Below are 61,302 nucleotides of genomic sequence, written 5' to 3'. Positions count from 1 at the left end.
AGAGCCCCAGAATACTACCTAGAGGTTTGATGAATGAATGAATGAATGAATGAATGAAATGGAAAGGCTACTAGACTGGGAATTGAGAGCTTTGAGGTCCAGGCTTGGCCACAAATTATGTGATCTAGGCATATCCCTCAACTCTGTAGACCTCAGTTTTCTCAACTGTAATGTACACGTCGTATTCGATGATCTTGAAGGATTTTTTTCTGCACTCAAGAAATATTCACAGATAAAATTACGGATCAGACATAAAGAGATGGGCATGGCCTAGTTCCTTGTTCTGGAGGTACTCACACTTGAATGAATTTAGTAAATCTCTGAGCAGTAGGTTTTCCCCCTGGAAAATGGAGTGATATTTGCCTAGGAAGCTCAAAGAAGGGAAAACAAGCATTCTGCGTTGTATTACTCCACACCCTCTCAAACCTCAAACCCACACTTTTCTATAAACCAGTCAACACAAATACTAACATTACACCCTTATATTGGGCTCTAGGGAGCAGCTGAGCCCCAAGATTGCAATCCCACCTGGCCACTTACTGACTGTGTGTCCTTGGGCAAGATACTAGAGCTCACAGGGCCTCCATTTCCTCATCCGATGAGTGAGAATGACAATCAAGGGTTTTCCCACCTCACAGCACGGTCAGGAAAGCGACTGGAGATTGCCACTGTGGGCGCATTGAAAACTGACAAGTACCATAGTTGGAAGCCGTATGTGGACTCCTCCTGCCCCTGTGAAGTTTTAGGTTCTCCTTTCTCCCTGCGTTGCACCTGCTCTCGGAAAAAGGAACAGAAACTACGTTTTACTGACATGGGAAGTGATCCCTGCCAGGGGAAGCTTAACTTTTCATTGGCACAGAAGCCTCAAAGAAAAGCAAGTGAGGTGGAATCTCAGGTGCTGGGGAGGAGGAGGAGACTTTGGGGGTGGGAGAGCTTTTCTGAGTCATTGATAGCAGCACATCCAATAAACAATGTCGTGGATAGTGCTTCCAAAAGCTCTGGCCACTCTTCCTCGCTGGGTCATTTCTTAGAGAATCTTGGGGTAGAGCAATTCACTTCGCCTTGGGCCTCAGTTTCCTCCCGCACGAAATGAGAGTTGGTCAAGCTACCCCCCGAAGCCCCCTGCATCTTTGAGATTTGAATAGTGCTTTGGAAAGGCAAGAAGGGGAAAGACGAGTATTTCGTTCCCCTTTACCCTTCTCAGGTAACCTTTCTGCTCCCTTCCCTCACACATGAGGCCTCAGCCTTACCTGGCAGCCCAGGGTAGGGCTCTGGGCAGGCCCAGGATGGATTCAGGAGCACGTGGGTGTCCCGGCCTAAGAGACTGGCCGGTAAAGGTAAGCGCTCCGCCCCTGCCCCTCTGGGCGAAGGGGAGCCCAGCTCCTCTCAGGCGCATCATTTGCTCGCCCCACCCCCGGAGCCGCCCTGGCTGGGTGCCCATTGTGCAACTGCGGCCCCAGGAATGCAGCCTGGCCAGTTCCCATGGGGCTCCCAGCTCAGGGTGGGACCCCCTCCTTGACAGGGCGATCAGAATCACACTGCAAAATATTAATTACTGCTGCTTCCAAAGCTTCACCACTGGCGGGTGCCAGGCCCTGCCCAGGAAGTCCAAATAATCAGCATCATTGGCATTTTAGTCACCCCCGGTGGAGAGATGGGCCACATGACGCCCACCTGCTTCTTAGGTGAGAGCCACTTCCTGGAACCCAGCCTGAGACCCACAGTACAAGTGCCCTGGAAGTTGGCAGGAGGGGGGCGGTGAGTATGGGAGAGAGGGAGAATAGGAAACTCTGGAGGATGAAAGGAAGAAGAAAAACTTACTGTCCAAGCAAATTTATACATGATTCTCCTCATTTTTCAGAAGAGGTTGAGAGATGTAAGCAAATTGCCCCAAGTCCCAGGGTGGCAAGAGGCAGAGCTTGGGCACTTTCCACTACACTAATGGCAGGTAATTTCACAGGCACGATTAACTACCTGGTCTAATCAGTGGTTGAGCATATTGGGAACGTGAGAAAGCAGTGGGCAGGCCAGCAGTGTCAAGGTGACAGTGGGACTGTGGGACTCATACTCTTGGTAGCAGTGAAAATGTCTGGTCAAAACACAATGAGGTGCCATGAACCCCCTGACCTGCATCAGAATGGTGGGGATTTTGAGAGACAGACTCCTAAGTTTCTTGGAGCAAATTGCTTAATTGATGTCCGTCAAGCATCAGTTAGTATTCCAGAGAAGCATCCCAGAATCAGAAGCGGTTTTTGAAAACACACTCATAATTTATAAATGCATGCCACTCCCTTCTTCTCCCCCTTCCCCAAGCAGTGGGAGCCACATTTGGGGAATAATTCTATCCACTCCACAGGCTATTTTGCCATTCTTATGAACGATGATTACAGAAAGTCTTTAACAATATAAGGAAATACATACACTATGAGGGCGGAGGCACAACCGTGCACACGGAATGATCACAGCTGTTTGAAAGGGCAAAAGGGAAGAAAGAATGAAAGAACCCAAACCAATATATACAAAACAGATTGGGAGGAAACACCAAAATGTTGACAGCGGTTTTCTGTGGGTCGTAGGTGATTTCCTTTTCTTCCACTTTTCAGTAGTTTTCAACTTTTCTATCTACGGCCTATATTACTTTATAGTAGAAACTATCCCTACTTTAAAAGAGAGAGGGGCGCCTGGGTGGCGCAGTCGGTTAAGCGTCTGACTTCAGCCAGGTCAGGATCTCGCGGTCCGGGAGTTTGAGCCCCGCGTCAGGCTCTGGGCTGATGGCTCAGAGCCTGGAGCCTGTTTCCGATTCTGTGTCTCCCTCTCTCTCTGCCCCTTGCCTGTTCATGCTCTGTCTCTCTCTGTCCCAAAAATAAATAAACGTTGAAAAAAAAATTTTTTTTTAAATAAAAAAAAAAAAATAAAAAAAATAAAAAAAATAAAAGAGGGAAAGTGGATGCTGATGATGTTGAAGATGATAATAATTGCAACAACAGCAATAATAGTAAACCAGCATTTCCTGGGTATCAGGCAGTGTCCTAAGCACTTTACTTGCTTTTTAAAAGAAAATCCCCATAGCAGGGGTGCCTGGGTGGCTCAGTCGGTTAAGTGTCTGACTTCGGCTCAGGTCATGATCTCATGGTTCATGAGTTCGAACCCCACTCAGGGTCTCTGCTGTCAGCACAGAGCCTGCTTGGGATCCTTTAATGGCCCTCTCTCTCTGCCTCTCACCCGCTTGTGCTCTCTCTCTCTCTGTCTCTCAAAAATAAATAAATGTTAAAAAAAATCCTCATAGCAATCTTGTGAAGTGGACATTATTAATGTATCTATTTTACAAAGGCTCTGAGCTATTAGGGGGTGTCCTGGACATTGAGTTTTTGGCTGTCCTAGATCCAAAGGTCCCTGGCTAGCATACAAGACTTGCCCTTATGTGTTAGCTTGAAAGAAGGGAGCACCCCTCCACCCCCCCGCTTTTACCCCTGAGCAAATCCAGGAGCAAATCCTCCTACCTCAAGCTGGCAGTAGGTTTGGGTGCAGGACCAAGGGGGCAGCAAGTTGGATGCTCCTGCCTGAGGCCTGGGCCCTGGGCCTCTGAGTGCTGAAGGGTCAGAACTCCAATTGCTGTGATACCTGGTTGCAGTGGCCTCAACATCCTGATTAGACATTTCTTGGCCAACGGACCGTTTTGTGCTTCCTGCTCCTCTGTGCCTTGCGGGGTGGGGGGAGGGGGCTTCATTTCTTTTCCGTCTTTTCCTAAGACGAGCCCCTCTTGAACTCCAAATGCAATTCTGTTGCATTTGATTCATTTCTTTGTTTAAAATAGTCAGGGTCTGCTTCTGTGGCTTGTTACCAAGAGCACTGACTGATTTCCAGTGATTTTCCAGCAGTTCCAGAGCAAATGGTGGAAGCAGGGCTCCCATCCGCATCTGTCCACCCAGAGCCCAAGCAGCTTAACCAATCCTTTTGTGCTACCCACTCTTCCCCGGGGCATGACAAACATTTCTTGAACTTCTGGAAAACAAACCAGAAATATCGTTTTGAAAATTTTCTCAGAAATTAGGGACCCACCACCCACTTTACTGCCATGGGAGCCTGGCAGGCCATCCCTGAAGGGCCGGAAGCTCAAGGCAAAAGCCAGGTCAGGGAGGAGTCAACCCAGGGCTCCAGTGACCGCAGTGCAATGGGATCTGGGGAGGAGAGGAAGCAGAGGCGTTTCGGGCCTCACCGGCACTTCCTGACTGATGCCAGAGAACTGACTCAGCATAGGGTCTCCTCCCCCAGAAACTTTTGAACTTTGGAATCTGGGAGAAGAACCCCAGGTTTGATCCCCAGGGGACCCATGGCAGGTCATGACTGTTTACACGTCCACTGTAAATTTCTAGAGGACCAGCACTGAACCTTTTCCCCCTGAGTCCCTCAAGTCTGGCACATCAGTATTATTGGAATGAATGAGAGAACGAATGAATGAAGGACTCTTCCCATCCCCATGCCATGCAGTGGGAAACCTTAAATCCTGGAACTTTTCCAAGGCATCTTGGCAAAATAGAACCACCACAGGCTTTGGAATTGACAAATCTTGTTTCAAACCGTGGCTCTCTTACTTACGAGCAAATTCTTCCTTAACCTCTTTGAAACCTCCATTTCCTCATCTGCAGCATGGGGATAGTATCTAAACTCTCACTCCAAGTGATTGGGAAGACAGAAAAAGTGGTTGGCACACAGTAGAAACCTCAATCGATCCTAGCTTGCTTCCTCCTCCCGACACCCTATTCTGACTTACTTCCTTCTTCCTATCCCTCACCTGCATAAATATTCGACAGTAAGGGACAGGCTAAACAAACTGTGGCATCCCAATAAGAAAAAAATGTTAGGCAGTCAATAAAAATGTTGTTTAATAAATAATTTTTAATGGAACAGAAGATGCCCAGGCATGCATGTGAAGTGAAGAAAAGGCTAAATTATTTCTACAGTATGACCTCAGCCATGTGAAAATGAGCATGTCTATGCATGCTTGTACATGAAAGAGGCAATTTCTGGAAGGAAAGATACGCAAGAACTCTTGACAGTAGTTTCCTCTTGGGTGGGAATAGAAAGTTGGGTTGGACTTTCACTTTTCACTTTATAACCTTCTGTCCTATCTTATACATATAAAAAAAGAGAGAGAGAATATATAATCTTATGATATATATTAAGAATTTACCATGCGTATGTATTTGGTCTGTAAACCAAAACCCAAAACACAGAAAAAATAAAAAAGGGAATATAACAAGATTTCAACAGTGGCTATTTGGGAAGCTGTGGAATTATGGAATTAATAAGGCAGTTTTCTCCTTTATATTTTTCTGTATTTTCCAAGTGTTGTACGATGAGCTTATAGCTCTTCTATAATCAGAATTAAGGCAAATGTCACTTTGATAAGTCCTCTGGGATAGGAAGGAGGGGGAGGAGAAGCAGGTGACTGTGACCAAAGGGCCAAGGGAGCCCAACGTGGAACTGGGCAGAAGCAGTTGTATTTTTGGAGCCCTGTGGTTCCTGCTGAGTCAACTAACTAGTTGTTTGGCCCCATCCTGCCAGTGGAAGCAGGAAATGCTCCCACTCCTGCCCTCGTTCACTCTTAGTCACCCTCTGGGAAAGCAGGGTAGAGGTGGGGGCAGGAGGGTGGTTGGGAGTCTCCATCTGCCCCTCTGCAGCCTTCTAGGCAGAGAAGTCATGGGAGGGAGTCTAAGAGCTAGGCACCCTATCCACCTGGCATGGTCACCTTGGGGGTAGACAGCAGCTGGGAGTGAGCAGTAAGGGGTGGCAGAGAGGTGCTGGGAAAATGCCCCTCCGGCCCTTGGCAGACAGCCCTGCATCCCCCTGTGGAGCTGCTGTGAAAATTAATTACCATTTGTCCAGGGCTTTGAGATTGCCCAGATGAAAGACACACAGAGGAGTGTCATGATGAATACGTGTTTACAGCATGGACTTTCATCCCAAACATCCATCCTGACAGTCAAGTGTCCCACTCCTAACCTCCCCCTGCACCGACATCCTCAAAGCACCAGAAGTTGAACATCAATATCAAATGCTGCTGAAGGGGAAGAGGGAAGGGCGGGGGACTGCTGGCTCCCCATCATCCTGCTTTTTAGCCCCATCCCCGGTAGGTTAAAAGGAGGAAACTATGACAAAATTGAGGACAGTGAGGTGAGAAGACTTGGAGAGGGGTGGTGGATTACTTTATCCCAGAAACCAGGACTCTGCCGGTCTTATGGATGGAGGGATGGGAGGAATTCGAGAACTCTCTGGCTCAGGGCAGACAGTGCCAAGTAGGTTCATCCCTGGATGGCTTTCATTCCGACTTCTAATTTCTCTAGCAAACTGAATGACTCCCTGTTGATGGATTCTGAACACTTGACCACGGTGAATCCTGTCATCTCCTGGCTCTGGGAACTTGGGTGGGAAATTCTTTGGTTTTCTGGATTCTTCTTATTCTGTCTTTCCCTCTGCATGTTTATGCAAGATAATTGACCCGTAGAGCTACGTAATGTGTTTCTGGACAGGTTTACCAGAGCAAATCCAATGGAGAAAGGATCATGCAAGGGCGAGCCCCTCCCTCAGGGAGACTGCGTTCTTATTGGAGAGTTGGACCCTCGCTTACTTATGAGACATTTAAACAATGTAGAAGATGAGACAGACAGAGAAAAGGGCTGAGCTCCAAGAAGAGTAGGACCATTATAGACTAGAGAATTTAGGAGAGGAGACTTTCTTAGGACTGAAGTAGGAAGATGTAAAGGCACATAGCCTCAATGGAGACAGTGAAGAGGTCGTTGAGGCCAGAATGGAAGGTTCACATGAGGACGGGGACAAGGGAGAGACAGGCAGATGGGCTGGCTGGGTGAGATTGTGAAGGCCCTTGAATGCCTAGCTAAAGAATGGGGATTCTGTCCAGAGGGCAATGAAAACCACTGAATGTTTCTGAGCCAGAGAATGATATGATGCAGAATTTGAGAAGAGGTTAAAATATTTTCATCGAGAGGCGAATTTTAACATCTCTGAGTCAGCAATGCTACCATGAAATTCACCATTTTCCTCCTCAGTCCAGCCCCTTACTTCTATTTCAGCTAATGACACGTAAGCCCAAATGTCACCTCCCTTGGTTGCTCTCTGATACACACCCAGTGTTATTTTCTTCATAGCACTTATCACCTTTGGAAATGATCTTGTTTATGTACTTGTTTACTTCCTTTTTCTCTAGTTGTCCATAGAATGTAAGCAGAATGGGGTAGGTGGGGCACTGTCACCTATTTAGTTTGCTGCTCCATCTTCAACACCTAGGACCGTACTGGGCTGGTGGCAGATGCTCAATGTGTATTTGTGGAATAAATGAACAAGGTGTATTTGTGTATTTGTAGATTGATAAATGGACAAATGGTGCCACCATTTTCCCAGCCACCCTGGTCCCAAACCTCATGGTGATTCTTGACTCGTACTTCCTCCTCTGCAGAACCCAGCTGTTCGTTCTCATGTCTATGAATATTATCTCTGCATCTCTCCCTGTCCTCTTCTTCCCCCTTTGTATTTTAGACCTTGATCCTCTTAAACAATTTTAAGCTCCTTAAAGGCAGAGTCTCTTCATTATTATTTCCCCATGGTGCTCAGTACAGGACCGGGGCAATGACAGTTCCCACTGATCCAGACTTTGTAATTTTCCAAGGGCTTTTCCCACGATCCTAGTATACCTAGGACTTGAACCTCAGTTCTTATCTCGACACTACACACTTATTCCATTATTATACTAATTATGCATAATTGTTGATGAATGAATGAGTGAATGAATGCTGGAAGTGCCCAAGATTGATTGTGGAAGGAGAAACTGGAAGTAGGAAGGCCTTTTAGGGAAAATGTTAGTCCATATGGACATGAGAGAAAAGGAGAGTGAATGAAGGGGGTGCGGTGGGGGGGACAGCCAAAAAGCTGGGTCTAGAGAAGGCTGATTCCTTGATTACTCTGTCTGTGTATCAAGTACCTCATTCCCCTTGTCTTGTTACTTAAGACAGAAAGATATGTAATCAACACAGGAGAAGACACCAGAGGCAAAGTTAAAGGGACGAGAAGATTCTGAATCCAAAGGAGACATTATTCATTGGTTTGTGAGCTACTGTGTTTATAAGCAATAAGTATTAAAAGTATAAGCAATTCCACTGGACAGAAATTGCAAAGGACAAAAACATATAATGAAAAAAAACAATGGAAATCACTGGTTTTTCCGCCATCCAGAAGAAGTCATTCTAACCTTTTGATGTACATCCTTTTGAACTATAAAAATTTAAACCTTAATATAAACATACATACATCTCTTTCTGCCCTTCCTCCCCTCAATAAATAAATATTAAAAAAAAAAGATTTTGTCCCTCTTCCCGGCTCACTCTCTCTCTCTCTCTCTCTCTGTCTCTCTCAAATAAAATTAAGGGGTGCCTGGGTGGCTCAGTCGGTTGGGCGGCTGACTTTGGCTCAGATCATGATCTCGCAGCTCGTGGGTTTGAGCCGGGCTCTGTGCTGACAGCTCAGAGCCTGGAGCCTGCTTCGGAATCTGTGTCTCCCTTTCTCTCTGCCCCTCCTCTGTTCACGTTCTGTCTCTCTCTCAAAATAATAAATAAACATTAAAATATATATATGTGTGCATACACTTATATATATTTATTTAATATAAATCTAATGTATTATACATGTTTATGTATTTTATTGTATATATTGAATATACAGTATATGTATTCTATACATGTAAGTAGACACACACATTTGTTTTTGTGATAAAATGGGATACATACAGTTTTGTAACCTGCTTTTTGTTCACTTAATAATATGTAGTGAACACAAAGGAAATTTTATAAGCCCAAAGGGCAGTTTGAAAAGATAACCTCTGGGATAAACAGGAAGCCAGAGAAGAGATATGAGCATAAAGTGAGTGGCTAAGCTCTGTGGTTTTGATAAATATTACCAAAGCAAATAAATCTTAGATGTCTTGTCAAGTTAGGTAATTATTAGCTCTCTATCGGCAAGGTCACTAATTCAAAGACTCACAGGATGTTGGTCTTAAAGAAGCCTTTGAGATGATCTAATTCCATCCCCTTGACTTAGGTATTGAGAAACTACAAACCCAGAGACATTAACTAACATGTTATGACTGGTGAGCCATGGAGCTGGAATGAGAGCAAAGTGTGCTGGCTCCCAGTCCAGTGCTCTCTCCACTAACCCACACCGATCAACACGCTTTGTGGTCTTCAGTCTCAGGCCCTGATGTACAGAAAGGAACAGGGAGACATGGGGCCCCAAACCCAGAGGTTTTCCAAGTGTACAATATCAGTGGAACTGTGTGTGTTAAGAGGGTGGCAAAATGTCCCTGGGCAGGTCACTGGGGAAGCAGGGAACTCAGTACTTAAGAGTGGTTGGCTCTGATGTCTGACCACCAAGACACCAAACAAGTCTTGTTTCCCTTATAGATCTTGCTGTATGATTTTGGGCAATTTACTTAAACCTTCTTGCCTCCATTTTCTCATCCGTAAAAGGAGAGTCATAGGGGCGCCTGGGTGGCTCAGCTGGTTAAGCATCCAACTCTTTTCTTCGGCTCTGGTCATGATGTTACAGCTCGTGAGTTCAAGCCCTGTGCCGGGCTCTGTGCTGACAGCTCGGAGCCTGGAGCCTGCTTCAATTCTGTGTCTCCCTCTCACTCTGCCCCTCCCCTATTCATGCTCTGTCTCTCCTTCTCCTTCAAAAATAAGTAAACATTAAAAAAATTTTTTTAAGGGAATAATAGCAGTATCTACCTCATCAAATTGCAGTGAGAATGAAGAGGTAATGCACACAAAGGATTTAGCAGGGTGTTTGTCATATAGAAAAAGCTCAATAAATGTGAGCCATCATGATTATGAATGCTCTGGCATTGAAGGTCAATGCCCTTGAAAACTTTAAATTTTTTAAAAAGTTTATTTATTCATTTATTTATTTATTTAGAGAGCATGAGCAGGGGAGGGGCAGAGAGAGAGGGAGAGAGAGAATCCCAAGGAGGCTCTGTGCTGTCAGTGCAGAGCCTTAGGCGGGGCTTGATCCCAGGAACCATGGGATCACGACCTGAGCCAAAATCAACAAACACTCAAGTGACTGAGCTACCCAGGTGCCCCCCTGTAAACACAGCATATCACAGCTATCCTTGACTATTGACATCTGTAGGGAAAAGGGACTTAGAAGCTCAACTATGGAGCTATGTGAGCCCTGTCCACTATGAGGACAGTAACCAAGAGAGACCATCCTCCAAAGGAGGCCATGTGGCCTGGAGTAGAGCTGTAGGCAGCTGGGGACTCTGGGCCTTTCTGGTATTCTCACTGGAAGTCACCCTCAAGATACAGCAGTGAGGCCACCCTCACACTTCCTGGGCTACCCAAGTATACAAATCAAGGATCTAAAATTTTTTCCTCATATCCTTATTTAAAAAAGAAGCAACTGTTTAAAGCGGAAAGAATCACAAGTTATTATAAGACTTATAACTTATGTAGAACTAAAATCACTACGTGAGTAGAAAGACTAGGGAGGGGGACATGTAAATAAATTAATATAAGTTCTTTCACTACAGGCAAAGCAATAGTACCTTTTGAAGGTAATGATACATTAAAGGTGTATCTTTTAAGCCTTAGCACAACCATTAACAACAACCAAGTAAGCCTAATCCATAAGCCAACAGTAGAGAAAATGTGAAGTTATAGAAAATAGTCAATTTGTTGAAAAGAAGTCAGGAAAAGAAGAAAACAGGTACAAAGAACAGAGGGGACAAATAAAACGCTAATAGCAAAATGGTAGATTCAAGCTCAACATCTCAATAATTACCTTAAGGGTAATTTAAAAGAGATAGATTGGGTAAAGAAAGCAAGTCCCCACTCTATGCTGTGTACAAGAAAATAAATCTAAATATAAACACACAGATAGGTTAAAGGTAAAATAAAAAGATGCACCATGGTAACACTAATCAAAAGAAAGCTGGAGTAGCGATATTAATGTCAAGCAATATAGACTACAGAACAAAGAATATCACCAGCGATAAGGACACACCAGACCTGAGTGTTGCGACACCCTAACGGAGCTTCAGAAAACATTAAACAAAAACCGATGGAACCGAAAGGGGAAGCAGGTAAATTCCAACTGTAGGTGAGGACTTCACACTCTTTTTTCAGAAACTGATAAAAGAATAGATAGACTGTTAGTAAGGAGAGAGAGGACTTGAACCGCATTATTAATCAACTCGGCCTGACCTTTCATAACACCACCCCCAACCAGCAGAATACACATTTGTTTTCCAAGTGCATGTGAAACATTCACTGAGAGCGGACCATATCTGGGGCCCTAAAATCAGTCTTAATAAATTTAAAAGCTCAGGGGTGCCTGGGTGGCTCAGTTGGTAGAACACTCAACTCTTGATCTCAGGGTTGTGAGTTTAAGCCCCACATTGGGCATGGAGCCTACTTAAAAAATAAATAAATAAATAAATAAATAAGGAATCAAAATCATGCAAAGTATGTTCCATGACCACCACAGAATTGAACTAGAAATCAATAGGGGCACCTGGGTGGCCCAGTCAGTTGAGCATCCATCTCCTGATTTCAGCTCAGGTCATGATCTGGGGGTCATGGGATTGAGCCCCAAGTCGGGCTCTGAGGTGGGCATAGGGTCTGGCTGGGATTCTCTCTCTGCCCCTCTCCCCAGCTCATGCTCTCTCTCTTAAATAAAAAGTAAATAAAATAAAATAAAACTAGAAATCAACAACGGAATGATATATAGAAACTCTTCCAAATTTTGGAAATTAACTAAATAGATAAAAAAGTAATTATAAGAGAAATTAGAATATGGTTTGAACTGAATGAGAATGGAACCACAACCTATCAAAATTTGTAGGGTGTTTACAGGAAAATCCATGGATTTAAATGCTTATATTAGTAAAGAAGAAAGTTCAGGGGCACCTGAGTGGCTCAGTCAATTGAGCATCCAACTCTTTAAAAAAAATTTTTTTTAAGTTTATTTATTCCGAGAGAGAGAGAGAGAGAGAGAGAGAGAGCACTAAGCAAAGGAGGGACAGAGAAAGGGAGAGAGAGAGAGAGAGAGAGAGAGAGACTCCCAAGCAGGCTCCACAATGGCAGCACAGAGTCAATGTGAACCTCAAACTCATGAATGGTGAGATCGTGACCTGAGTCAAAATCAAGAGTTGGATGCTTAACTGCCTGAGCCATCCAGGAGCCCCTAGCATTCAACTCTTGATTTCAGCTCAGGTCATGATCCCAGAGTCATAGGATTGAGCCCCACATGGGGCTCCACCCTGGGCATGGGGCCTGCTTGGGATTCTCTCTCTCTTCCATCTGCCTGTCTCCTCTGCTAACTCTCTCTCTCTCTCTCTCTCTGTCTCTCTCTGTCTCTCTCTCTCTCAAAAAAAAAATTTTTTTTTAGAAAAGAAGAAAGCATAAAATCAATGAGAGATTATCACCTTAAGAAAGTAGAAAAGGAAGAGCAAATTGAACCCAAAGTAAATGAGAGGAGGGAAAAATAAATATAAGAGAGATAAACAATGAAATAGAAAATGGACAAATCATACATAAAAATCATTAACACCAAAAGCTAGTTATTTGGAAAATATGAATAACATTGATAAATTTCTAACCAGACTTATCTGGAAAAACAAAAACAAGGAAAGACAAAAGAAAACCTCAGTCTCCAATGACTTCACTGGTAAGTTCCACCAAATATTTAAGGAAGAAATAATGCCAATTCTATACATAAAACCTCTTACAGAAGTTGGAAGAGGAAGGAACTCTTCCTAAATCATTTTACAAGAGCAGAATTATCCTGATACAAAAACTAGACAAATATAAGACTATATACCTCCCTCATAAACATAGGTACAAAAATCTATAATGAAATAGTAGCAACTCAAACCCAGCAACATATAAGAAAGATAACATGTCATGGTAAAGTGGGGTGTATCCCAGAAATGCAAGGTTTGATCAGCGTTCAAAAATCTATCCATGTAGGGGTGCCTGGCTAGCTCAGTTGGTGGAACATGTGACTTCTGATCTTGGGGGTCTTGAGTTCAAGCCTCATGTTAGGTGTAGAGATTATTTAAATAAAAATCTTTTTTTTTAATTAAAAAAAATCTTTATTCATATTTTATAGAGAGAGAGACAGAGTGCAAGTGGGGGAGGAACAGAGAAAGAGGGAGATACAGAATCCAAAGCAGACTCCAGGCTCTGAGCTGTCAACACAGAGCCTAACACGGGGCTCAAACCCACAAACTGCGAGTTCATGATCTGAGCTGAAGTCAGACGCTTAACCAACTGAGCCACCCAGGCGCCCTGTAAATAAAATCTTAAAAAAAAAATCAATCCACGAAATGAAATTAGGCTAAGAACTCCATTTACAAAGGCATAAAAAAAACACTTATGGATACATTTAATGACAGAAGTGCAAGACTTACACTAAAAACTTACAAAACCGTTGAAATAAAAAAAAAAGATCTAAAGAAATGGGAACATGCCCGACGTTTACGGACCAGAAGACTTAACATTGTTATGATGGCAATACTCCCCAAATTGACCTACACATTCAACACACACTCTATCAAAATCCTAGCTGATTTTTTGGTGGAGACTGACAAGCTACTACTAAAATTCATGTAAAAATTCAAAAGATCCAGAGTAACTAAAACAATCTTGAAAAAGAAGAACAAAGAGTTGAAAGACTCACTCTTCTCAATTTCAAAATATACTTCAAAATGAAAGTCATCAAGAGAGTGTGGTACTGGTATAAGAATAGATATATAGGTCCGTGGAATATATAACTAATTTTTAAACCTCAATAATAAAACATATAACTCATTTAAAGAAAATTTTCAATAGATACTTTACTAAAGCAGATCTATGAATGACCAGTAAATACATGAATTCTCAACATCATTAGTAATTATAGAAATACGAACTCTTCCTGGAGACTTGGAGTTTAAGCAGTGACATTTGTGAAATGTCAGTGACATTGTCACTCAGTGACATTGATGAAAAGATAGAACAAAATGCTACAAGCATAGAACATTGCATTAAGGAAATACAATCTGAAGTTAACAAGCAGTGTCCAGAGGTGCAGCTGCAAACGACAACTGACTTGAGTGGCTAGATAACTATAATTGTAATTCATCCAAGTCACCTTCCCTTCCCCATGGAGATTTGATGAAATTCCTCAAAACACTGCAAGATTCGTTGAAGAGTGAACTGAAACAAGAAGAAGTGATCCTGGATTCACTTTGGGATCTCTCCTGCCAGAGCAGCACTTCATTCCTGGCAACTCTAAGTGGAGCATCTTTCCATTTCCTCTCTGGGACTTCTCTTCATTCTGTTGAAGATGATTCCTCCATGGATGCACAGTCCATCTGGGATAACATAAGACTGCATCTTTGACGCTTCTCAGTGAACAAATTACAAAGCCATAATGAAATCATCAATTCACAGCACAAAATTTGGTTGAAAAAGCAGTGCATACAACAACTGTTGTTTCTTTATCCAGAATCGGAAGTTATAATCAAGTACCAAAGCATACAGAATAAACTGTTGGCTGAGCTCCTGCAGAACTGTTTTCCTGCTTATAGCAGAGAATCGAATTTAGACATAATGGCTCGTGGATACCAAAGTACAATGCTTAAGTTATACTCAATGATAAAAGAGGATTTTAACACACTACATGAAGTTTTAGCTCCCACCTCAATGGTGAAATTCATTAAAGAAACTTTCCTGGATACTGTTTCAGAAGAAATGGCAAAGTTTCTTGAAAATTTTTGTGAGCTGCAGTTCAAAGAAAGTGCTGTCCGTGTGATTAAAACAAATCAAGAACTCCAGCAGGCTTAGAGGAGCAGTGCATGCTCTGGGTTAGTGAGTTTTTAAATTTGTTCAGTTTGACTTAAGCCTTTTGATACCTTTAATTTTCTAACATTTTTCTGTTTAAACTTATTGCAAACTCGAAACTAAATCAGAAAATAAATATTATGAAGTTTTACAGCGCACATTTCTCTTCTGCATTTCTTTTTCTGTAAGTACAGTTCTAGAAGTGCTTTTTTTTCCTGTTCTTTAAATTATTAAAGATATTGAAAACGTAGTCAAAAATGTTGCCAATGAGTTTTGGTTTTTTTGATTGCATAAATTACTGGGTGAAACTGTATGTATGTATATATATATATATATGTACATATACATATATATACACATATATACATGAGTCAATATTCATATGTATGTAACAAAAAAGTATAATTCTTAACCCATTGTATCTTCCAAAGCTGAAACGTTATTAGGTAAACTTTGTTGAAATTTGTTGAAATTTACATAAACTAAAATTGGACATTTAGAACTGTATTCTTTTAGTCAGTCAATTCCAATAAAGAGCTATTATGAAATGGTAACTATAAAACTCTATATTATAATTGGTCACAGAGGCATAGCATTTTAGCTATGGCTGACTTAAAAGCTCCTCTAGTATTATTTCTATAAGAATACACATAGAGAAAAGGTAATTTGAAAATTGCTAATTTTATATAAAAGATAAAGGAAAAAAGAAAGAAATTATTGTGATATAATAAACTTTCCTGTCACCATTTTAATTTCCCACTAGTGGAGAAAAATCACGATAAAAATATTATTTTTGAAAATTATTAGTCATGCTTTTATGTGAAAACTCTGAGGTATATTTCTAAATAGGTACATAAACTGTATTTTTTAAGTGTTTGAAAATTGTCATTTGGTGAATTGCTGTCTTTGAATTTATGATCACTTTATACAAATTTCCATAGCTCACTATATTTTTACATACCTTCCTTAATAAAATGCCAGAATACCAAAAAGAAAGAAAGAAAGAAAGAAAGAAAGAAAAGAAAAAGAAAGAAATATAAACTAAAAAAATCCAGTGAGGTACCACTACCTACGACATACTACCAGAATGGCTAAACTCAACAAAACTGACAATACCAACTATAAGCTAGAATATAGAGCAACTGGAACTCTCATTCATTAATGGTAGGAATGCAACTTACCACATGACCAGAAACATGTCCACAAATGTCCATAGCAGCTTTATCCATAACAGCCCAAAGCAGGAAACAACACAAATGTCCATCAGTAGGTGAATTGATAAACAAATGTTGGCATATCTATACCATATAATACCATTAAAGCATAAAAAGAAATGAATTATTTTTTGATACTTATATATCTTTTTATTTTATTTTATTTTTTTTAATTTTAAAGAGCAAGAGGGGCGCCTGGGTGGCGCAGTTGGTTAAGCGTCCGACTTCAGCCAGGTCACGATCTCGCGGTCCGTGAGTTCGAGCCCCGCGTCAGGCTCTGGGCTGATGGCTCAGAGCCTGGAGCCTGCTTCCAGTTCTGTGTCTCCCTCTCTCTCTGCCCCTCCCCCATTCATGCTCTGTCTCTCTCTGTCCCCAAAATAAATAAACGTTAAAAAAAATTTAAAAAAAAATTAAAAAAGTAAAGAACAAGAAAGTACACAAGCAGAGGCAGAAGGAGAGAGAGAGATTCCCAAGCAGGCTTCACACTCTGTGTGGAGCCCAATGTGGGGCTGGATCCCATGATCCTGGGATCATGATCTGAGCTGAAATCAAGAGTTGGACGCTAAACTGACTGAGCCACCCAGGCACCCCAGGAAATGAATTATTAGTAGTCATGATAACATAGATGAACCTTAAATGCATTATGCTAAGTAATATAATGCAGACTCAAAAACCTGCATCCTATCTGATCCCATTTATATGAAATTCTAGAAGAGGCACAGTTATAGTGAAGGAAAATATTAGTGATTGCTAGAGGCTGGGGTAGGGAAAAAGGAGTAAATACAAAGGGGCACAAGGACATTTTGGAGGTGAAGAAAATAGCCTATATCTTGATTGCAATGGTGTTAACATTGCTGTATATATACAGTTGTCAAGAGTCATTTAATTATAACATTTAAATGAGAGAATCTCATACTATGTAAATTATACCTTAATAAAGTTGATTTTTAAAAATAATGAACATCAAGGGTGCTTGGGTGGCTCAGGCGGTTAAGCATCTAACTCCTGATTTTGGCTCAGGTCATGGTTCATGGGTTCGAGTCCCACATTGGAGTCTCCTTGGGATTCTCTCTCTCCCTCTCCCTGCTCCCCCCACCCCCCACTTGCACACATGCTCTCTTTCTCTCTCAAAATAAAATAAACTTAAAAAGAATGAACATCCTTATTTAATTCCCATTGTGCTAGCACTCCGAAGGGAAGGTATAGATACCAGGGGAACATTTAATACAGAATCCTGAAATCTGGGTAGATTTCCCTGAAAAAATGAAATCATGAACTGCAGAGATTCATAAATGAGTAGGTGAAGAAGGAAAGGAAGGAAGCAGAGGAAGGAACAGGTGCAAAGGCTCTGAGCTTTGAATCCTCTCATGGCAACATTTCCAATAGAAATCCCACTTCTGCTTGCCCAGCCTTCACACCAGTGGGTAGTTCAATGGTGTAATTACTGTAATTAATAACCATGACCACTATTCATTGAAGATTTACTGTGTCTTTGACTTCATAGTAGACAATTATTCCTCATCGCATTTACTCTTTCAAACTGTACCCACAAGGTAGACTCAATTAGTCCACCCCTTTTATGGATAAGAACTTCAAGATTTAGAGCCAGGAGGTAACTTGTCCATGTCCACACATTTAGCAAATGCCAGAGCCGGAATTCACATTCAGGCTTATGACACTCCAGCCCCTGAGTTCCCAGACACCCCTCCATACAGCTTCAGTGAGACAATTCATTGGCTCCCCTCTGCAGGTCATGCATCACTACCTTTCCTTACTCTTCTTCATATAACACAGTTTCCAATCCCTTCACTGTCCGTTATCTGTAAACACACCAGTTTGTCCACGTCCTTCCTGAAATTCAACTCCCAAATCTAACAATTCAGTGATGTTGGAAGAGAGGGCTGTCAAGTGAATGAGCTCTTACAATGAGATCTCTAGAAACCCTGTGCTCAAGAACAAACGGATTTCATGACCACGTTTAAGGTACGTAGACATGGACACACAACTGAGATGCTTTTGAATTTCCTTTTCTGGAACACAGAGCACTGCAGAGGGAAGAGTATGGCTTTGGGGGCCCAATGCAGGTTGGGTATCCTGGCTCTGACATCCACGGGCTCTAGCTATGTAACCTTAGGCTGGGTTTGTGATCTCTCAGTTTTATCATCTGTACACAGGGCTAACAAAGTCTACTTTGCTGGGGTCTTGTGGCCTTTTGGAGAGAGAAAGTACCCAAAATACCCAGCATGCAGCCTGCCAATTGTAAGTGCTTTTTCAAAAATATTTTTATTTATTTGTTCTGAAAGAGAGAAAGAGTGAGCAGGGGAGGGGCAGAGAGGAGAGAGAGATCGAAAGAGAGAGAGAGAGAGAGAGAAAATCTTAAGCAGGCTCCGAACTGCCAGTGCGAGGCCTGATGAGAACTCACGAACCCTGAGATGATGATCTGAGCCCAAGTTGGGTGCTTAAGCAACCGAGGCACCCAGGTGCCCTTCAAAGATCTTTTTAAAGGTTCTGGGTAGTTAGGTTCCCTGGATCTGGCAGCTGCTTCCTGATTCTAAGTCTACTGTCCTTTTACTCATAGGCTGGAAATACATTTTTTTCATCTTCCTATCATAGAGATATATTCGAGGCTTTGCTATCTTAGAGGTTTTTCCTCTCAAGCAGTACATTTTCTTTTGGCTGCTGGAGAAGCCCAGAATGAAAACTGTACAGATGCTTCAAGGGTCTCTCTTGAACTCCCACCTAGTGGCTTCTCAGTTTCTGTAAACTTTATAAGTGAATGGTGGTAGGTATGTAGGTGGGAAGCGATTTGATTTACCACTATAAATAAATACTACCATAGTATAAAATTTAGGTATCATAATTGATCACCTTGGGGTGCTCACTGGCAGTCAGACAAGACTGGTAGGGTTGAGTTTCATTGTGCCCAAGCTATAAGGCAGTCTTCTTATCCAATACTCAGTCTACTGGCATTAATTGAGTACTTTACATGGCAAGTTAGCCAAGTGCATGGCAGGATCCCTGCCCCTTCTAGCAGAAACTGCCCTACCTACAGCCCAACTCAGGGAGTATGGTCTAGACAGGTTTCTGAACATAGAGGAAACTGATAGGTCCCAGGATGGACACCTGACCCTAGAGTAACTGAGCGGTGACCACTGGGGTGATGTGGTGACATAAACTCTGACCAATAGGGTAGCAGTCATTGAATCTAGGAAACTTGTTTCCTCTAGGTCTGGGGAGGATTTGGCAAATGGCATGGAGTCAAGGAGCTTATGTGTAGAGGATAGCACAGACTTTGAGGGAAATGGAGAGCCCAGCTTCGGGTTCTAAGGGCTTTTCCTTCCCGGTTTGCTGTTTATTCACCGCTTCATTCAACCAGTACTTACTGAATACCCACTATAAATCAGGCCCTTGCTGGGTCCCTCTTGAAATGAAAGATAATCTTTGCTCTCCCGGTGCTTCTAGTCTGGAGAAGAGAGTCATTAATAGAATAATCACAGATAAATGAATAATTTTTAAACTTTGGTGAAATATGAAGAAAAAATATAGATAGGGAGCCAGGAGACATGAACAGAGACATCTGACCTAGTCTGGGAGCCTGAGAGACCCTCCCTGGGAAGGAGAACATTGAGCTGAGACATGAAGACCAGTGGGAGTTATTTAGTTGAAGGGTGAATTTAGGGGAGAAATGTGTTCCAGGAAGGGCGAACAGCATGTGTAAAGGTCCTGAGGCAGGAGGGAATGTGGCACGTTTAGTGACTGTCAGAAAGCCAGTGTGTCAAGAGCAAGTAGATGCTATTTACCTCTATCCACAAACACTTTTCCCTAATGTGGCCTGAGGGGACCCTTCCTTGCAAACAAAAGCCCAATGGATAAAAGCATCTCCTGCATATTCCAGGTGCACAGAGGGGTACAAGAGCAGTGAAGTAACTTCATCTTCGCTCTACCATTTACTAGCTGTGTGACCTAATACCTGAGGCTCAGTTTGTGCATCTGGAAATTGAGATAACAAAAAACATTTGTCCAGAGCTGCAGTGAGGATTAAATTTGATGATGCCTGTGTGCCCTCCTCGCTTGGTTTGTGGTGCATAGTAGGGGCTTACTACATACTTCTGCTATTAGCCAAATCACTGAGAAAGGACTAGGGCTCAATAGGAACTCTATTCTTCCTCTTTTTTTTTTTTTCCAAAGTTTATTTATTTATCTTGAGACAGAGAGTGCAAGCGGGGGAGGAGCAGAGAAAGAGGGAGAATCTCAAGCAGGCTCTGTGATGTCAGTGGAGAGCCCATGCGGGGCTCAAACTCATGAAACCCTGAGATCATGACCTGAGCCATCTGAAGAGTCAGACGCTTAACCAGCTAAGCCACCCAGGCACCCCCATATTTAAATATTTAAATATCTGTTAATTTAAAAACTCCCTTCTTTTTTTTACTCCAGTGAGGGTGGAGGTGGGGCCAAGACGAATGCAGTGTTCAAAACAAGTTAAACAATACTAGAGAAACTAAGGGATCCACTGAGGCAGGGCTCCGTTATTAGCACGGGTCAACACAGCCAGGTGTACAGGATGCCATTTCCAGGGAGCTTGGGCATGGAGTATGCTGGGACCAGATGGGAGAAGATAAAGCTGGAGCCCAGAAGAGGGGAGCTGGGCAAGGGGATCGTGTGGGGCCAGAGACATTGGTCCAACTTCAGAGGCCAGCTCCAGTCTGGGACAGAAAGTCCAGTGAAAGTCGTTAGTACTCGTGAACTTCATGAGGGTGGGGCCGCTCGGCTCTCGTTCCTCCGCTGAATCCCAGGTTCTAGCAGGTGCTCAGTGTTAAGTGGATGGAGCAATGATGGTTATCTAGGCTTGGAGTCACATCCCTCACCTCCGGTGTGAGGAGGTCAGGAGGGGCTGTATTGCGGCTTTGAGCAATCCGTCCATCTGTTCCAGGGTTCTTCCCATAAGCATACAGGGCTAAAGTGGAGGGCAGTGCCAGAGAAGCAGAGACAAGGGATGAGGGGCCTAGCCATCGGGCTTGGGTTCTGGACAGGACTGATTCCAGAAAGAGTACAGAACTGGGCAGGGTTACTGAAAAGGCAAGGGATCCCAGTCCCGTGGATGAATCTTCAGAGGAGATGGTAGCAGAGCCCTGGAGATACACAGGCCTCTCTTCACACGTATAAACTGACCACCTCATTCTGTAAATGCATCGTGGGATGTTTAATCTTTCCTACCCAGCGGTTGTTTTTGTTTGCTTGTTAAGCCACTGTGGAAATGGAAGTAAAGGAAAAAGAAAGTTGGGAAATTTTTATTTCCAGGAAAGAGGGTGGAGGCAATACCCAAAAGGCACGCCATAAAGTTGTTGTAGACAATTGTATAATTGTCAAGAAGTGAGCTAAACATTTTGTCCTGAGCCGCCTAGTGGCCTAAGCAAGGAGGGAAGCGGGGCGGTGATGGGCTCATTTACGGTGTTCCGAAGATAAACCACCGCAATTCAGAGAGAGAAAGCCTTTGAGGGTATTGAAACCTGGGCAGGATGTTCCCCGGGGTCGCCACACAAAGGAGACCCGTGGGGACACGGGGCTTCTGCCAGCACACTGGTGTGCGACTGCTCACACGTTTTCTGCCCCCATCAGGCCCAGCTCAGGAGCCAGAGTGGACTCAGGAGGCTTACCCGCAGACCCAGCTGGGGAACAGAATAGGGGAGAACTAACGTCTCTATCCTCCCAGACACATCTCTACCTGGACCATTGCTAGAGACCAAGAGGGGTGTTTCTTCAAAGTGTGGGGATGAAGGAACTGGGCACCAGCAGCGTTAATTCCCCACCTAGCCCTGGAAACCAGTGTGAAGTTGGTTTTGACACAAATGGCGGTGTAATTAATGAGATTATTAAGGGAGTGAGAGTCCAAAGCCATCCCCAGCTGTGGGGCTTCACTTGGCTTACCCTCCGGTGACTCATTAGCTTAGGCGCAATCCTCATATGCCTGATTTAGAGGACTTACTCACCCTTCAGAGAAAGACTTTCGTGCAATAAAGCAAATGTCAGCAAGTTCGATGCAGCTTAGCGCACCACCCTAGCCTGCACCCAGCTTCCCGGCCCCCTGCGCTCCCTGCCTGAGGCCCCTCAGCCACTCAGCACCTTGACAGGCCCGCACAATGGGCAGGCTTCTGGGTCACGTTCCAAGGCTGAGCAGAACCTCAGGGATTTGAAGCGTGGGAAGGAACTCAGGCATCAACTAGACCAAGCCCTGGACAAGTTTAGTCCAGCGAGATTGTTGGAGATTAGCTCCACAGCGCTGGAGTTAGGGGCGGGGTGAGAGCCAGAGACCCCCCCCCTTCCATGGGGCGGGGTGAGAGCCAGAGCCCCCCCCCCCCCCTTCCCTGTCCAATGTTCTTCACTCTGCTTTCTTTGTGTGGAAGCCGTGCTTGGATTATGCAGATGAGGGGCATGGAGTGAAGGAAAGAAATGCAGTCTCACTAGTCTGGGTGGCATTCCTACCTGAGGACTTTCCAAGGAATCTGTGGAGGGGGGAGTCTGGAAAAGGAAAGGCTTGTGGAGAGCAAGGCCTCAAGCAAAGCCTTTGAATTGAGATGTTTACAAAGAGCTGGGCTACCCCGGGCTAGGCTGCCATCTCGCTGTTTGTTGACATGGTGCCTGAGGGGGGAGCTGGTGGCCTCTTTGGGCCCCTGAGGGCCCAAAGAACTCCCACTAGGTACCAGGGGAATTTCTATCTCAGGTGCTGGCTAGGAAAGAGGCCCGGAAGAGTTAGGCTGGGGCAGAAGCCTTCTCAGGCGTGGGGAGAAGTCACTATTGCTCCTTCCTTCCTCCACCGACAGAGGAAATAACTCAGCAGGCAAGGCAATCCAGACTTGGCTGTAAACCTACTCATTGAAGGAATTATCTGGAAGATTTAGTTCCAAGAGTAAAAAAGGGGAGTAGGCACTTATGGTGAACAGTCACCTAATTCACTTGGCCATTTTTTCAACCTTTTCTGAGTGTCTCCCATGTACCAGACACAAGGAGGCTGACCACAAGCTTGGCCCTCAGCTTGGCCTTGGTTTGCTGCAACCAAGGGCCCTTGAGCTTTAAGGCACCTTCAGGATCATCTAGCTCAGTTCGCTCATTTCATTGATGAAGCATCTGAGGTTCAAGGCAAAGTCTTTGCCTGGACTCACGGGAGTGAAGAGCCCTGAGTGGATGAATGCTCTGACCTCCTCTCCATGTGGCTTTCACCTAAGGACTTGCAAGTGAGCTCAGGGAAAAGCTTCTCGGTCGGAAGGCAATATTCTATATCGTTAAGATCACCAGCTCATGAGCGGACGCACAGCCTCACGCCTCCAGCAGCACATGCATCACCACTGCCCTGGTGCTCATTTGGAAATAGCATTCGTTTGGATCCAGGGAGACAGGCTGGGTCCCCACCTAAATGTATTCCTACCTTACCCCAACTCACCAACGACAAACAAGTGTTTTTTTTTTCTTTTTACTCTTTTTATTTTGCACTATAAAAAAACAACAATAACAACAACAACAACCAGTAACATACTGCTTTTCTTCACATTCACATGGATTTTAGGAAATTATTGCCTTTTCCCCTGGAGAAAGAACCTACGGACAAAAAAGAAGTACCACATTACAAAATCTGTAAACCCCAGAAGTCCACAGCTTGAAGACAACCCCCAGGGGCAGGGATGAAGACGTGTGTCACCGGAGACGAGACAAGCACACATGAAGGACGGCAAACTGGGGAAAACGACCATTTCAATGCCACTGACCCAGACAGTGGGTGCCCTATTTCCCTTGGCACCCACTGCTACCACCTCGAAGGGGTGATTTTTGGTCTAAGGTCTGAAGAAGAGTTGCTTTGAGGAGAGGTGCAATGAGAAAGGTTCAAGTATGAGTAAGAATCATGCGAAGTCCGAAGTCAGGGAAGAACCCACGGTGGAGAGGACACCCAGATAGGTCAGTGTCTCCCTACTTCAACCGCCTGTCTCTACTGGCCCCAAGAGGGAGCCTCAAAAACATCTGAGTGTTCAAAGCAGCACACAGATCGTGTCCCTCCAAACCCTGCAGGGTTACTTTCCCGACTGGGTGGTGATCAGCTTATGCCCTGAAGCAACAGAGACAGATACTGAGACTGCCAAAGTTAAAAAAGTAAGGTGGAAATTGTGCTTCCTTCAAAACGAATTGGCTTCGTAACTGCCTTTTCTCCCGGTCTAGCAACTGCTTTCTCCCATGCTGCTGCAGGGATTTATTGCCTTACGCTTGAAATGAGAAGGCAAACTTGGAGGTGCAGGGACTGGGCGGTCCTGAGAGGGCACGGGGTCTGGAAGTACAGTAGTTGGCACGCGCTGTGCTCTCATGATGGCTTGGCCTTCCTTCGGTCCCGAAAACCTATCCCCGATGTCAGTGTGAAGTTCCTTTGCAAGCCTGGTGCTCACTCTCCCAGTGGGGCAGTGGGACAGAGTGAGGTCTTCGGTATTGCACAGGTATGAAATGTCCACGAGTTTAGAAAGCAGAATCACAGTTGTTCTTGGGACTGGGCTGTTTCCCCATCCCGGTTTCAGCAGGATGTGGCCGTGGCCACGGGGCTCCTGCTGAGCTCTGAGACTGTCGAGTGGGTGGGCACTGGCACCAGCACCGAGGTAGGGAATGTGCAGTAGGAACCTTGCACGTCAGGGCTCAATGTCTGCAAATGGGCTATGAATGAAGAGCTGGCTGCCTCCCCTTGGCAGGAGGGAGCCTGTGGCGTGGAAGGCAGGATCTCAGACTCATACTGCAGGAGCTGGCCCATGAAGCCGAAGTTGGGCGAGACCACACTCCTCCGCTGCTTGATGTAATCGAAGGCATCCTTCAGGCGGAACTGCTTGGTTTTCATGAGGTAAGCCATGCAGATGGTGGGCGAACGGGAGATCCCAGCCTCACAGTGGACCAGGACCTTGCCTCCCTTTTCCCTGACACAGTCTGGAAGGAAGAAAAGACAGTGAGGATGAGCTGGGACTGGAACCCAAAAGGCAATGCCAAGATACAAGCATTAAGCACAAAAGCGACCTGGTTATCAAAACATCACATCTGTTCGAGCGCTGAGGTTCCTACACAGTCTCTGATGCCCCTTGGCGAGGACGGAGCTTTTGGGGTCCCACCAAGGTCTATCCCCACTTAGGACCTTTCTATCCTTAGAGGTGCTTCCTTGTTCGCCAGGATACTTGCATAGATTCTGCCCCTGAGCAGGCCAGACCTGGAGTCCAGCAGTCTCACATCCCTTCCTGGAGATGCTATCTTAACTCAGGTCCCGTGAATGGGTTTCAAGAGGGCATTGGGAAATCCTTGACATTGCGTGCAAATTTATTGGGTAGGCACATTTCTCTGAGAGGGTCCCAGGTACAAAGACTGACTTGGAAAAGGAATTCCTGTCTCTCAGGATCTGAGTCGTATGGTGATGACCCAGTAGTCCTCTCCTGCTAGAGGCTTGTCAGCCTCGCTGGGCACCCTCTCTGGCTGTGCCAGGGGCGGGATGCTTGGCTCAGCTCCCAGGGTTCCCACCACCAAACATACGATAAGTAGTGCACAGCCACTAATTATAGCCCTGGCTAAGTGACGCTTACTAGACCGGAGGATATAAATGGCTTTCGCAAACTCCATCTTGCACAACAATGGGAGTCACTGCCATCAAGCTACCACCATCAGTTAGCATTCTTTTAGCTCAATATGATTAGGGGGTGCCCTCCTTTCCTGTTCCACTCCTCTCCCCCAAAGAACTACAATAGTTAAAAATGAGGGGCAAAAGGTTACACACATACACACACCAATTAAAAACCACGAAAAACAGCCGTTCCAATTCCCTCTTGCTAACGAGGAAATGATTACATTACGACACAGGAAGTTCAATGATGTACCTGGCACTATGTAAGGCAAAAAACACTGAAGGTTTCGAAGGGAAAATCAAGTCAGCTCCCTTACCCGCCTCCCTCCTCAAGTTGGAGACGTTTGTAAATGAATCCGCAAGATCTAAAACATCAAGTTCCTGTGGAGGCAGGGAGGAACCCTGGAGTTTCCCCAGCAGAACGAAAATCCCAAAGGACGCGCTCAGTGTAGCTCATTGGAGGTACCCCCAATTTAGTCTGACTCAAAAGAAATAAAGCCCCTGTAAGTTAGTTCAAAGGGGACCCCAACCCCTAGGATTGCAGGGTCATGGCTCCTGATTTTCTTTTGCTCCTTATAGGCTAGCTTTTAGTTGACCAGTGCTGTATCCAAGAAAACAAAGGGCTTAGAGCATGTTGCTTCTGCTCTACCCCTGAGGGCTGGTGTTCCATGTGACCTTCCCAGGGCCTTCCCCTGGGAAGGAGGTCAACACAGGGAATGGCCTCAGTCCCTCCTTTTACCAGGAGGGCAAGAAGTCTGGGGAAAAGCATCCTGTACTTTCAAAATGCTGTCGGTTTGTGCGGTTATGTACACAACACACAGGATGGGGAGGGTTCTGAGAAATGGACGGGGGCGGGTTTCATGACCTCACCGAGGAGCTATCTAGGTAATTAAATAACTGGCAGAGAAGGGCAAGGCATTCCCAGGGTCAGGGAGACAAAGTCAAGGGTTTCCCACTCGCAACCCATCATTTGGGCTGCCTCTCAGAGAGCCAAAGGAATCATCTCAGCCCAGAGGCTCAGGGGACCAGGACATGGTCTTTTTGCCTCTGGTGAGTTTTCCAGTGGGTTTCCTGTAGAGGAGAAACCATGTGCGATGAGCACTGGGCCCACCAGGTGGCCAAAGCTAGGCGGAGTGGGGGGTGGGGGGGCTTTAATTGCACTAAGTAGTTATTGCTGTGGCCAACATCTGCCTTTCCCCCTCCAAAAGCCCTCCAAACAAGATAAGGAAAATCACATCTCAGCTTCAACAGCTATGCATATTCAAGGGAAAGAAGGACTCTGGGAAAGAAGGCAAAACCACAAGGTTGGGGAGTGGTGTTTGCAAGTCTGAGACAGCAAAAAGTCAGCCTTGCAGCCGAGGAAGAGGGATGGGGGAAAGGGAAGAAGATGTCAAATGAGAGAAAAATCAAGGTTATGCTGAAGAGGTGGGGACCCAGGGCCCAAAGCCCTCTCCGGGCAGAGGGGCCAGAGGCTTCCAGGCCTGCACAGGGGAGGAAATGATAACTGCCTAACACAACGTACAAAAGATGACAACTTTTCTGTGCGCAAAGCATGAAGCTTGATCAAATGCTATCTTTAATCCAAAATTAGCTGAAAATGCAAAACAAATTGCCCCTAAAGCAGTCTGCCAAAAACCATGAAAAGCTGCCAGGGCCCTCGGGGCTCAGCGTGTTAAGCAGTGCTCTCTCAATCCTTCTGTTTGCTTTTTAAAAATACCCCAACCTACGTAGGAGCACAGTTGGGATGGTTCTTTCCTTCCCTTGCTTCCCTGGTGTGGGGCATTACGCACGGACACACCGCATCCCACCCAGCTTGAAAAAATAACACGAGCAGCAGTGAGTACTTCCATAAAATGATATTAATTCATTTATCTTGCAAATTGAAGCTCCTATTAATAGCAACTCGAATCCTCCCCTCTGCGTCTTTGGTGGCTGCAAACCTTCCCGGCTCCAACTCCTGGTGGTTGCACAGACAAGACGCTTGTTTTTCTTCTTGGCAAAAGTAGCCTCCATCAGTACATCAGAACCAGAACAGGTGCCCTAGGCGGCTCCCCAAACAACGGAGGGCGAATGACTGAACCTACCAATGAAGTCTATTGCTTCTTGAAAGTGGGAGCTAATGTCAGCTGTGTGGCTGTCTTCCACAGGGATCCATTTGTAGTGTAGGTGGGTCGTGCAGGACTCGGAAATCCGCCGTGAGACATTCAGCAGGGCCGTGATGTGCAGGTTGGCGAGGAGCTCGCACTTGGATGCATGGTAGGCACTTCCAAGGTAGAGGAAAGGGAGGATTTCAACTGGGCCGCCCTGGAAGCAGGGGCAAAGGATAGCCAGGGAATATCGGATTAGCTTGCTCATTTAGGAGAGGAAACAAAACAAGCCTGACCTACTTGTTGGAGGGTGGGAGGTTCCCTTTCTGGTTTCCAGGTAGAGAGTTCAGAGCCAGGGTAGTTCAACCAGGAGTGTGGGTGGAGCCACCACCCTGGCCAACTCTCTACCCTACATTGCTACCTTGTGACTCAGTGACGGCAAAGCCCACACGGTGAAGATTTTCGTTTTCTTACACATATTGATTGAGGAGGCAGGAAATGCTAGCAGCTTCCCTGTGCTGATGGGGACGAGAAGCTATGTGTAATGGGAAGAATCGAGAAGCTAATGTCCCAAGTTCTAGCTGCCCTGAGAGAACCAGGGCAAGCCTTTTAACCTTGGGGCAAGCCCTGTTTTTTCTCTCAGGGAAGCAGATAAAACTCAACAAGATGAGAACCCTGCTTTGCAGTCCTGATATTTTATAGTGTATCTTATCAAACCTAGGACACTGATCCTAAGGTGCACATGGTTTTAGCAATGTTAAAATGTGCCCCCCAAAAGGATGCTTCTTAGAAGTGAAAACAACCACTGTTTACCCAGGATCCTTAAAGAAAAGCTGTTAAGCCATGGGCAGAGGGGCTTCTCCCACACCTGATCTTTGTCAGGTAGCGCTGAGGGTTCGTGAAAGATGCTTACATCAGCCTTTTGGAAGGCCACCCACACACCAGGATTCCCGTTAAGGAGGATCCCAGTTAGAACCAGAGACCATCTCCCCTGAGGCAAAGTTAAAAGGAACAGCTAGACTGTGGCAGTCTTAGCATCTCCAGGGTGGCAAGACAAGCCAGTCAAAACTGGAACGATGGGAGCCCCCCCCTCCCTGATTTAGAGGGAAACACTGTGCTTGAGGGGGGACAGTGGCTGCGTCTTTGGGAGCCTCTCCCATATCATCCATCTGCTTCCTGTGTTTCCACTTCCTGTCCTGGAATAAAGTCGAATGGAAACTCAGCCAGATCCACAGTAGGGAAAGAGGCATAGGATGAGGGACAGCAGCAGGCAATTCTCAAATTACCCATCATGCAGCGTGTGCTTTTTCTTTCCAGAGAAATCAAGTGTTTGGGCAAAGGTCAGGTTGGCTAATCAGAAGAAAGTTATGGACGATTTTACAAAGGAAAGTAAAAGTAACAACTAGTTATTTTATTAGCACCTACAATAGCTGGCCCCGGACTTAATACTTTATACACACCTACATAGATCTCTCTCTCCTTTTAGTGCCTGGAAAACACTGACAAACCAGGCCTGGGATCTCATCCACTTATTTATATAGCCTAGATCAACACACTCCTGAAACCACATTTCTTTGCTTTTCTGAATCCTGTTTAGACTCAAGAGGAAGAAACCCCAAAGGTTAACACGACCTTGGCTTGGCTTCTCTCAACGCAGAAGCGCTTCTAAGAAATAGCACGAGGGGGTTCCCCAGATGAACCCTGGAGACACATCAGGGCCTCCCCAGTCCTCTCGGCCAAAGGTCTGTTGTGCTTTCATGATATCCTGCCAATTCTTGTTTCTCTTTCACTTTCTGAGAAGTGAGGGGAAAACACCACCCAAACAAACAAAAATAGGAATCCAGCTAAGCCGCATGCCCATGGCTTGAAAGCTTGAGGGTTCATCATAGGCTGTATTTTCAATAAAGAAAAACAAAATAATAACCGTGGCACCTTGCCAAGCTAATGGGCTCCCTGACCCAGGATCCCATTCAAGGGAAGTCACTTGGCTTTACTGGGAAGTTTATTCGCAGGGGCAAAGCTCTGCTCATGCTAGGCAGCTGGCACTTTAAACAACAGTCAGACGTCTTCCTTTTTATGATCTGGATATATTCTTATTTTGTGGGAAAACCTTGAGAAGCTCCTCCTACCAGGTCAGGTGGCTAGGATGGCCCCTTCCTAAAAGAAGGCATGTAGAAAACAGAACAAGGTCTTGCAAAGAACCAGAGTTGAGAGAAGGGAGGAGGTCTGGGCCTACTGTTGCCAGGATTCTTTGCAGATAGATCATTTCACCAGCGGTGAGACAAGTTTTTTCCCTCTGTAAAATGGGAAGATGGACTTTGATCTATGGTTTCTGCCAGATTTGGGACCTTGCCCACCTTTTGCCCATCCTCCAACATTGTAGGTAACCCCTGACTGAGCCTTCCACATTTTCATCCTTTAGTGAGTTGTCAGAAGGTATAAATTCTTTGAAGGAAACCACCACCCCCCTATTTGAGTGAGCATGAAATCCTCTATAATATCTCTTGATCTGCTCTGGTTTCTGAATTTATGGAATTGTAAGCACCACAAACCCTTCGAGACTGCTTAGCCATCCCAAGGGTTGTTTCTCCACGACCCTCCCTCAACCTCTCCCCCAGCCCCATTTCAGTTAAAAATAACAAGACACACTTTGACAGGTACTAGGTTGGTTTGTAGAAACTGCAGAGCATGAACAATTCAGGAAAAGATCAGGAAAGATCAACACAGGAAGCCTGAAAGTCGGCTCTGAAACACCTTCAGGGAAACCTAAACCGATATTTTGAAGCTTCTCTGCACTTCCTAGGCCAGCTAATAATAATGTATCTTTCACTTCCCCTTTTCTCCAGAAGCTGTCAAGCATCCTGTGGCTCGTTTGCTCTTGTCAGCTTGTTTGCTGGAAAGAAGCCCATTTACTCTTGGATGGGAACTCAAGTTGGCAAGTAACAGCTCTCTGAAGCTCGAGGGCTCTGCCCAAAACCCTGATCCACGAAAGAAAGAACCGGTGCTGCTGAGCGGGGAGAGGAAGAGCTGGGGTGCCGAGGAAGGAACAGAGTCAGCAGCCTCTAAGACCACACCACGTACCTGGTCATAAGCCGGCCTGTAGCTGATGCTGAGCACTGGTTTCCCACACTGGTTCATGAGGGCTTTCTCGGTTTCAACCTTCTCTTGTGAAATGGGTTGTACATCCACGCAACACTCAGGATATTCCGAGTAGAAGTTGTCATATCCTCCTGCAAGGAAAACAAAAAAGGAAGAGATGTTAAGCGTTGATTTCTCAGGCTTTCAGAAAATGCCCCCAATTAGTCAATACCCCAAGTGTGGAAGAGTCAAGAATATTACGCTAACACAGATTCTGGTCTTACAGAAAAATTGAACCAAGCCAACTAATAGCTTTGGAATAGAAATGGGCTACACCCCCCTCACCCCGCCCCCCCCCTCCCCCGACACACACACACACTTTTTTTCCCCTCTCTTCTAACAAGCTACAGTTCAGAGAGGCAATGATTAACTTTTTGCGTCTATCAGAAGCAGCTTAAACTGTGAAAGGAAATGTATCCGACATCTGGCAAATATTAACCAAATCCCTCCAGAAAACAAAAGCTATTTTCACTTGTTTGTCTAAAATGCAGGTGTGATTATACAGAATTTCATTCATTTGCAAGAAGAGACTCCTAAATTGGTTGGCTTCATCCCTAGCCCATTAGCTCTGAACTGGATTATAGACGGAACCCTCTCTATTCATAAGGGAATGGGGGCCAATATGAGGTTTAAACTCAGTGCAATAAAACAACCCTGCCCTTTCGCACTCCCAAGGTGCTCAGAACACTGCTGACAATCCTCTCTATAGGTCCGATTTTGAGTAATCAATCTAGTTAATTAACTTCCAAACCAAACTGGAGACCCAAGGCCTTTGGAACTTAATTCTCAGTCCCAGTAAGTAAGAACTGTCTCTCTCCCCTTGAAGATCACCTCACCTCCCTGACCTTTCTCCACGACTACATATCTTCAAATGATAAACTTCTCCAGACGGGTCACTTAAGGTAAAACCTATCTGTGACCAAGTCATAGAAACTTGGGTATACAAAGAAGTCTCAGCTATTAAATACAGAGAACAAACTGAGGGTGGATGGGGGATTGGGGGAGAGGGGAAAATGGGTGATGGGCATTGAGGAGGGCACTTACTGGGATGGGCCCTGGGTGTTGTATGTAAGCCAATTTGACAACAAACTATATTCATAAAAAAATTTTTTTAATGCAAAAAAAAAAAAACAAAAAACAAAAAAACAAAGTCTAAGGCCCAGCACTCAGTGGGAAAGAACCAAATGAAAAACTGGCCTCAGAAGCCTCAATGAATAGGCCAGCTTTACTTGGGGACATCCTTGCTCCCAATCCAAGAGGATTTAAGGCCCTTCCAAGAGCGTCCAGAAAACCTGCTTCTAATTTTTTTCTGACCCAGAAAATTCACTTGGGGTCAAATCATCAATTAGATACACATTGTAGAGGCCATGTATTTTCTACAAAGTCCCCTCTTTCTTCTGTCTCTTGGTGTTATTACAGCCCCACAGTGAAGCATGTGGTGGTTCTAACCCCCTGCAGTAGACAAATGGTTAATGGATACCATGGCGGTCTCCAGCTCCCTCCCAGAAGCTGCAGCCAATTCCTAGAATGAGTCATCTTGCCATTACTGCTTCCTCCCAGCTTGCTGGAACTGCCCCCGCCCCCAGTGAGTACACTCAAATCTCCTCTGTGGTCACTTTAACAAAAAGCCCATTGGGCCTCCCCAGATGAGCTTCTGGACCTCTAGGTCAGTCAGGACAAAAGACCACGCCAGAGAGCAATGGAGGTGGAAGGTGGCGGTGTTTGTGGTTTAGTTTCCCCTTCCTCCCAACCGTAGCCCCTAGGCCCTTGCCCTCCTAGGAGGCAGAAAGAATGTCAGACTTACACGGACACACAGACACACAGCTTCGCTGGAAGAGGTGTCCCTAGCTAGTAAATCACTTCCTGTGCCTGGGCCTCCAACATTTTGGGTTCCAGGAGACAAACTGAGTGATACGGAACAGGAATCTGGAGTAAGAGTGGCCCAGGCGTTCCCAAGCTTTCCCAAGAATGAGGCTTGGGAAAGAGAAGCAAGCCTTCAGGCCACCCCATCTCTTGTCTGTAAATAGCGCACTTAAGAGTTGGCTGTTCGGAGGACAGACAGGAGGTGCGGGTGTGGGTTGGGTCCTGCCTGCCCACTGACAAAATAAGGCAAGCAACACAGATTCTCAGCGTAGCTCTGAGGGCCAGATAAACAGTGTCCTGTCTCTTCAAGCTGGGGTCAGGAGTCCTTCAGATTAGAGGGTCTCTGTCTTTCACCCACTCCTTTCAGAGGCATGGAGAGACAGAACATTCTTCTCTGGTGCCTCACTTGAGTTGCAAGAGCCTAGACAATTCTTTTGGCTGCCTCAACCCTCTTCAGAGTGATTCTGCTTTTGATCACCACTGCATTACCAGGGGAGCAGAGAAGGTGCATGCACACTGCTTATAAATACACACTGACAATGCCATTAGGTCATCACCTCATTTTAGCGGGGTTTTTTTTTTGGGGGGGGGGGATGAGAGGAGGAATAAGGGAAGCGTAAAAGGCATTGCTCCCAAGATCTGAAACGCCACTAGTTTAAACCTGAATTCAGGTGTGCCTGGGTGGCTCAGTCAGTTAAGTGTCCAGCTCCTGAGTTTGGTTCAGGTCATGATCTCACAGTTTGTGAGCTGGAGCCCCACATCCAACTCTGCACTGACAGCATGGAGCCTGTTTGGGATTCTCTCTCTCCCCCCCTCTCTCTCTGCCATTCCCCCATTTGTGTGCACTCTCTCTCAAGATAAATAAGCTTAAAAAAATAAATAAATAAAACCTGAACTCACATCTGGACATGAGTTAGATAAGGAAAAAAAATTTTCTTTGGCAACAACTTAAGATTTTAGTAATGTTATAACGGTAAGTATCAAGCAACTTACACTGAAAATTAAAACACACACAATATCAACCTGGCAATTTTACTGAAAGATAGTGCACATGCAAAGCATCTGGACAAAGATCTATTTTACCACACTGCCTCAAATAGTGAGGCTGAAAAGTAATCAGCCAGCTGCCACCTAGGGATTTGTTTAAAAAGTAAAATTGGGGCTCCTGGGTGGCTCAGTTGGTTAAATGTCCAACTTTGGCTCAGGTCATGATCTCATGGTTCGTAGGTTTGGGCCCCAAATCGGACTCTGTGCTGACAGCTCAGAGCCTGAAGCCTGCTTCAGATCCTGTGTCTCCCTCTCTCTCTGCCCCTCCCCCACTTGTGCTCTGTCTCTCAAAATAAAAACATTTTTAAAAATTTTAAAAAAAGTAAAGTGGACATGTATGCTCTGATATGGACAAATATCCCAAGATCAAGTTAAGTGAAAGAGGCATGAATAGAAACTATACAAAACCATTCTATGTTTTAAAGATACTCATGGCAAATTAACTTGTCTAAGGACGAACAAGAGAAATAGTGGGTGGCTGTCTCCGGAGAGTGGAAGTAGGTTCTAGGGGGTGCAGAAAACCCACTTTTCATTGTAGAGCCTTTGTGCTTTAAAAATTTTTACTTGTGTATGTTACTCTCATTAAAAAAAAAAATTTTTTTTAAACATGAATTTTCCGGAGATGTGAGCTGCTTACTTCCTGTGGCAGTAACTTCTAAACCGTCAGCATGCCCCCCCCTCCTCCCACCCAGTGCTGAAGAGGGGTGGGGAGCCGAGGTAGTACCAGGAGGAGTTTCCTGGAACATATCTTTCATGATACTTGGGGAGGCGGTAGCTTTTCCTGTATTCATTGCTAAGAACAGGAGACAAAAACCACATCAGGAAGAGAAAAAAAATCCAGGGCTAAGTGTGAAACTTCTGCAGAGCTTGGAGGGCATCCCTCCATCCCGAGGGCTGAGGATGAAGGACAAGGAAGAGCATCTTCTGCCTGTCTCCTCCTTAAGAGGAATCAACCAGGGACAGTCTACAAGAGGTGGTAATACGAGGCGGGGGGGGGGGGGGGGGGGGGGTGGGGCGCTGCCCATGTGATCTCCTGGCCTGGACTGTGTGAAATTCCCCAAATTGCATGGTTTTAAAACAAGGCCCTCACCCTCCATTCACTGCCCCCGAGTTCTGAACCACATCACTGTGGTATCTCAAGGCGTCTGCAATAGGGTTGGCAGGGCCTTGGGGCACAGCTTGGGCTGAACCCTCATCTCTGCACTGTGGGCTAGGTCTTTCATACATTCGAGGTTACAAAGGACTCAAATACAAGGCGGGAAAAGTCATAGGAGTTGGCCCAAGAATCATTGCTCTGTAGTTTGTCAGTCACCCACCACACCACCAGGAAGTCCAAGTCCTTTCTCCAGCAGGTGTAATGCGCTGACTGGTGGGGCAGCTTCTGGGGCATCTCAAACCAAAGGCGACGGAATCCCCTCCACCACTAAGGTCCTGAGTCCTGGCTGCACCTCTCCGGAGTCCTGGCACGACTGCCAGCCGCCCCTCACCCCGGGGAGACAGCAGGAGGCCAGCCCTGGGGGGGTTTTCTCCGAGCTGTAGAGCGAAGGGGTGAAAAGGGTGGGACGGCTGTCAGCTCCAAATTGAGCTAGAGAAAGGTCTGGGAGGGGAGAAAGGAAGGCCGGGGGGGGGGGGGGGGAAACAATAAAAAGCAGTAAAATAAAATGGAAAGGAAGGGGAGGGACTCGCCAGGGTCAAAAAGGCAAGAGGGGTCGATGAAGACAACCTTAACGTACGCTTATTTTCCAGGCGGGAGGAAAGGGGACACCGCGGCGCCACGCTCCAGGGGGTGGCGACCTGCTGATCCCGCCAGATCTGTCTATCAGAAAGACTCAGAGCCCAGGCCCCAGCGAGGGCGGCTAAGCCGGCGCGGGGAAACGGAGACCCGCGCCAGTCCTGGCCGACGGCCCCTGCCTCCGAGAAGGGGCGCCCCCGGCAGCGTAACCAACCGCACCCACCCCGGCGGACCTGCCGCCGGGAGCTTTCGAGGAACTCGAGTGGGGAGGGGGAAGCTCTGAGCGCTGACAGTGGCGGTGCCCTCCCCAGCGCACGTCAAACCCCAGCGTGCAGGCTCCGGCAAGTGGAGACTACCGGGTCCGGGGTCGAAGACGGCGCCCCGCACAAGGAGGGGACCCCCAGAGCCCCGGACTCTCCGGCGCGGTGGCAGATTGGTGGTTGGTGACAGGGAATCGGCGGCCCCGATGCGCTCACCTTTGAGGAAGTAGACCCGCGGGCCGGCGGGCAGGCAAGCGAGCAGCGAGGTGAGCACGACCCGCGCGGCGCTCTCCTCGCGCAGCTTCTGCCAGTGGCGGCTGCCCTGGTCGAGCACGACCACGGCCGCCACGCCGCCGCCGCCCTCCTGCAGCAGCCGCGCGCGCGCCGCCTCGTCGGGCAGCACGTAGCGCGCAGACACCGCGCCGCCGCGGGCCCGCCGCAGCACCACCGAGTTGAGGTTGACGTTGAGCGAGCCGCGCACGCTCGAGGCGGCGAAGGCCAGGTAGGGCCGGCAGTCGAGCACCACGCAGCGCGCCGCCGCCTCCTTGCGGAGCATCTTGCGCAGCTGGCGCCCGTCGAGCGACGTGACCTTCATGCCGCCGCCGCCCAGCGGTCGCGCGCCGCGCGCCCCGCAGGTGCCCACGGCCAGGGTGCCCGCTGGCGAGGCACGGGAGGGCGGCCCGCGAGGCTGCGGCCGGCCGACCGAGCCCGGCGCCGGAGCGGCCGCTCAACTCTTCTTTCCCGCCCCGAACGCTCGGCACCCGGCCGGGCCACTCGCCGCCCCAGAAGCCGGGGATTCCGCCGGCAGCGCGGCGTTTTATGTGAATGAGTGTGCGGCCTGTGACGTGGCTGCCCATATAAGGCCAAATATGGGTATTTCCCCGCCCCCTTCGGGCTGTGGCCACACCCCCGGGGAGCCGGAGGCGCGGGGCGGGCGCCCGGCGTTAGTCAGCCGGAGAAAGAGGAAGTGACAGGCGCCTCCCTCTGCTTTCTGTGGCATTGCGCGGAGACACTCACTCGCGCATCACCGGGGGCTGCCGGTGGGGTGTCAGGAGCGTTACGAGGCCGAGGTGACCCACGCTGTGCGGGAAGAGGAGGAAGCGGAGGAGGCAGGGCCCGGCGCCGCATAATCAGCCCGGCTTCGAGTTTCAGAGACGTAGGTTCAGAACCTGCTGGGGGCTGTGCCAGACACCGAGCTAGGCAGGGCTACGGGAGCCCGCGGCCGGTGCCCCCACATGAATCGGAAATGAGCATTGGTCTTCACCCAAGTCTTGACGGCGGCACACGAGATGATAGCTGGGATTTGCTTCACAAGGGGTGGACTATACCGATGACTCGGGATTGGGTTTGTGTTGGTAATCGTTAAAATTCAGGGATGGGTACGGGGCGGGGGGGGGGGGTCCCTTATACTGTGTTCTCCACTCTTCTGTTTTCTTGAAAATTTCCGTAATAAAAGTGCTGAAAAGTAAAAATGGAGAGAGGAGAGCCAGCTGTTAATCTCCCCATATGGATTCTGCCCTTAAAGGATTGACAGGCCTTTTCTCTGTCGCACTCCAATAATAATTAGAATAGTTGTTTTCTGAGAAGCCGTTTTCTAGCCCCTGGAAAATCCTGTCACGGAATCAGCTGCGGCATCAACATGCATCCGTTGATGGAGCTCAGTCCCAGGCTGCTGTCCAGGTGGCTTCTGGATTTGGGGGATTATCTGTAGATCAAGTCTAATCCCAGGCTGTCTGCCCCCACCGGTCCCCAGCAGCTTCAGGCTTCCCGTCCCCAATCTTGGTGAACTGGACGCATTCACCCATTCAGCAAGTATTCTGGAGGGCCAGCTTCGCGCCAGGGGCTCTGCAAGCTGCAGGGGCAGGTGTGGGGGAAACAGTCTCTACCCTCCAGCTCATGACCAACCATTTTGTTGTTGCCCTGAGGAGGCGGGTGGGGGCTGCTCTGTGGAGAACAGCCTGCCTCCACTAGAGAGATTCTTGGTTACCACAGACATAGGAGAATGAGGTTTTTAGAAGGAAGCAGAAATCAAATTCTGAAATCAAATGCAATCAAACCAGACGCCAGATAGTTGGTTATCGGGTCACAGCTGCATTCAGTCAGAGGCGCCGTCCTGGCCCTGCCAGGGACGACAAGGAAAATGTGATGTGGGGGTTTTCTCTGGGGTTATTCATGCCAGCCTTCCCGGTAATTTGCTCCTCCTCCAGGGTCACCACCAGACATTTCAGCCCAGAGCCACACGTGCATGGAGCACCCACATGGCCAGGCTCTGTATTGGGGGCTGGACACCAAAGTGACGTGACTTCCTCTCCCTGGTTTTCCCCGGGCCCAGAGAGAAGGCTCGGCCCAGCCACAGGCCTCTTTAAGGTCCTGTAGTCAGTATGGAAGAGCATCCACGGTGTGGGGAATGGGGACTTGGAGAGGACCTCCCAGGGCAGAGGAGAGTCAAAGGGAGTTTCAAAGGATGAACTGAAGTTAGCCAGGCCACGGAAGGGGAGAGTGGAAGGCATTCCAGGCAGAGGGATCTGCTAGAGGTAAAGAAAAAACAAAACAAAGCAAAATGCTGGCATGGTATGTGCTGGAGACTAAGGCACTTCTGGCATTTACTAGAAAATCAAACAGGGTCAGGTGACGGAGGGTCTTGTGTGCCATTTAAGGCATTTGGATCTTATCCTTTGGCTGGAGCAGCCCTGGATGAAGGGTCTTACTCCGTGACCTGGTCAGGTGACCTTTGGGAACTTCACGCGGCAGCACGGTGGAGGATGGATGTTTTATTTGAGAGTGGGGGTAGGGGTCCAGACTGGAGTCAGGGAGATAGATAGGAGGCTTTTGTGGGTAATCCAGGCCTGAGCTGATAAGGGCCTGCCGGAACTTGGCAGTGATAGCGGCGATTGAAGAGGCCACACAGATGGGAGAAACATTTAGGAAGTAAATGGCCAGAAGGGATGGGATGGGGAGACAGTAGAGGGTGATGCCAAGGTTTTTAACTGGGGTGGTTGGGTGAATGGTGACGCCTTTAGATAGGGAACCTACAGGAACAGGTCTGGGTGAGCAGCAGCAGCAGAAGGAGGGGATGAAGTTCAGAGAGATTAATAGGTTAGAGGTGATCATGGACTGCTCAAGGGGGTACCCAGTAAGCAGTGGGGTGGCCTGGCAATCAGTGCAGGAAAGTCTCCCACCCTCACTTTCCAGGTCCAACAGATGACCAAGTCCCAGGACTCTCTCTGCCTTCCAGATTTCTCTTCTGACCTTTCTGGTCCTGGGGCCAGGCTGGCTTCATGGGTGTCTCCCTTGTACAGCTATACAGGGCCCCATGCTTGGTTTAATGCTCTGCTGTCACTCTCTTGAAATTCTGAATAATTTTCGGACAGGGAATTCTGCATTTTATTTTTGCACCGGGTCCCATACATTATGCAGCTGGTCCTGCCCATCGCTGTAGTTAAAGGGCCCTGTTATCCCCCATAGTGGGCCTTTTAACAGTATCCTGTTTCCCAATCTCCAAGCCCTCTCCTTACTCTCTCATCCTCTGCAATGTGATCTCTTTAAGCCTAGATCTGAGCACAGAGCCCACCTGCTCTGCTCAAAAACCCTCGGTGACACCTACACACTGATAAAGTCCAAATTCCTTAGTGGAACACCGAGATCCTCCTCGTTTCTGGCCAATTGGCCATAACCCACCTCTAACCTTGTTTCTCTCCTTCCTTTCCACTCCCTCCCCCCACCCAGGCTCTAGTTGCTGCCCGTTTCCTAAACTTGCCCAGCATTTTACTGCCTCCACCCTTTCTACAGGACTGCGATGCCTCCGTTCCTTTGTATAGGAATCTTTCACCTTCATGCACGGCTCCAGAGCTATGGTTGCACCTCTAAGAAACTACCCCTTAATCCCCAGCCTGTTAATCAGTTGCCCTCCTGGGGGTTCTCACCTTTGTGTGGTTTCTCCCTCCCCTAACCTGAGTGTTTTCTGTCCCGCCATTAACCTGCAGCCTCCCAGGCCACACTCAGGATTTATCCCACCATCTATGACTCCATCATAACATCTAGCACATGGAGGAGCTCGATCAATGTGGCAGAATGGAATTTAGTGCTTGCTGAAACTTGCAGCTAGCTTTTTAGGAAGCACCTGGGAAAAAAGTTGGCCACAGTATATACATCACAGCTTTATTTTTTTTAATTTTTTTTTTTAGTGTTTATTTATTTTTGAGACAAAGAGAGACAGAGCATGAATGGGGGAGGGTCAGAGAGAGAGGGAGACACAGAATCCGAAGCAGGCTCTAGGCTCCGAGCTGTCAGCACAGAGCCCGACGCGGGGCTCGAACTCACGGACCGTGAGATCATGACCTGAGCCGAAGTCGGACGCTTAACCGACTGAACCACCCAGGCGCCCCAATATACATCACAGCTTTAGACTCTAGGTAAGGAGGCGAGGTAGGAAGCTGTGGACACACAGTCACTAGGATCAGGAACTGGATTCCATCGGCCACAGGCCTAGGAGGAAGAAGAGGGTGTCTGAGAATTGGAATTGTTTTTTTTTTTTTTCTTAAGTTTATTTATTTATTTTGAGAGAGACAGTGACAGCAGGAGTGGGGGAGGGGCAGAGAGAGGGAGAGGGAGAGGGAGAATCCCATCCAGGCTCTGCACTGTCAGAGCATAGCCTGACACAGGGCTCGAACTCACAAAACTGTAAGATCATGACCTGAGCCGAAACCAAGAGTCAGACGCTTAACCAACTAAGCCACCCAGGTGCCACTGAGATTGGAATTGTGTAAATAATCATGCCTGTCCCCCTGCTGCTTTGAATGGGGGTGATGTGTTCAGGGAAAAAAAGCAAAATTTAAATTAACATTGTGAATCCATGAGTTGGGACCTTATTCCATTCCTAATTCTCTTCCCCCTGCCAGTTTTTTAGGTTTCTTGATGCTTGTTTGACCAGTCAGTCATCCTAACCCTCAGGCCCTGGTTTGTCATTGTGATATTGGATTCTTACCCTTTGGAGGGTCCTGGGTGCCCCTTTTATTTTTTTTTTTATTTTTTTTTTTTTTATTTATTTTTTATTTTTTTTAAATTTTTTTTTTTCAACGTTTATTTATTTTTGGGACAGAGAGAGACAGAGCATGAACGGGGGAGGGGCAGAGAGAGAGGGAGACACAGAATCTGAAACAGGCTCCAGGCTCTGAGCTGTCAGCACAGAGCCCGACGCGGGGCTCGAACTCACGGACCGCGAGATCATGACCTGAGCCAAGGTCGGCTGCTTAACCAACTGAGCCACCCAGGCGCCCCTGGGTGCCCCTTTTAAAAAAGTTGTGGGCCTACAGCATTCAGCTTCCAACATCAGGGAGTTTCATGGACCTGGGAACTCCTGTGTCTGTCTCTGCTCACCACAGCTTCAGTGGGGGCTTCTGGGATTCCTCCCCAGCCCTGCTTCCCCATCATAAGGTGGGGCCAGATGGCCTCTAGGGATGGATCAGAGAATGCCCAAAAATGCCAGGGAGGGGCCCAGGGCAACCCTAAGGCCAGCCCAAGGGACCTCTCGGAAGGATGAATTTTGCTCCCCTTTTCATTTATTTGTTTCTGATTATGCAGGTAGCAAGCACATGCTCATTGTGGAAAATTGATGTGCTTTTTTTCCTTCTTTTTTTTAATGTTTATTCATTTGTAGAGACAGTGTGTGTAGGGGCAGAGAGAGAGAAAATCTCAAGCAGGCTTCGTGCCCTATGTGGATGCTCCATGCAGAGCTTGATTCGAGGCTTGATCCCACGACCAGGAGGTCATGACCAGAGCTGAAATCAAGAGTCTGATGCTTAACTGACTGAGCCACCCAGGCACCCCTTTTTTTCCTTCTTAATAAGAACACTGCTTTCTCAGGCTTATGATCCCAAATCAAGGCTGCTAGCCAGGTCTGGACCTTAGACTTGCTTCCCACCATCTTGGATAAAGGAAAGAGCACTGGACTAGGAGTCAAAGATCTGGATTCCCATCCAATCTCTTTTGTGACCAGCTTTTATTCTTGAGTTAATATTTGTTGAATGCCTTTCGTGTGTACAGGTGTTTTTCTCCCCCATGGCCCTCTACCGCCCTTGCCCCCAGGGTCTTGGAATGGAGTAAATATGATGCTTCCTCATGGGTACAGACAGCATTGCTGTGACTGTTGAGAATCACTCACCCTTAGAGCTGTGGTTTCTTCTTCTATAAAATAGGGACATAGAGACATTAGTGTCTATTTGCTAATGGTGACTGATGATGATACAATGTACATAAAGCTGTATTGCATGATGCAAGCATAAGATATTTGTACGGCTGTTGTTGCTAATAATATCCATCAACAAAACATTTGCTCAATTACTTGGTCAAATTCTGATGCACTGGTACCTTCAGTTTCCTCTTCCATAAAATGGGAGTGAAGATGGGACTTAGCTCATAGGTTACTGTCAGGATTCAGTGAGTTAATGCATGTAAAGTATTTAGAACAGTTCCTGGTACCTATTGAGAACTCCACAAATAGTAGCTAGTTGAACAGACTGTAGTATTTGTTCCAGCCAAGAAAAGACTTTTCTAACGGCACAGGAAAAAAAGATGGGGGTAAGCATGGCAGGGAAGAGGTAGTGACTTGCTATCTGATTCAGCTGGCAATCAAAGAAACCTATGAACTTGTTCTTCTGAAAGTCTACTGAGTCCAGGGAGATATTTAAGACTAAAAATCCCCAGGCCCACTTACAGTAAGGTAGGAGAGACCAGAAGCTGTCCACATAATGGTAAGTGTGAAATTGGGTGGTTTCTGGTTTTTTTTTTTTTTTTTTTAAGCTTATTTATTTTGAGAGAGAGAGAGAGAGACAGGGAGAGAGAGAATGAGTGCATAGGAAGGGCAGAGAATGAGAGGGAGAGAGAGAGAATCCCAAGCAGGCTCTGCACTGTCAGTGTGGAGCCCAATGTGGGGCTCGAATCCATGAACTGTGAGGTCATGACCTGAGCCGAAACCAAGAGTTGGACGCTTAACCCACCGAACCACCCAGGCACCCCTGGGTGGTTTTGATGCTGAGAGATGAAGACATTTTACAGAAAGAGGTCACTAAAGCCTGGAGTATTAGAGCAGGTGAGCCTAGGAGAGTTTAGATTTGATAAAATAACCCCTCCAATTCTAAGAGCAAGGACTTTGGAGTGACACCCTGAAGTTCAAGTCCCAGTCTGCCTCTTGCTGGTTGTGTGACTTTGGGCAAGTTACTTCACCTCTCTAGGCCACAATTCTCTTATTCAGGAAAAAAAAAAAAAAAGCAGGGTGTGTCGGGGCGGGTGGGGGGGGCGGGTAATAATAGTACCTACCTCATAGGGCTGATGAGAAGATTAAATAAAGTATCTACAAAAAGCCCATCTCGGCCTGCCTGGAGCATGATGAGGGCTCCATGTAAGCCATTATTTTTCTTTATGAAAAGTGAGGAGCAACACGGAGGCACAGAATCTTGGCAGTAAGGAATTATTCTACCTTGAAATTTTCCAGAAAGGGAGCTTACTGCCTCAGGAGATATTTTTGAATGAGGCTAAAAAAGGAAATAAGCATATTCTGGGATCTTATGAGATGCCAGGGATGTCCTGAGCACTTCACTTATTCTTACAACCAGCCTATGGTGTAAGCTTCATTGCCTCCATTTTACAGTTGACCCAGGTCACATAGTTGAAGCCGACTTCCCTGTATCTTCCGTCCTTTGCTTCTGGAGAAGTACACGGTATAAGTTTGAAATATTTGAAGAAAACCATCTTGTCCTTTCCCCACCATCTCTTTTCTAAGACAACAGTCCTCATTCCTCACAATAACTGTTTTCCAGGGGCGCCTGGGTGGCGCAGTCGGTTAGGCGTCCGACTTCAGCCAGGTCACGATCTCACGGTCCCTGAGTTCGAGCCCCGCGTCGGGCTCTGGGCTGATGGCTCAGAGCCTGGAGCCTGTTTCCGATTCTGTGTCTCCCTCTCTCTCTGCCCCTCCCCCGTTCGTGCTCTGTCTCTCTCTGTCCCAAAAATAAATAAACGTTGAAAAAAAAAAATTAAAAAAAAAAACAAAAAAAAAAAACCAATAACTGTTTTCCAGACTCCTAGAAGACTTTTTGTTTATTTGCCAAAACTCTTTACTTGTGATCCCTGAATGACACCAGGATTCAGCAGAGAACATCCATTTACTCAAAGTTCCTGGGTTCTTAAAAAAAAAAAAAAATCCCTGGACATAATTAGAGAAGGGAAGAGGTGATGTGAGAGCAAACACCTAAAAGCAAAGAGAAGAAGTTGTTCCCCCTCCACTGAGGAGACATAGGCTATGCCTGAGGGGTGGGAGAGGGATTTTATCCCCCAGGTCCAGCCTTACCCCACTTCCTATTCTGCTGTTCATGTCTGGTCTTGATAATGTGGGGGCATTTTTGAATGCTATAGGAAGTGGGATGGGGTGGGAAGAGGTTAGAAGGAGCAAGTTTATGGTCTCCCCAGCTTTACTCTAGAGATTCTAGACAGAAAGATAAATGGCTGCTGCAAACTGGTTTTTGGTTTTGGAATTTTGGTTTTTTCCTAGTGGTGAGTGTGTGCCCAAGAGTGAGGCTTATATTAGCTCCACAGTAAGACCCTGGGGGCAAGCAGGATGGGAGAAACCACCCTTACTTGAAATGTTAACAGCTTCTGTGTAGAGTTCTGCTTGGCTCCTGGTTCCCCCTCCTCTCTCTCCCTCCCTCCCTCTCCCTTTCCCCCCTCCCTGTGTTTGTGTGGTGAGGTGTTTAAAGATGTTTCCCAGACTCCAGTCTTTTTCCACCTTCATGGATTTTGTAATATCTGAATACTACCTCCTCTGTCATTCCTGAAATTGACTTTACAGAGACTCATTAAAAACCGAACCAAAACAAAACGAAACAAAAACTACCTTATTCTGTTTAAGAGAATCTGGAGTTTAATAATCTAATTCTACTTTTGTAGTAGAAATAAAAATATATAACAATTCAAAAAATTTTTAACGTTTATTCATTTTTGAGAGACAGACAGAGACAGAGCATGAGTGGGGGGGGGCAGAGAGAGAGAGAGAGAGAGAGAGAGAGAGAGAATCTGAAGCAGGCTCCAGGCTCTGAGGTGTCAGCACAGAACCTGACGCAGGTCTCGAACCCAAGGACTGTGAGATCATGACCTGAGCCAAAGTCAGACACTTAACCGACTGAGCCACCCAGGCACCCCCAAATATATGACGATTCAAATGGGAGGTTCTCATCTATGTGCTGCCTACAGTCATTCACCTCTCTTGCCCGGTGCTTGGGGAAACAGTGATTGGGTTCTCAACCAGCATCAGGCCTAGGCTCTGGAAATGGCCACCATGGAGCCTTGAACACATGGTGGGAAATTCTTCTGAGCTACAGTATCTTCTTGAGTCAAGTTGGGATAATTAATAAGTTGCAAAGTAGAAACAAAATAATACACATAAAAGTACCTTGTAAAGGGCTTCGGATGTTCCTTTTCATCAGTAATTTCCTTGCTCTTGGGAGAGGTGGGGTCAGGAATCCTATCTCCCCTGGCCCAGAACTAGTGGAAAACATTCCCATACCTTAAGCATTCAGAGCAAGGCCTTTATCCAAGGTTCTACCTGAGCTCTGCCACCTGACCTACTGTGGGACACTGAGAGAGCTACTTTCCCTCTCTGTGCATCTGTTTCCTGGCCTCCAAAGTGGGATTAGTTTTGGCAGCTCTTCTCAAACCTAAAGTGCATAAAACCACAAGAGTCTGTTGAAATGCAAATTATCATTGTAGGGCCTGAGATTCTGCATTTCCAACCAGCTCCCAGGGGATGCTGGTGCTACTGGTCCACAGACCACATTTTGAGTAGTAAAGCACTATAGTACTTACCCCTTAGAGGTGTTGAACGGCTTAAATTAGACAATACATCCTAACCATTTAGCCTGGTGCTTACTTCAGGAACTTCTCCAATAGATAGAACTTCTCCAATAGCTATTGTCAATATTATAGTGATTAGTGTATATGGGGGGTGGGGTGGGGTGAGAGGCAACCCCAGATAGAGCAGAGAATGATGAGACTTCTTGCATCTGTGGGGTTTGGAAAGAGCAAGGTACCAGGAGTCAGGAGACCCAGGTTCGAGTCCTAGCTTATAACTCCCGCCATAGCTGTGTGAGTTTTGGCAAATCTCTTGACCTTTCTGAGCCTTGGTTTTCCCCTCCACAAAAGGGAAGGAGAGTTGAATTAGATGGTGTCTAAGGATTCTCTTAGCTTTCAATCAAAATGTAAGACCAGTAATCCCTGCTCTACCCCACCACCAAAAGACACTGCTAACAGGCCTGACCTTGGCCATAACCTTGAGCTGCCTGTGTGGCAGGGATGGGCCTGCTCTGAGCTTGCCTTGATTACAAGGAAGATGAACAATAAAGAGCTAAGCCTGGTGCCCTTGGCGTTCCTCGAGCCTTGGGTGACATCACCCCTCGGAAACCTCCATTCCTCAGCTGGCTTGTTTGAAGTTCTATTAGGACGGAATGATTTGCAGCCTAAGTGGGAGCGAGTTTGCTGTGTGCCCAGAAAAAGGATGTAAAAGGAGACATTTTTGACATTTTATCCCACTGCTTCACCGCACTAGAGGCAAAGATGATTCACGGCCAAACTCCTTGTAAACATATATCACACCTGGCAGATGCCAGCCCTTACAAATGTCCCTCCAGACTCTGGACTTGAGACCCAGGCAGCTAGACCCTGCAATAAACTTGCTTCTTGGTGGAAGAAATGGGCACCCAGCCACCTAGTCCCCTAGTGAGAACAGGCCAGCCAACATGCATGAATCCATGGCCTCAAGCACTTTGCCAGTGCTGCCCCAGACAGCCCACAATCTGTGCTGAGACCTCGCTCTGAGAAAACATCTATTGAGCATCTGCTGCATGCCTCTGGCTAGGCAAGTTCACCTGAATAATTTATTTAACCTGTGCATTACATCCTAGTGAAGGAGAGTACAGATAGGAGCACCCTGGTTCAGAGAGGGTAAATCACTTGTTTAGGGTCACCCAGCAAGGCATTCAAGTATCATCCCCTGAGCAAAGCCCATCAGGTTGAGCTGACCCCTCCCTTCTCTTTCCTCTGTTACAAACTTGCATCAGAGCCCTTGTCCTTCATGGTTACACTTGATTATTTAGGTGTCCCTCTCCCTCTGACCAAGAAGGAGTCAGCCCCTAAGGCCCTTGTGGCCATAGTCCCTAGCCTGTTCCTCAGCCAACCCTAGCAGGACACTTTGCCCAATGAATACGTGAAATGAGGTATGGTCCTAGCACCCTACTGCTGAGTGGGGAAGGTAGGAGAAGCTCAAGACTTCATTCCTGAAGTTAGGAGCTTACTGACGTCAGTCGTTATGCACCTGACCCATGAAAGAGAAAGACAGTCCACAAGTCAGGCTGGGCTTGGTTATAGATTCAAGGGGCAGGTGAAATCAGAGAGAGGGGAGATGGTCGAGGGCCCAGGCAGTCAGAGCAGGCCAAGGAAAGGTGTAAGAAGGGAAAACCGGGGAGTATTTACTCAGGCAGAGGGGAGAAAGGCTCTGTGGCTGAGGGAGACAGAATGGGAGGCAGCACAGAGTGGGATAAGGAGGCAGAGATCTCCAGAGAGATCACCCCCGTGGGGGGCAGGGAGGTTCTGGGTGGGACCCAGAGAGAAGGTGGGGGAGGTCAGGTCTAGGAAATAACACCTGCTTCGAGCAATTGGGCATTATGTATGTAGAGTCTGAAATGTTTATTACCCTTTGACCTAGTAATGCCACTTCTGGGAAATGATCTTAAGGAAAATCTCCAAAATCCGGGGGAGGTAAAGCTATATTCACAACAGTGTTCATCGCGGAGCTATTTATAAGAAGGTAAAAATGGAAGCAGCCAAAACATCTCTCATGAGAATGGCGAAGAAATTGGTATATCCAGCAGCCATTAAATGTGATGTTTTCAAAGCCTCTGAATAACATTCAGAATCAATTATGTTTAAATGTTAAGGGAAATGGCAGGTGACACGTAATAACAATAGCTGCCTTTATTGAGTGCTATTTCCTAAAGCTAGTTCCTAGGTGCTTTCCTATTCAGCCTCATTTAATCAGTACAACAACCCTGAGTGGGTGGGGTTACTCCCTTGGAATAGATTTGGAGACTGAGGCTCACCCAGGTAGGGGGTGGAAGCTCTGGGATCCGAGCCCTGGTCCCACTCCAGTGTCTGCTGACCACCACCTTATATGATGCAACCACAACTGGCAAGGAGACCGGGGAGAAATTTATCAAACGTTACAACTGTTCTTTTTCAGGGTGAGAGGCAGGGGAGGGGTGATCGCCCCTACTTTTGTGTTTTCCAAATTTTTCCTTGCGACGTCGTGATACTCTTTTTGTATCTCTTTCTAATTTTCAGATATTTATTCTCCTCATGATTCTGCAACTCATTTTTCCCCCCATTTGCCAGTCATTTCCCCCATTTTACGTGTCATGATCTTGTCATTTTGTCCTTTGTTCTTTGGCGGGGGCGAAGGGTGGGCTCAGATGATTTCACGGTACAGATTTAGCATGGTTTATTTACCTGGGTCTCCTAGTGAAGGACATCTTTCCCTGCAGCCCCCTTTGTACGGAGGGTTGCATTTGTTTGTAACAGAGAAGAATGGGTTGAAAAAAAGAAGTATGTCCAAGTGGCTACATGTGTGGTTTTGGCAGATTGGCGTTACTGATCCAGATTCAAGGACTGTCCTTGTTGGTAAGTGGCCTGCTGGAGTGAGTGGGTATATTTGAAGGATCAGTTTCTCTGGAGTCTTAAGTTTCCGGAAATAATATCCCTACACCCCACGCTCCCGCAGGCGCAGCTCTATCAGCTGACCCTCCTTGGCAGGTGCAGGGCTTTTCTCTTTGGGGGAAGTTACAGATTAGGATCCCCACCCCCACCCCCCACCCTTGATTCATATTGACAGGAAGGTAATTCTGTTTAGCTTTGGGCAAATCCTCTTTAGGAAGTCAGTTATTCCAGTGCCTGTGGGCCACCAGGATGCAGAACTGATTCTTTCATTCAATTCCACCAACTTCCCTGGAGGGTTTTTACAGCAAATGTAGTTTGGAAAACGGAAACCTTAGCCAATTCCTTATACTGGCTGTGGAGCCTGCAGCCAGCCTTGTCAGGGCCCCGGGCTGTGTGCTTCATTCCTTCATTAAGGAACCGGGGCTGGAGTTCAGAGATTTCAAACAACTCCAGCGTTCTGCTGTGATTCTTTGAGGCCTGTGTCTGCAGTACAGACACAGTACTGCATCCTACTAGCTGTGTGTTCCTGGGTGAATTATTAGCTTCTCTGAGCGTTAGTTTCTCATCTTTAAGATGGCGGTGGCGAGACCTACCCAATAGGATCGTGCAGATTAAATGAACTAACAGCCATGTGTTTGGCACCTAGCAAGCACAGTAGCTATGCCTGGCAGCGGAGCAGTGAGTCATGCTTCTAATCCTTAAGGGTCCGAAGGATGGAAGAAACCCTTGGCACCCTTTAGCCCCGACCCCAGGGGGTTACCTGGGGCTGCTTAGGAGAGCTGGTCTTTGAGAACCTCTGGTCCAGGCAGGGAAGCCTCGTCATTCCTCGGCAAATGTGGTGGTACCCTGAGCCACTTAAGCTGAGAGCAAGAGCAATAACAACCAAACCGTTTCTAAAGGCATCTCTGAAACTAGTTAAGAGTCCAAACCCCTATAGATGCTGTCCGGCGAGCACTTATTAATATACCACCTCTTCCTTCGTCTTTGAGTTGGCTTCACTACATCACTTCATCCTTAGCCTAGCAGCTAGCACATCAGCCTAAAGCTCATGAGAGGAGAGGTTTAAAGATCTGGTCCCAGATCAGACTCGGGCTCGGTCGATTAAGCATCCGACTTCGGCTCGGGTCACGATCTCACGGTCCGTGAGTTGGAGCCCTGTGTCGGGCTCTGTGTGACAGCTCAGGGCCTGGAGCCTGCTTCGGATTCTGTGTCTCCTTCTCTCTCTGCCCTCCCCCCGCTGTGGTCTCCCTCTCTCTCTCTCCCCCTCATAAATAAATAAGTGAAAAAAAATAAAGGTCTGGTCTGAAATGTTTTATTAGAGAGTAAAAAAACTAAGTGGAACAAAAAGCCTGGCACTAATACTGTAGGAAAAGGAAAAACCCACCTACCGAGACTGGTGTGTGTGTTTATATACTATAGACCTTTTTATATTCTTCTGTGCATTGTGCTGGTACAAAAGATTATCAGCTAACAAGAAGTTATCAGCTAAGAGCAGTTCCTTCTGGGGAACGCAGCGGACTCTCCCTGCTTACTGTCTGCCTTTCTGACAATGAGCGCATCTTTTGAGAGAGGCAGTTGTCGTAGCGGTTAGAAATGAGGGGACACTGGAGTCAGACCGTCTCGTTTGGCTTCATACTCGGTTCGGTTCACCTGTAAAAGCAGGATGACAAGAATCACAAAACCGACTCACAGAGATGTTTAGAGGGTTAAACAAGGAGATGCATATGCCTGGCATGATGCCTGGCATTCAGGAAGCACTCAGAAAAGGTTGGCTGTTATTATTACTTGGATAACGTGTGTGTATGTGTATCCTATGTATGTACCGTAAATATTTATCTATATATGGTATGGCTTGGGCCCAAGGGCAGGGGTACTGTGAGGCTGCACATGCATTCCTGTGACATATACAGCCATAAAAACGGAAGTGAGAAAAGAAAAGGGAATGTCTGCTTGTTAACAGCCAGCTCTGAAAGCCCTTGTCCCCTGTGATCTTCTGTATCTTCAGAAGTAGGGCAGTTAAAGGAAACGCTGATGTGGGAGAAGGTAAAATGTTAACAGGCCCAGCGCAGAGTCCACCCCCATCCTAACATTGGCCCCGGGGGTTAGATGGTGAGAGAGCTGGACAAGTGACCCGGGTTTGTCCTGTCTCTTGACCTAGGAGCTTCTGGGACAGGAAGGAATCAGAGCTGTCCAATTCATTCATTCATGCAATGGCTATTTTAGTGGGTGCTTGCTATGTGACAGTCACAGCCCTAACACCAAGGATACAACAGTGGCCAGAGAAGACCCAAACACAACAGCAAACAAAGGAAATCTCATAATCTGAGGGCTGCATTCTCCTGGAGGTCGGTGGTAGATAATTAAGCAAAATAAGTAAGACCTATGGTATGTGGGATAGTGATAAATGCCATGGAAAAAATTTAGCAAAGAAGGGCTTTAGGGTTTATTGGGATGGTTGCAATTTTAGATAGAGAAGATCTCAGATGAGCAGATAAATTTTGAGTCAAGATCGGGAAGTGCAAGAGAGAGCCCTGAAACTATCCAGGCAGAGAAGAGCAAATTCAAAGACCTTGAGCTGGGACCCAGGAGAACAGCAAGGAGGGTTATGGGACTGGAATGCAATAATTGAGACCAGTGGGCCTCAAGGGGGTGGGGGATTTTTGCCCCCCCAAGTTGCCCCCAGGGGACAATTGGCAGTTCTGAAGATGTTATTTATTGTCACAGCTTGTGTTTGGGCACTACTAGTGTCCCCAGATGCTGTCCGGCATCCTACAATGCAGGCGACAGCCTCCCCTGCCGCCCCGCCCCCTCCCCCCCCCCCCCCCCCCCGCCAAGAATTATCCAACCCCAACATCGCTAGTGCCAACTATGAGAAATGCTGGTCTAGACAAGTTGCAGGAGATCCTGTCCGAGAAATAAGAAGCAAAGGATCAGAGGATGGTGGTGGGGACGGAGATCACCTAGAGCCCTACAGGCATATAAAGACTTGACTAAGCCAGATGGGAAGCCATTGGTTGTAGCTTAAACATAATGACAACGTGTAGCCAGTGGTCGTTGATCTTGGTTCCAGGTGCCTGTTCCCTTTGGCTTCCTCCGTGCGGCCACACCTCAGGGGCTAGAAAGGGGAAGACAGGTAATCTCCCGTCATTAAGCGAGACTTGATCAGCACGTAAAAACCTGGTTTTGCTAGGAAGTTGTTAATCTTGATTATAAGAGAATAGCCCAGCCTTAGTTGCTAGGAACCCTGAGAAGGAAGTGAGCCTTCCTGTGGCTAGTGTGCAAGGCCGCTGTTGGGATGTAAACCTACCTTCTAAAATTTTTCATGTGCTGAGGTATGGGGGGAAGGGAGAAAGATTAACCCCCGGTTGACACCTGGAAGATTCATGAAGGCCCTGCTGAGTGCTCACCGCTTGCAGGGAGCAGAAATGAGGGGGGTGAAGGAGCCCATGTGGCGGGGGGGAGGGAGTTTGGGCCAGGGGATGATGTACCCGCACCCTGCAACAGTCACAGGTGAGCGTGGGCACTGGCCGGAGGACTGGGCTCAACCTTGGATGTGTGTGAGTGGCACAGGACAGGTGGCGTTTAGGCCTTGGAAGACCAAGGAGGCCAGGAGGAGGAATTACGGGGGACAGGCACCCCAAGCAGAGGGCAGGGTGAGCCAGTGTTTTCAGGAACCCAGTTCTGTGCAGATTTCTGGGGCTCATCCTTGAAGATTCTTATTCGGGTCTCCTGAGGCTCAGATCCCACAGCGAGCGTTTTACACAGCGCCCAGGGAACTGTGAATCAGGTGTTTCTCCCATGACTGCACTTTGAAAGGCAGAGTTAAGGTATCGACATCCAAGAGAAAGGCATCCAATTGCTGCTGCTTTGAAGGGCAAAACCAGAAGCGTCTGGCCTGCTGAGCGCGGCCACATTGAGGGAGGGCAAGGGTCCCCAGCCTCAAGCAGCCTAAGCGTCAATGATGGGTGGGGGGGCACAGGGTTCTGGATCCTGTCACAGACCCTTTGCCTCAGTCTCTCAGAGTGGTCCCCACCTCGAGATACGAAGGCCAGCACAGTACCTGAAACCCAGACATTCATCTCTCGGCTGCCCTAGCCCTCCTCTCTTACCCCTGAATCTCAAAAACATGAAGAGAGTCCCACACAGTGTCCCATGTACTTTTAATAACAGTGATTGCCTTTTATTGAGTACTTTCGAAGTGCAGGGCTCTGTGCTGGGCACTTTACATTTATTATCTTCCTCCAAGTCTTACAAGAACCCAGTGAAGGAGGTAAAATTCTCATAAGAAACAGAGGCACAGCAGTCAGAGACGAAGTGGGAAAGGATGTCACGTAGACATGCCCGAGCCCAAACCTGAGCTCTCAAGTCCCCTGCACCTCCTCCCTCCCTATGCTCTGCTGGGACGCTTCTGTTGCCCTGGCTCCACAGCCAGGTTGCAAACTACTTAGGGCAAAAGTTGGATCTTAGGCTGTTTGTATTCCTCAGAATTTTCTTAAATTACCAAGTATTTCGGAAGGAGCTAAGAGAGCTTTCTCTGGACCTTCCTCCCAGCCCGCGGGCCTCAAGCCTCCTCAAATAGCATCTCCTCCTTTCTTCCCAGGCGGAGTCAGCCCTCTCTGGGCTCCCAGGGCCTGAGCTCCTCTGCTCTGCAGCACTTGCCAGAAGGGTCTTGGATCTGAGTTCTCAGTCTTCCTTTTCTTGTGATGTGTTCCTCCTGGGCTGTGAGCTCCTGGAAGTAGCGAGGCCGGCTTCTGCTCATCTTTCCCAGAAACAGCAGCACAGAGTAGGCTCAGGGAATTCAAGGGGAGCTGATTGAAAGCATTCAGATTCTAGATTTCTGGAGACATAAACCAAGGACTGTCTTTCCTACTCCTCCTCCTCTTCTCCCCCTTCCCCTTCTCCCCTTCCTCCCCCCTCTCTCTCTTCTCCTCTACCTCCTCCTTCTTCATTTTTATTTTTTTTAAAGATTTTATTTATATGTAATCTCTACACCCAACATGGGACTCTAACTCACAATCCCAAGGTTAAGAGTTACATGTTCTACCTACTGAACCAGCCAGGTGCCCCTTCTTCTTCTTTAAATCACTTAAAAAAAAAAAAAAAAGTTTATCTATTTATTTTGAGAGAGAGAGGGAGGGGAGAGGTAGAGAGAGAGAGGGCTCCACACAGTCACCGCAGAGCCCAATGCAGGGCTGGATCTCACGAACTGTGAGATCATGACCTGAGCTGAAACCAAGAGTCAGATGCTTAACTGACTGAGCCACCCAGGTGCCACTAAATCACATTTGTTTTTGCTTAATTTATTGAGCACCTACCATATTCTAGGCACTGGCTCAGGTACTAGGAATTCATTAGTAAACAAGATAAATGAGTTCCCTGCTGTCATGGACCTTCCTGTAGTAGGGAATATAGGCGATACACAAACTCAGCAGAGCCAGCCTCTGTGGCAGGGGTTAGGGAGAAGGGAGAGCAATCAAAGCAGAAGCCAAACGGACCTTTCTGAGGAGCCATCATTTGAGCTGATGATGGAATGATCAAATGAGCTGGCCATGCATGAATCAGGGCGTGAACACTCCAGGTCCGAAGGCCAGGACTGATGCGGCCTGTTTGAGTGAGTATTCACTGTTGCTGCTATGGCTGGAGATCCGTGGGCAAGAGAGAGAGGCAGAACAGAACTTGTCTGGAAGTTCAAAATGGGTTTTGTCTTACTGGGCTAAAAGTAAATTGTCAGCAGGACTATGTTCCTTCTGGAAGCTCTAGGGGAGAAGCCATTTCCTCACCTTCTCCAGCTCCTAGAGTCTGTCTGCCTTCCTTGATTCATGGCTTCCTTCCTCCATCTTCAAAGCCAGCAATGGGGGGCTGAGTCCTTCTTCCACTGAATAGCTCTGACTCTGGCCTCCCTCTTTCACTTATAAGGCTCCTTGTGTTGGCATTGGATTTAGGATAATCTCCTCATCTCATCTCAAAATTCTTGACTTAATCATATCTGCAAAATTCCTTTTGCCATTAATTCCATGTTTCCAGGCTCCATCTTTAGAGGGGCATTATTCAGCTTACCACCACCCACGTGAGCACAACGGGACTCTTGATTTTGTCCCCTAAACCCGCTCTTCCTCTAACTTCCCTATCTCAGAACATGGCACCTGCCTTTATCTACCCAAACCCGAGGGACTTCCTTGATTCCTCCTTCCCTTGTGTCCCACCCCTGACATATCCAGTGCATCCAAAAGTCGTGTCTGTCCGCTTCTCTCAGCTTCCTCTCCCGCTGTTGGTCCAAGCTACCACCGTATCCCATCTGGGCCTGACCTTCTAACTGATCTCTGCTTCTGCTCTATCCTCCCTACAGTCCATTCTCACAGCAGCTAGTGATCTTTCGCCGTCGCCCTGCTTAAAACCCTCCAATGCTTTCCATCTCACAATTAAATCCAGTCTTCTCACTATGTGGTTTGCAAGGTCCCGCATAATCCGGGAGGCTCCCAGATTATCTCCTACCTCTCTCTCTTGACTACTAAGGTAAGAGATGACCTGAGACTATTAGAGACTAGTTTCTACCCAAGACAGCAACAATATGCTTTCCATTAATTGACTCTCCTCCTTTGCCTGAGTTAGGCATTTAATCCTAAAACGACCCAAGAGGAGCAGGTCAGGTTTGGATTCCAAAAATGATTTAACTTGAAGTAACATTATCACTGACAACTGTCCCTCTGCCCCTCTACCCGTGTATGCTACACCTTTCCTGCAGACCCTGGGCAAGGTGCTGTGAACTATAGGAACAGTGCCTGATATACCTGGGCTTTAGCATTGGCCCCTGGGAGTGAGGGTCTAGGGAGAAAACCAAAGTCTTCAAGAGAGCTTGTCTTAGGTGATTTCAACAGCAAGGAAAGTGGTGCCAGTGAAGCCTCTTGCAAGAAGTCCTCCTGGATTTCTTCAGCCCACAGAGCTCTACCTTTCTCTCCACACTTACAGTTCATTAAAAAAAAATTTTTTTTAACATTTATTCATTTTTGAGAGAGAGAGAGGGAGAGACACAGAGCTTGAGTGGAGGAGGGGCAGAGAGAGAGGGAGACACAGAATCCAACGCAGGCTCCAGGCTCCGAGCTGTCAGCACAGAGCCCAACGTGAGGCTCAAACTCACTGACCGTGATATCATGACCTGAGCTGAAGTTGGACACTTAATTTACTAAGCCACCCAGGCGCCCCTACAGTTCATTTCGTTTACTTCTCAGCAGGCTTTGCAGAAGCCAGTGTCATTTCCCAGGTACATTTCACCCATAGCATGTAAGCTCCTTGAGGGAAAGAGATTTGTATTTGGTTTTATACTGCTGAATCCTAAGCGCCTAAAAAGGGCCTGGCACATGGTAGATAGAAGAATACTGGTTGGGTGACTATATCCTTCTAGCCACCCACAGACCCCGGAGTTGGTCCGTACCAGGCCCTGTCCTGGCTTCCAGGGACGCAGAAGTGACCCGTAGTGCCCTCTGAGTCTACAGGGGAAACAGACAGACCCACAGACTCCCAATAGGTTTCACTGCATGCAACCAGAGAGGGAAGGTGGCCATGAGCAGGGGGACTGGACCTGCTTGTTGGAAGGGGAAGGGTGCGGGTGAGAGTTAGGGACACACTTGTTGTGGAGTCCCTGGTGGGGCAGGTGGCTGCAGGGAGTGGAGAACCACCACTGGGCAAAAGTTAGGAGCACGGGCTCTAGAGCCCAACTGTTTGAGCGTGAATCCTCCTCTACCACTTGCCAGTTGCATGATCTTGCCCAGTTATTTAATCTTGAGAAAAATGCAGCTTTTAAACCCACTGCAGAGATTCTGATCTAGCAGGTCCAGACTGGTCAAGAATCTGTGTGTTTTGTTTTGTTTTGTTTTGTTTTGTTTTGTTTTGTTTTCTACAAACATCTCAGGATTTATTGTAGATGGCCCATGGACTATGCCTTAAAGAGCAGTGGCTTTGGGGTGCCTGGTAGGTTGAGTGTCTGACTCTTGATTTTGGCTCAGGTCATGATCTCCGGGTCATGAGATCAAGCCCCGCTGCCAGCACAGAGCCTTCTTGGGACTCTCTCTCTCTCTCCCTCTCTTTCTGCCCCTCTCGTGTTCATGCTCTCTTTCTCTTTCTCCCTCAAAATAAATAAACGTAAACGACAACAACAACAGTGGCTTGCAGGGAAATAAGGTCAAGCCGATTAGCAAACTGGAGTGTCAGGTCTGCACCACAGTGACATTTATCAGTGTCAAACCGTAAATTGTCATTCAGAGTTAGACATTTAGACATAATACCACCCAGTAGGTGCTACGCAGACAGCTTCAGGACAGTGGCCAAGGAGGATATCCAACAGGCCTTGTCTCCCCAGATCAGCCTAGGACACTCCCCAAGGGCAGATACTGAGGCACTTTGCAAAATGTGCATGAATGGATTTTCCAGCTAAGCCCCAGCTGGCTAGCCTAAACCCCGCACAGAGGTTCTGGATGTACCACATGAACTCCAGGGAGGGCCAGGTTGGTATGGGGGTCCAGGAGGTAGGAGCCCAGCTCTGGTGTCTCCATTGCTTGACTCGAACCAGGACCTCACAGTCGGGAACCTTGGGAGGCCAGATGTAAATAAGTCCACGGAGATGTGCGTGAACCTCTCTGAGCCTCGGTTGAAATGCAGGGTCTGAGTGTTACCAGGGGATTCTTCATTTATTCATTTTGTAAATATTTACGCCCCTGTCATCTGCCATGCTAAACTAGAGACATGGGGTGAAACAAGTGTCTGTCCTTGGTGAAGTTATATTCTGGAGGGGAATTAGATAATAAGCAAGTAAAATATATAAATTAAAATCAGAGGGTAATAATGGTAGGAAGACCATCAAAGAGAGTAATAGCACAGAGGGCTTTTTTAGATAGGGCGATCAGAGAAGGCTTCTCTGAAGAGGTGACATTTATCCTAAGCCTAGGTGATGGGGAGCCAGCCATGCAGAGTCCAAGGGAAGCATATTCAAGTGTAGGATACAGCAAGTGCAAAGGCCCTGAGCTGGGAAAGTACTTCAAATGTGACACACAGTGTCCTCTACAGTGTCCTCCACAAGTGGTCATTCGGTCTCTGAATGGCTGTCTGTACTGTCCAAGGGCTCACAACTCTCATCTCTTAAGTTATTAAGTCATGGCTGTACCTATGGCAAACACTGATGGAGACCCTCATGCCAGGCATAAACCCCTCATGCCAGGGGTTTCTCATCTGAGCTTCACAATCTCCTCAGGGAGGTATAAACAACTACTGTATTTTGGGCATTTTACCTATTTGAGACTCAGACTCCAAAGCAAGTTGTTCAGGTCACTTCCTTGTCAAGTGGAAGAATGGGGATTCGAATCCCGGACAAACTCTATGGCCCTGGACTCATAATGGACGTGTGGCGTTGTTGATTTGATGTAATTTGGTACCTCACTCCACCTCCTCTCTAAAGCAGGAACTCTTGGGTCTAGTGGTCCCTGCCTCTCCTTAGGTCATTAAAATGGTCCCCAGGGCCTTCTGGGCACTGGTCCCCATATTGAGAGCTGCCTCTCTGGCACATTAACTAGCTGAGGGCTATGGTCTGGGGGTGGTAAGCCAGATCAGCTGGCTGGAAACGATCCTTCTAGGCAACTCCTTCTAGAAGGAAGAGTTCCTGGCCCAGAGCTGTGTTCTCTTCCCAGCCTGCCCCTCCACGGCCCCAGACGTCCGCTTGAGTCAGCCTGAGGCCTGTGTGGGGGCGTCCGCTGGGCTTCTGCAACATCCTGTGTTCTGCTTTCTGCGTACCTATTCTCCATTTCCAGGGAATCCCTCCCATTAGGGTTTGTTTTTACACCCTGGGGCTGACCAGTCACAGAACAATTAAAATGGCTCCCCCAGGGTGACCTGGAGCCATTCCTTCATTACACAGTCTGTCTCCTGGGTCTGGCAGGAGCTTCCTTGCCTCCTGACCCAAGGTCTCCAGTTCTCCTCCTTCTTCAGCCTCCACCATTAGGACCTTCTCTTCCAAAGAGCCTCACTGCTGTCTCCACTTCCTGAGCTCCTATTCTCCTTGCTGTCCGAGCCCTGGGACTGGACATCTGTGGTGTTTGTCTGTCTGTCATCTTTTCTGCTCCTTCCTCTGATGACAGCACTCCCTCTTCTCTAAGGAGCCACCCCTCCACCACTCCCTGAGATTAGATGCGTAGGCCTCTACACACATAATGGCCTTTCTCCTGGCCATGGAGATTGGCCCAGGGATGGACATGTGACCCAAACCAGGCCAATCAGAATCCTTGCCTGGGATTTTTGTACAAGGAACATGGGGAGAAAAGCGTCTCTCTTTCCTTTGGGTTTGCTAAACTGGCATGATGCAAGCCATGCTGGTATTATCTACGTGCCTCCCTTCTCCCCTTACAAGATGGAAGCTACCTGTCTATAGTGGGAGAAAATGAGGCCAACACACAGAGAGAAGCAGAGAGAGTGAAGATATGAGTTGCTCATTATTTTTAGAGTTCCTGGAACTGGCCCCACCTCATTTAACGAGCTGGATTTACTTATTTGCTTATTATTTACTTACTACTTACTTTTGCTTGAACTGGGTTGAATTTGGTTTCTGGCCCTTGCAACCAAAAGTCCAAACAAGTACAGTCGTTCATAAGGCCTGATACTATCACATACAAAATGCCTTTTTTGGGGTCTATGCGTCTGTCTTCTCATGTAGATGGTAATCTCCTTCAGAGCAGGTGTTATTTCTTTCTTTAAAAATGTTTATTGTGTATTTTTGATAAAAAAGGACTATGCAGGGTGCCTGGATGGCGCAGTTGGTCGAGAGTCCAACTCTTGGTTTCGGCTCAGGTCATGACCCCTGGGTTGGGGGACGGAGCCCCAGGTAGGGCTCTGTGCTGAGTGTGGAGTCTGCTTAAGATTCTCTTTCTATCTCCCTCTGCCCCTCTCCTCCCATCACATGCACAATCTCTCTTTCAAATAAAAAACAATTTTTTTAAAAGAACATATGTAACAAATAAAGCATGATAATAAAATGAGCACTTGCAACCTGCTGTGTGGTCTAAGAACTAGAACATGACTGAGATGTGACCCTGGCTGTGGGCTGCTCCCCACCTGTAACCTGTCTGCCCCCAGGGGTAACAACTATCCTAAATTTTATGCTTAGTATTCTCTTGCTCTAAAAACAATTTTAAGACACATTTGTATGATCTCCTTAGGAAAGTTATTTAGCTTTGATTAATTTTCTACTTTAGAAGAAATGGTTTAGTGTACGTAGTCTTCTGCAACTCGCTTTTTTTACACACCATTTCTTTCTAAGATTCATCCATCTTCTTGCACGTAACTATAGCTCATTTCTTTTCACTGCTGTGTAATAGTACATTGTGGGAGTGGACCATAATTCACAAATTTTTTCCTTCTCCTGGAAATGGATATCTGGCTTTTTCATAAGTTTACTATTAAAACAATGCCTCTTTTTTTTTTTTTTTAACTTTTTTAACGTTTATTTATTTTTGAGAGACAGAGAGAGACAAAGCACAAGTCAGGGAGGGGCAGAGAGAGAGAGAGGGAGACACAGAATCCGAAGCAGGCTCCAGGCTCTGAGCTGTCAACACGGAGCCCAACACAGGGCTCGAACCCACAAACTGTGAGTTCATGACCTGAGCCGTGGTCGGACCCTTAACCGTCTGAGCCACCCAGGCGCCCCTAAACAATGCCTCTTTGAACATCTTTGCACATGTCTTTCACACAGGTGCAAGAGTTCTCAGGGTACATACCTAGGAGAGGAATTCATCGCTAGGTTATTGGTGTGTGCGAGTTCAACCATACAAGGTAGTTCCAAATTATTTTCTAAAGTAACTGTACCTACTTTTCCTCCCCAGCACCTGTGTAAGAGGCCCCACTGCCAACACCCCACCACCTTGGTGCCCTACTTCTGTATCCCCCACGGTACCTACAAGGGTTTCAGATTTGTAGGATCAAAAATGGTTCATTTGCTTGTTGCCTGAGACAGTAGAGTGGATGGGTAGGTGACCTGAAAGACAGACTATCAGAAGGTTGGAGACATAGAGACCATCTTCATCCAGAAAGGTGAAAAACTGGCAACCCCGGTATCTCAGATGGTCGGTGCTGAGCACAGATTGCACTCTGGGCTTCTCCGGGCCCTGGGACCTTCTCAGAGGCCTTCATGATTGTCTGATTCTGACCATCAGTGCTCAAGCTCTTTCTAGACACAAACTTCTAGTATGGGCCTGCTCTGGGGAAACTCATGCCTGGCATAAGCAAGCACCTTGGAGCATTCCGGAGGGAGCTTTTCATATGCCTGTGCAGGCATGTGCCGTGAGCCTGGGAGAGGACTTTGAAAACCCACCCCCTTGGGGAGTCTATCTATGAATAATAAATACCCCCTACATCCCGATGGGCCCTAATGTCCATTTCACAGCAGTCAGTTTTCCTTGCCCTCCTTACTCTTTTTTCTTAAAAACTTTTTTTTTCCATAGGCAAGTGTTAGGAATATGGTAGAACTTTCTCCTCGTTTTCAACCACACCTGAAATGCTTAATCTTCACACACACGTGTAAGCGTGTACACACACATGCCCTCTCCAAACATCCATTCCTCATTTCAAGTCTAAGACCTGCCAAAAGAGTTTTCTGTTGAAGGTCAGCAGCTCTGATTGCATTTCTTTATTTAGTGCATTGTTTTTGCTGAAGC

The 61,302-nt window shown here is 46.9% G+C and overlaps 1 protein-coding gene and 1 pseudogene across 1 annotated transcript; one reads left to right on the top strand and one right to left on the bottom strand.

Annotated features, from left to right (window-relative positions):
• Positions 1-14,022: 14,022 nt before the first annotated feature.
• LOC125147620 (uncharacterized protein KIAA0825-like) lies at positions 14,023-14,922 on the top strand (annotated as a pseudogene).
• Positions 14,923-24,580: 9,658 nt separating this feature from the next.
• DUSP5 (dual specificity phosphatase 5) lies at positions 24,581-36,671 on the bottom strand. The gene is made up of 4 exons (XM_047825674.1): positions 36,077-36,671; positions 30,902-31,050; positions 27,818-28,037; positions 24,581-25,054 (listed from the first exon to the last, which is right to left on the bottom strand). Exons 1-4 carry the CDS (start codon positions 36,453-36,455, stop codon positions 24,654-24,656), a joined length of 1,149 nt encoding a protein of 382 aa, XP_047681630.1. The 5' UTR covers positions 36,456-36,671; the 3' UTR covers positions 24,581-24,653.
• Positions 36,672-61,302: the final 24,631 nt, after the last annotated feature.

This window comes from Prionailurus viverrinus, chromosome D2 (assembly GCF_022837055.1).
Source record: "Prionailurus viverrinus isolate Anna chromosome D2, UM_Priviv_1.0, whole genome shotgun sequence".
In the NCBI taxonomy this organism is placed as follows: Eukaryota; Metazoa; Chordata; class Mammalia; order Carnivora; family Felidae; genus Prionailurus; species Prionailurus viverrinus.
The sequence above is the reverse complement of the archived record's forward strand: the minus strand, read 5'-3'. Positions and strand labels throughout refer to the sequence as shown.

What these genes read in the sequence shown, in the direction of transcription:
- DUSP5 (XM_047825674.1), bottom strand. Translation starts at nt 36,455, where the DNA reads ATGAAGGTCACGTCGCTCGACGGGCGCCAGCTGCGCAAGATGCTCCGC. An exon ending in GCGGGTCTACTTCCTCAAAG is followed by an intron (nt 31,051 to 36,076) that starts GTGAGCGCATCG and finishes TTTTCCTTGCAG; the next exon opens with GAGGATATGACAACTTCTAC. An exon ending in AGAAGCAATAGACTTCATTG is followed by an intron (nt 25,055 to 27,817) that starts GTAGGTTCAGTC and finishes TCTTCCTTCCAG; the next exon opens with ACTGTGTCAGGGAAAAGGGA.